Consider the following 72,089-nt stretch of genomic DNA (forward strand, 5'->3'; position numbering starts at 1 on the left):
ATTCCTGATGTCTGTTTTAGTATTATGTTATTGATGGGTAAAAAAGAAAATTAGGTAATTTTGAAGGAGCAAATGCACGTGAGTCTTCACATATTTGTAATCTTACCTTCTCGAGATCTTGGATTTTACTTTGAACCACCCTATTTATTTGTTGACAGACATTTAAAAAAATCGGATGTACAATAAAATATTGTACATCTGCTATAAAGCTACCTTAAAATGATCAAAAGTTGCTAGTAATGAATGAAAGTTACCCAATATATATAAGTTACCCTGATGTAAATAAAAGTTATTTATGCTTTATTGATAAAAGTTACCCTAAATTCAATAAAAGTTACCTCGATATATAGTAATATACAAAAGTTTTTGTTATTTGTTTGAAACTCTAAATCAATCACCCTTGACTATAAGAAATTTTATAATTTGCACATTAGGTCATATAATTTACCATACTTAGTATTAGAATGCATATTGTAGATGCCAATAATTTTAGTTGGCTAAAACTTTAGAAGGTGTTATCTATGTCATGCGATCAATTATTCTTGTCTACGTCTTTTAACTACAATGACTCTTTCTATTCCAAAATATTGTAGTGCCTCTTCTTCATTAAAAAAATAAAAAATAAAAAAAAATTGAAGGCAAGTTTCAGCTTTTATTCACATATTTATAACGATATCATTGGGCCAATTTTATTAACTATTACTAAAACAAAACATTATTTACATCTTCTCTCCTCAAAACTGTATACGTGTTACTTTCTTATGAAATTTTTTCCCGCCTAAAACCATTGATGATGTCATTTTTTTGTGATAGTTTACTTTATTTTATTTTATTATATTTTATTTTGAAAGGATTTTTTTTTTCTTTTGTGTGATACTTCGTAAACAAGCTAATTAAGTTCTTTCAACAACTTTAACCTAGAAAACCGAAGTATAGTAAATTGAATAGCAACTGTATTCCTTTCTTTTGATTTAAAGATCTATTATTCCCTCTCCTCAATTCCTTAACACTAATATTCAAACGTCCATAAATTTCCTGAAATATTCAAACTGTATTTCTTTTAAGAAACCTCATTCTAATGAATTTATGACAAAATTGAAAAGATTCATTGTATATACGAGTTCTATACTATAATTTTTTTTATTAAAACCGTGCATCGTAATCTAATTGAGACATACACTTCTAAATTATGTGATGAAGATTTAATGTTTGATATTACTATTTAACACAAACTCTTGAATAAGGCAGATTTTCATTAGATTATTGTAAGACGGGTTAATCTTATAAGCAGTTAAAGTTACCGTACATATACTATAAAAATTTATTTTTTTTAAACGTAAATTTTACCTTAAAAACACTCACAATGTATTAGATAAATAATATTGGCCTTTAAAACATGTATTTATGAAAATACACATTAAAATACATTCAAACTTATTACAAATTAATAGTTACCATAAAATTTGTTAAAGTTATTTTCAAATTGATCGTCTTTCAATAATTTTTAAAAAAATCCGCCTCATGCAAATCCTATTAAGTATTTAATACTACGTATATAAAAAGCTAAAAAGATACTCTCTCTGTACCATAATAACTGACACAATCAAACTTTGCACACAAGTCAATGCACAAGTTTGATCTTATTTTTATATAATTAAATATTAATGAAAATTATAAAAAAATAATAATGGTTATATTATGAAACTTTGTATTAATACTTATCTTACAACATATTTTATGATAAAATTTATTTTATTATGTTAGTAAAAAAAAAAACTATAGTTAAAGTTAATATATGAATAGTGAAAAAAAGTCCAACGTGTAATTTTTTTTTTTGAAAGAAAAAAAGTCCAACGTGTCATTTAATCTAGGACAGAGGGAGTAATATTGATGTACCATTTGTAATATTGATCTAAAACTAGGAGTTAATTAAAGAATTTACCTTAAATTCCCATTTAATTAATCTATATTATGATGCATTGTATGCATGTCAATGTGATAGATATGTGAAAGTATTTCTAATTTTGAAGTCTAAATGTCTAATTTTATACTTTGTATGTTAGAATTGTTAGGTGTGTTGTTTCATTCCTCACTAGGGTTTAGGTTTTACACATGGTTGATTACAAAGAAGTATTGTACATAAAAACTGGCAAGATTAATGAGATGGTGTGGCTAATAATGTTGTGACTTTGTAATAATTTATACAGAAGTTTAATTGAAATTTAACAAAAATAGATTTAAAACTGAATACGTAAAAAATAATCATTATTTTTTCTTTTGTCACTATTATCAAACTTAATAAATCGCCCATATGATTAGATTACGCGAAAGTGATAGTATCTTTCCCAACTAAAAACTTTAACAATTACATTCTTTAAATTTCAAACATTACCTAAAATAAATATCATCATGAGTAAACCAATCAAGAATGTACATGACTTCATCCTTAATGATAGATTGATAACCTACCTAGGTTTTATAGTCAATTATTATTTTTAAGGGGTGGAGGTGGCAAATGCTTTCAATTTTTTTTTTGTAGTTGGTAAAGTGAGAGTAGGACACATAATGACATGAAAGAAAAAGACAATTTTCATTTAATTTAATTTAATTTAATTCTATTCTATTAACTTATAAACCAAAGTTTTTTTTAATTAATTATTTTTTCCACTTCCTAAAAGGGTAAAATAGTCAATGCAAAAAGGCTTCCCTATTTTTATTTAAACAAAATATAAAACCCTTCTATTTCTGACATTGCTAAGTCAGAACAGAATCAAACTTCTCTTTTATTTCTTTCTTTTCTCTCAGCTTTGATCAAACAGAAAAAAAAAAACCGAAGTCAAAAAAAAAAAAAAAAAAAAAAAAATTAGAAAAACAACAGAGAAGATTCATTTGTTTGCAGCAGCCCGTTGTTCTTCAAACCTCTGCAAGTGTACTTTCTCTCTCCTCATTTCTCTGATTTTTTAATTTTCTGGGTTTTCCCAAATCAAATCAAAACCCTAAATTTAGAAAAAAGAAACGATTTTTTTTTTTGTAAAGATTTGATTTTTTTACATATCCCCACCTCCCCAAATCATGGGATCAATGTTTCAAATAAAATTTGAATTTTATTTTCTGATTTTAATTCTAGGCACCCCTTGATTTTTTTATCTCATGCAATTTTTTTTTCAATTTTCTATGTAATTAATGGTATTTTTTTGATCGGTTGAATTTGTGTTCTTGTTTCTTATTTCAGGTGGTGGTGTACTAGTAGAAGGAAATTACTGGGAATTTAATTTTTTTCGTTTATTAAGGTAATTTGATTCTTTTTGATTTCTCTGTTTTAATTTTGCATGGGTATAGATTTGCATGTAATTTTATTGGATTGTAATTTTATGAGTGATTATAATTTTGAATTTTAGACCCTATAATTTTGGTGTAATTGGTTCATGGCGAACGTTATTTGTTGCAATTTTCGGCTATTCGAAATCAAAAAAGATGTTTAATTATATGGTTTTAATCAATTTCAACGCTTTATACGAGTAGCCACTCAAATTCCCAGAATGTAAATTGATGTTTGCTGGTCATATAGTTCAATTTTCATTCATTTTATTTCTATTTTCGACTATTTCGATCTCTCCCCTTGTGTTTTCTTGTCAAATTAAGGTTAAATCAGCTTTTATTGAATACCCTCCTTTTTCCTTGTATGTTTAATGCTTAATAAACGTGTTTAAGTATGTGTGAGCTGGGGGGTTTCTTTGGACCACCTTCATGAGATGTCTAATAATTCCAAACCAATATTTGCCTTTGTCTTTGTCTTTCTATACAACTAGTTACTACAAAACTGTTCCTATGTATGTTTGTTTTTCGCATTTTTGGCGTCGTCTAGGGTATAAACGGAGTACTTTTTTTTTTTTTTTTTATGTCTGTAGTAATTATTTTTGTGACCTAATTTGGTATGCCCCAATAATATCTTGCGTCTAACGGTCCAATTTAACTTACATTGTCTTTAAAATCCTTAACGTTCACTTGTTTGGTTTGTTTGTAGTATGGAAATCTGTTGAGAATATTAGAGTTTTAAATCAGTTAAGATATTTATTAGCTTGATTTCCTGCCTTTTTTCAATCACTTTCGAAGTAAAAAACTATGGAAAACAAAATTGGCAAAGTACGGAGAATAAGAAGGTCTACGGTACTCGAACTTGCTCAGTTTTACTTATCCATAATTTTTCTTCTCAACACCCAAATTTTGTCAAACTAAAGAATTCTCGGATTTTTTCACTTTCACATTGATTTCCTTATTAATGCTTGGATTCCAAACACACTGTTGAATGTTAGCCCACTCAAACTATATATTCTTCTTTTTTAACTTATTCCGAATTTGGAACTTAAAAAGAAAAATCTGAGAATTGGATATATTTACTAAATTAACCTTGATGTTTGTAAGGGAAAAAAAGGTACACATTGGTTGACTGTATTGGGGAGTGCTAAGTGCTGACTACATTTATATATAGTTGGGGAAATCACAAAGTACACCGTAGTTGTATTAAGAAAAGTGAGGCATCTTTGAGCACGAGTAATCGAAATGCATTTTCGGATGTTGAGAGACTGAAGTCACTGAACTGAAGTGGGTTCATAGCAGTATATTGAAGAAAAACTTAGCTATAAGTTGGATGAGTGTCTAATTAGTTTTGTTGTAACTATCAAGTTTAGTACAGCTTCAAGCAAGGTTGTTGAAGCAGTAATTTTTCCCTTGGGTGAAAAAGAGAAAAGAGTGTATTGCACAACATTGTTGTGAATAATTTGATCACTTGGACATTTGAGGTTGGAAAAATCTGTTTTGGATAAGTACCTTTGGGCAATATTAGATCTTGAACTCTACAAAGTTATTTATTAATCTAAGTTTTCCATGTAGGTTATTTTGTTTGTTTTCTTTCGAGCCAAGTGCCCACTTGGTTTAGATGTATGTGTACTTCATCCTTGCCTTTGGATGCATTTGGATTGTCTTTCATGGATTTTTGCTCATAGTCATTTAACCAGGATTCCAGTATTTTTAGCCATTTTAAGATCGCATATGAGAATGTAAATCAGTAGATTGAGGGTTACTTGAAGAGTTGAAGGGTGAAGCATGCAATTGGATTTGTTTGCTGAAGAAGCTTCTTTTGATCATTATTGAAATATTCCAGTTGAAGTGCCTCTTGGAGCCTTGACTGTTATGTATTGATTTTACACAGTTAATCTCAGATTTGCCTAGTGTCTTAATGACAACTCTTTCGGAAAGGATAATGATGCAGTCAATCAAACAAATAGAAATGTGAAATAATCAAGATTTGTGGACAGAAGGAAAATATGATATAAAATAGTGCTCTTGATGTTATTGGCTTACTGGATCTTCAAGGTTGTATTTCTACTTTTCTAGATATTAAAGAACTAAAAGGGACAATTGGAGTAATATGATGAAGATAAATCTACCTTGGTGTTTCTCCATAATATCCTGGGACTGTTGGTAGCAATTTTGGTTGCTCCATTTGATTTTGTAAGGTTCAAAGTTTACAAATTTGACCATATGTAGGGGGTGGGGGTAGGGGAGCCATACATGGTACACGTTCTTTGCCACATGGCACTATTGTTTTCTGTGGGATGTAGCTGTGGTGAAGATAACTTGTTAATGAGTTATTTGTATTTATTCCTATTCTCATGATACTAGATCTTGTTGATTTTGGAGTAACTTAATTACTTGATAAACATATGAACTTTGAATTTTACATATTTTCAAGTTCTTTACATCTATATATTAGGATGTGCTCTTCCCCTTTCTAGGATTATGAACCATAATGCGAATTGATTAAACGGCATGTAGTGAAAATCATGTTTACTTAGGAGTATTTGAATAAATTGGCGCTTTCATGAAGATTTTCCTTTTGGAAAACTTACAAAGCAGTATTCCTAGAAAGAGTGACAGATGTCTGATTCACAAAAGCCTGAATAAAATCTAATGCCGCTCTGAATGTGTTGCTCTTTATTGCAATATTGCTATAGTAAATTTCTCCTTTCCTTTAACAATACGACAACCACCAGACAGCGAACTTTCTCAACAGTGTGTCTTAATTGTCTCTTAAAAGATGTGAGACATTTGAGTGGGTGGTAAGAGTGTTAGACTACTATATTTGATAGCTAGGAGGGACTTTAAGTATATGTCTTGTAGGAAGTGTAACAGCCCATGAATGTAATTAGAACTAGAAACCTGGTAAGTGGACTTGGATATGCTGTTGGGATTGTCATATGGCTTATGCTTTAGTGAACCTTCTCATTTGGTTTAATTACTTACTGCATTACTGCCAGTTTTCCGGATTTGTTGCATTATTTTATGGGATGTTACTTGATTATAGTTGCCTCTAGTTGAAGGCAATGAAAGAGGTTTGATGGGCTCTAAACTTACTATAGCTTCAACCTGGAAACACCAAGAACTAGTTATATAGCATTGGTAAAGGGAATGCTGTTGTTCAATCCAAATCATAAATTTATCTTTCCTGTTGTTCATCACCCCTGGCTTGCTTGTTAGGCGACCTATCTGCGGCTCAAGCTTTAGATTATACTTTCACAGATACACTATTTATAGTACATTATCTTCATTCTTTATTAAGTTATTGTTTGACGGAAATTCAATTATATTAGTCTTAATTATACTTCCCTGGTCTATGACTTGTTTTATTAAGGTTCACCGTATGGGCCGAGGTAGGCTTGTTTTCTGGGCCGTGAGAGTAGAATCATAGAATTTGGACCAAACCCATTTTCCCACCAACTAGCTGGCATTTTGATCGATCATTCACTGTCTTTCGTAGGGTTTGTGTTATTTTATGTATTTTGCAGCTGCATTTTTGTACAGAGATTTAGCTTTCATGAGTTCTGCTCAAAAGTTTGCTTTCATATTGCCTAGGTGTGTTGTCTCGTTTCTTGTTTATCTGCTTAATTGTGTTATCATACTTTGTTTTGTTTGAATTGAATTTGCAATGTTATCTTTGGGTGATTCACCATGATGCAATCACATGTCCAGTTTGTTCAGCCATTTGACTTTTAATCTCTTCATCTTGAATGCGTTGATTACATTTCTATAATTCTGTATGAAGATCCTTTGTTCCTTGATTTGCTATGCTGACACTAGTCGGGATAAAATTTGATGGATTACACAAGGGCATGGAAATTAATTTTTATTGGCATTTCTCATTTATGATGCTATCATTGGAATTTTGTGATTCAGCTTTGAATTATAGAGATATACATGTATATGCCATGTTTACAAGTACCTAAATACATGGAGTAATTTTGAATTAAAATCATTCCGAATCTTATGGATAGTGTCTGCTAAACAATCGGGTGATTCATCATCAAACTATGTGAAGCCGACTTGTTGATTACAAATGTAAAAAATGCCATATTATTGCTGCGAAATTTTGATCAGTTGACAGTTAATATTCTGGTTTCCGTTATTGTTTTTCTTTCTTGGAACTCTATGAAACACTCTGATCTTTAGTGTACAAATACCTAATAAGATTTCGAGTAAAGTTTAAATTAAATGATGTTTGTTTCTTTGTGATTATTCCAGAATGGACCAGCAAGGGCATGGTCAAGCTCCGGCAGTTGGAACAGTGAGTGGTGCCGGTCAAGTTCCATATGGTAGTGCATACCAACCAAATCAAGTTACTGGGGCACCTGTCCATGGTTCTGCACAACCCTCTGGGGCACAGATGGCTCAGCACCAGCTTGCTTACCAGCAGATTCATCACCAGCAGCAGCAGCAGCTACACCAGCAACTCCAGTCCTTCTGGCAGAATCAGTACCAGGATATTGAGAAGGTCACAGATTTTAAGAACCACAGCCTTCCCCTGGCGAGGATCAAGAAGATCATGAAGGCTGATGAGGATGTCCGGATGATCTCAGCTGAGGCTCCTGTTGTGTTTGCACGGGCGTGTGAGATGTTTATACTTGAGCTGTCACTGCGATCATGGAACCACACTGAGGAGAACAAGAGGAGGACCTTACAGAAGAATGACATTGCAGCAGCGATCACAAGAACCGACATCTTTGACTTCTTGGTGGACATTGTGCCAAGGGAGGATTTGAAGGATGATGTGCTTGCCACTCTCCCAAGAGGAACAGGCATGCCTGTTGCTGGCCCTGCAGATGCACTTCCCTACTACTATATGCCGCCGGCACAAAATCCAGCTCAGGCTGGACCTCCAGGTGTGATGATGGGAAATCCTAATGCATATGCTGCACAGTCTCAGCCATACATGGGTCAGCCAATGTGGCCTCAGCAACCACCACAGCGACAGCAATCTTCTTCTGATGCTTAGCATCCTTCAATGTAAAGGTTGGCACCTTATTGTTTTTCCTAATTCAATAGCAAATTGTCCAACTGTTGACTTGCACATAGCTGGATGCTTGACGAATGAAAGATGGAAGAAGTTTAGAAGGTCATTCTGTGTTCACAATGTTCACCATCAAGTTGGGAATTTTATTTATTTATATATATATTTTTGATCTCAGGATCTTTGATCGAAAACCTTCAACTGTAGAAATTTACGAAATGTCGTTTATGAGTTTATCTGCATGCAAATGACTAAGAATGGTGTTCGAAAATTGACACTTAAAATTGGTCATTTAACTGTTAATGGCACTTTAGATTGGTGGTCAAAGGGCTGTGCTGTGAAAACTGTTTAAGAGTGGCCTTTTGACTGGAAGGTTGCACTTTAAAGTAATCCTTCATAATTGGGGTGTGGATTTGGTTTGGAGATCCTATTTGAAGGTGCCTTTTTTTTCTACAGCTGTCCAACTCACTAACTAGGCAACTTCATTTGTAATTTTGATAAAATTAATATTTACATTAGATGGTTATTTCCTTTATTTATAACCAGAAGTCACCCTCCATTCAAAAAAAATAAATAAAAAAATAAAAAAAAATAACCAGAAGTCACCCCATGTCTTGTAACAAGTCATTGGTGTCTTATTGCATACTCTTAAAGTTATTGAAATTTGTTTGCAATAAGAGCCAAATTTTCTGTAGCCCACGCCTAGATTAGCTGAAGTTATACAATCTCCCCGCCCTCTTTTTCCTTCCCCCTCTCACATTCCTTTCCCTGGCCAATTCAAGTGTCTTTCACTATGTTATAACTTGTTCAATTTATCTAACTGATTGATTTTTCTTTCAAATATGTGAACTTCTAACTAGACAATTCTTCTTACTGGCTCTTAGCAGATGGGAATGAGAACGCGGATGCTGAATGAGGACGCGTAAGCTGAATGCAAGCTGGGGATAGAGCGACATTTTGGTTTTCTATAATCAGAGTAGCTTTATCTTTGGTAGAACCTGTGTTTTGTTACCTTGTGTAGTTTGTTTCACCTCAGTTGTTACTGCGAGGTACTTGATTTAATGGCTGTCATCAATAGCTCTGCTACTAGATATTAGTTGGTCTTCTTTACCGAATTAGAATGCATAAGTAGGACAGTTCTGTTTTGAGTTATCTAAACTCTGCCATTGAAGCCTTTTAGAAGGTTGAATGCATGACTTATCTTACAGTTTAGTTATTGGTGTTCATGTGGATTTATCTTCTATTTGTATAAAAATCCAGGGACTGTTCGGTGATTTGGTTGCTCTCTCTGGTGCCTCAAGCTGACTTGGCCTCGGATGTTCGTGGGGAGTATGTAGGAAATGGGTTAATCTTCAAGTAAAATATGTGAGCTGGTATTTTAGTGTTAACTAGCTACGTAGCTACCCTCTGTTTCTGATATCAATCTCCCTCGCTCTTGCTGTACTTCGTATCAGTTGAGGTGTCATTGGTTCAGGTATTATTTGAGCAGGACTGCGGGAGTCGTTCAATTTAGTTTTAGTATAGTTTGGGTGAATTGGGTCTAACAAGTTAATTCTTGTGATTTCGGTTTTGTTTCAAGGGTGGGTTGGGTGATCTGAGGCAGGGTTAGTTTTGCCGGGTCTAGTTTTGTGGAACTGCTGATAGAAGATTACCAGCACAATTTAAATTTCACTAGTTTTTAATATCACCGATTCACCGGACATAGGTAAAGTCAAACTAATTATTAGTTAAGGTTGACAGTCTTGTTACATTCTGGTCATACGGAAATTAGCTAGTAGCTACGAATATTTACACAAGGTGGGATGTCTGTCAGCTAGGAATTTACAATGGCTTACTAGTCATACATTGCTTACTGGGAATATCTAGCAATGCAACATTTTTGCTCAACAGATTTTACTGCTCACCGCCAAATTTGATTAATCTTGTTGAAGGCATCTGCTTCATCACAATACCCTCGAGGATAGCATCAGAACCAAAACTACCCTTGAATCTTTGGGGATCAACTGGACCTGGCAGCTGAAATGAGACAGAAAAGGGTCCTGTTGGACACAAGTTTTGTGTTTGCATGATGAATGTCTGTGAAAAGCGGTAAACTCTCTTCTCGCCTGTGATTGTTTCTCCCTTTATCACCACCCTGCCATCGCTGTCTACCTCACATTGGAATGCTCCTGCATATACATGATCAAGGAGCAATGTTAAGCACACAAATAATTTGAAGCAGTATTTAGTTTTTTGGTGGAAACAAATTTAGTCCAACACTCCAACTTGTGCAATCTAAAATTTGCTAACTGATCTGTTTTCAAACAAAAGTTCTGGGGTCAAGATCGTAGACAACCTGACTAAGTCAATACCGACCAAACCAACTAACCACCTGTATGAATAATCAGCTGCAATGAAAATTTGAGACGTTGTGTAGAGGCACACAATTTGTAAATTAAAGATCATGTGTTAGTCGGTACTTACTGTTTTCTCTTTTAACTCCCGGAAGGGCAACGCGGAATAGGTATGAATCCTCAGATTCACTAATGTCCATCAGTCCGATAACAGATCCCACCTGACCCTTTGCTGCACTTCCAGTCACTGCATATGCGTTTCTTGCTATCTCCACAATGCGACGCATTTCCTCTCTGCTTGGCTGGGAAGGGAGAATAACAATACCAGGCCCATCTCTCACTCCAGATGGTGGAAAAGCCAATTGAAGTGACTGGTGACTTCAGATTCTCAGTTTCCAAAATTTCCTCTAATCGACGTTTCCTTTTAGGACTTTTACACTCACGAAAGTAACTTAAGATGGGCTCCTCTTCAGAGTCATCATCATCGCCCTTCTCCAGATATATACCATTCGGCAGCCTTACAACAGTGTTTTCTATGAAGAGCTCTTCTAGTCTTGTCAGCTTCTTGAACCTCTCAATATCCTCCTGTTTGATATAAAAGATAGCTGGATTTCGAATAAATGCAACACTTGCTACAATTCTGCTATGGTTAAGTGACTCTGTTTGAGGATGCAAATGGGAAGGAAAGAGTGTAAGGAAGTCTTCACCCTGGGAAGGATGATTTCCTTGAATGAACTGTAACAACACAGGTAGTTTGACGATGAGTGACCTATCCGCTTTCCTTACAAGATAATAGTAAATTTGCTCGATTTCAGAGGTTCTGATGTGGGAATCTGCCAACTGATCCAGTGTATAGGGAGGAAGATCTTCCGCAATTCTCTGTAACGCCGACTTTTGGGTCTTCTCCCCTTTGAGATCAGGGCCGAAATATGTGCCCATGATGAAGTAAAGGAGAAAGCAACAATCCTCATTTGCATTCATCTTGATTATCACGTTGCTGATACCTGGATTATCAACACTAATTTCATGTCTAATCAATAACAAATTATGTTCGAACTAAGCACATCATACAGTATTGCTATACGTAGATAGATGATTTACAACAGAAACAACAAACTAACACAGAATCCGATCAGTAAGGACCGGGGCGAAGCATATAATTCATTCATTCCAACTTACTGATAGCACAAATATCAGATATCTATTTGTCAATTATGGACTATACTATACATTAACACTATATTGCAATGTTATGAACAAATCCACTTCTAGCAATTTGTCAAGTTTTTATAAACAATTCCACGAACTTAACTACACGTACATAAAACCTCTATTGTGCACCCGGGTGTACCATGAGCTAGGTGCACCCAACAACTACCCGAGGGTGTTTTTTGCTACTACATTTGCTATTTACCTCTATATATTATTCAACCAGATGCTAAAAATCAAGAGATTTAAGTTGAAAGGAGTAGATTCTGAATCTTACAAATCTTTTCACTTCATACAACTTTCTAGATAGTACTCCGCATTAATTTAAGCAAGTATCTGGTATTAAGAAATAATAGCACATTTTACTAAGTTACATTATCAAAAGAAAAAAAAATATTACTCGTATAAAGAAAAATTGGAAAGTAATCAGACAAATTCCAGAGAATCAGCAAGATATATACATTTTTTTTTTTTTTTTTTAATAATTTCAACAAAATAGCTGTTTTCTGGGTTCTATTCCCAGATGTAAAGGGCACTTTTGCAGTTTAATTACACGATAATATCAACATAAATCACAATCATAATGGGGTTACTCAAATTGCTACAAAATCCAACATTTTCAGCTCAATTAGTTGAAATCTAAGTGGGAAATTTACTGTAAAAAGAAATTAATTCAATCATTAAAACAAAAATACTAAAATGCAGCTAGATAATTAGCGAAAATGAGAGAGGAGGAGAGAAAGAATGACCTGAAATTTAGAAATGGAGGATGAAAACCAGCAGAGTTGAGAGTAAAGAGTGTGAATTTTGTGAGGAAGAAAATAAAAATAGAAAGGAAAAATAAGAAAAAGGAGGAATTATTTATTTATAGAGTAAGCATGCAAGAAGGCTCATGTAAAACATGACACATGTGATTAGTCAAGGATAAGCAATGGCAATTGTCATGCTAATTATGATGTGGGTGTTAATAATATTTTACTAATTTGGGGAATGTGTGTGTTTTGTTTGAGGGAGAGGAAAGATGATGGGTAGTGTAATTTGATACTTGCATAATTTAGTAATTTGCATGATGTTTTGTTGTTATTTTATTGTGTAATTGTGATTTTTGATGAGGGAAATTGGGTAAATTTGCGATTACAAGTGTTTGGGCTTATGTCATGGTTAGTCGGTCCAATCCTTGAATGGATGTCCATTGAATTATTGAGATGTACTCTTACAATTCTAAGGTGTTGTTTGGCAATTGGCCGATGATTGTTTTAGTTGTGGGATTTGTTTGCATCGCGGTTGGTTGTTTAACTATTAATTGTTTATACTAATTATTATTATTATTATTATTTTCTTTTCTTTTTTTTTTTTTTTGTGGTAAATGGGTTACACAATGCTAGGAGCTATTTTTTTTTTTTAAACACAATGCTAGGAGCCTAGTAATATGCACCTAAAATAGGTGACAAGTGATTACAAGGCCATGATTAGGGAGGAACTAATTAAGGAAGAATAATATAAAAATTATGTACCATGATAAACATGGAAAGAATCAAAGAGTAAATTATTAGGATATGATATCATGGTCAATCCTTATCTTATCTTATTCAAATTATAATTTAATTTAATCTGGAAAAAAAATCAATACCTTTATATATAATAGAAAATTAGTATATTTTAATCGGTAAAACTTAAGTTCAATAAAAAAAATTAAATTAGGAGAGAGAAAGGGGGGAGGGGAGAGAGATGCAACAACCGACAAATGTATAAATTATAACAAGTCGGGTGGTTGTACGTGAGAAGAGAGAATATAAAAAATATAAAATATCATTATAAAAAAGGATCAAAATAGAAGTGTAAAGTACAAAAAGGAACCGACTTATAAAAAAAAAAGGCTAAAGAACAAAGAGAAATGGAGTTACCCATAAGTAATTCTTAATTGCGAAATATTAATTATTGATGCTTATTAATTAACAATTAATTATGAAATTATAAACAATTCTTTACAACTCTTATATCTATCAATCATCAACTACTAATTACGAAGTATTAAACATATAAGGAAAAAGGTACAAACGTCAATTAATAGTACAAAAGCCAAAAATCAATAGATTGCGGGACTAGTTTTATCTCTGAACATCATAGTTGATCTGAAGGCGAAATTTTTTGCTTCATCAATTCTATCAATTCAAGCGAAAATAAAATAATATCCTGTCGAGAATTTTAATTATTCTTGTTGATGTGAAGAAGGGTCTTTTTGAATATAATTCAATTTTAATGATTAAGCAGCGGGTTTCATGGCTAATTACGATCTGTACCATAATCACCATATAATGTAGTATTGATTAACTCATGTGCACATTGTTTGGATAAGAGGAAATAAAGAGAAAGGGAGGGGGGACAAATAAGGGACTGAAGGAAGGAAGGGGAGGGAGAGGGAGGGGTTCATTTTTCGGAGGGGTTCATTTTTCCTAGTATCCCTCTCAAAATTGGAGACATTTGGAGGAAAAATGAAGTTCCATGCACTTTCTCCTCCCCTTCCTTCCTCCCTTTTAAATTGTTATTATCCAAACATAGTGGTAACAATTTGTTCTACCATTCGAAAAGATGATGTAATTAGTTTCTCTCATTAAGTTTTATATACTTATAGTATTAAAAATATGATCTCTATTAGTGTACATAAATAAAATTATAAAGTTTGGATTATATTTCTGAATCTAAAGACAATTTAGGTTTATTCGTTCATACATATTGAACATGTGAGTTTTCCTACGCTACAATATTTAATGGTAATTCTTGCAATATATTATCTATATCTTTTTTTTTTTTTTTTCTTTTTTCTTTTTTCTTTTCTCCTCCTCCTCCTTTAGGCTAAGCTAGGGTTCATGAGGGGAAGACAATGAGGCTTGGATTGATCCACATAAGTCATTGTGGAGACTGGAGATTGATAATTAGTTTTTGCATTGAATAAGAGAGTGAATTAGAAAAAAAATAGTAGTAGTATTTAAGATTTTTTTAAAAAATGTAAGATAAAAAAAACATTGAAATGTCCTCCTTATGAGGGGTACAAAATGTAATGCTGTATTTTAGGATGTGTGATTAAGAAAAGTTCAATATTCACATAAGTTTCAATCTTATGTTAGGAAGGATACACGTGTTTCAACTTTTCAAGTAGTTTACTTAATACTTTCCTCAAGTTTTAGAATATGAATACATTCAAGCATTTATGAGTTTTTAAGAACATCAAATAAAAGTATTAGTATAAAAATTCTTGACGCAATTATAAGTAAGGGCGTTCATGCATAGATTAAAGTGTTGTGTACTTAATTTATAGGAATATATTAGATATTTCATTGACATAACAAAATAAAGAACTTTCATTGTTTTAACTTCACGCAACTACAAATTTCTTACCATCATTCATTTACAATATAGGTAAGAACGTGCATGAATATATTATTACGTTCTTTTCTTATAACATGAGTACAACATTTACACCCTGCCAAAACAAAAAATATATACTTCATATATAACATTTAAGTACTTAACTACACGAAAAGAATTAACGTATATTAAGAATTTCAAGCACCACACCTTCAATAAGCTCCTTAAAATTTACGTAAACCTTCAATTTCCTTTTTTTTTTTTTTTTTCATATATTTAACATTTAAGTACTTAACTTATAATAACATATTAAGAATTTTATTAACGTAACAAAAGATACCTATTCAACAATTTTCTCCTAAAATTCAACTCAAGAGTTGACTCCTGTAAACCTCAAACTATGTTTCCCTAAATAAAACACTTGGTTATCGACATATTATGACGGACTATATCCAATCTATTTAATTTTAGTTGTTAATTCTCCAAAAATATTGTGTCGTGTTTCTTCATTTAGCCAATTTCAGGTGTATAAATAATGTTCTCCAAATAAAGGGCACATATATTACCGTTTTCCTCTCTATTAAACTTTCCCCATTTCAATTTCCTCTCGCTTTCTCTCTCCTCATTTACTTTCTCTCTCTCCTCACTCTAGAGCTTCAACTTCAACTTTCATGGCGTCCAATTCCAACAGGTACTCCAAACAACGCTCTCATTTCACTATTTTTTTTACAAAATTTTGCTCTTTCTTCTTTTCTTATCTGCTAAACTGTCGATTTTTTCGCTATTTTTATGTTCTGATCTCAGCGTAATTTCTCGAATTCTTGATTATTGGAAGCTCTGTTTAATTTTACTTTAATCGCTTGTTTGAAGTTTATAGTTTCACATGTTTGTTGTTTGATTTTGGATTTCAGAGTGTTTTTTTGATTTTTTTTGGTCATGTTTTGATTTTTGGAGGTTGCATTGAATGAAAGCTTTAGGAGATAATGAATGAATTATGAATAGAAACTGTTTAATTAGGGCTGATTATTTATGTGTATAGATTTAGGTTTTTTAATGCTGTTTTTATGTTCTTCGTTTAAATGAAATTGATTGCTTCAATATCTGATATATTTCCGTTGCTTGTTTGTGAGAATCAAATGCTAATTTTGCGGTTAGGTGTGAAATTTAGTCTCTTGACTAGGTTCTCGTGGTGTTGCGGCAAAGATTATGCTATAAAAATCATATGAAGTATTATCGTTTGTTTATGTGTGTAGATACTCACTTTTTGATTTTGTTTTCATGTTATCTTTTTAATGAAATTGATTGCTTGGCGAAATTGATTGCTTGGCTATATTCGTTGCTTGTTTTTGAGAAACAAGTTTAATACTTTGTATATTCGCGGTATTTAGTGATATATAGGGAATTAGATTCTGGCTGTGTAGAATAGGCCCTTAATGTGTCATGCCAACACTTACGGTTTAGATATTATGCGGGTTGACCTTTTGGAGGAAGACCAAGTTCGCTTAATTTTGAGATAATGAAGATCTTCAAGTTATTGTAAAAAATGATTTCCTATCTGTTTTTGTGTGAAATGAATCATTCATTACCATTAATGTGAAATATGAATCATTTTTTTTTTTTTTTCATAAATGTGTTTAAAGAATCAATAGCTACCATAAATGTTAATATTTGAGATTATATAATCAATGAATTACATCTAGCTGATAACGATTCACTGCTGAGCCAAATTGTGACAAGTGATTTATGCATGCTGTAATTCTTCCTGTGTTCTTGTCGATAATCTTTAAGCTCTTAACACATTAATTTAACACTTAAAATATTGTTTGTTTAACTAGAGTAGATAAAGAAAACCTCTTTTTTTTTGAAGAAAATGCTCCAATATAAAGTTTTGGAAGCCTGTTCTAGAGTTTAAATACTGCCTACCGTGTGGTTCTTATACATTGATATGATGCAGTCATTCTTATGCCATGCTTTCATGCAACTTGGCTCTTCTAATCTTGAATTGTTATTTCATAATATGGAAATGTTTTTGTTCTATTTTTTTTTTTCCTTGAAACCAGGGTTTTTGTTCTATTATAAACCAATTAAATTCAACAACTTAAAGGCATTGATCCGATTTGGGATTCTCTTGCTCACACCAAAATTCTGGTTGCCATGATCCCTAGAGTCTTAGGCATACCATCTAAGGCATGTCTTGACTACTCCTATGGCTTTATAATCCTCCAACAGTTATAAAACATTATTGAATATAGAATTTATCTATGATTGTAAAGGTTATTGCATTTTCGGTTAGAAAGCTGATAATTGGCTGATAAAGTTGCTTTAGTTGATAGTCATTCATTACTTGAAATTTTTTTTTCAGTTGAATTGCAAGAGATATGTTTCAAGTTTTGACTCAAGTCTTGTTGTCTTTGTAATAGAAGAACATATGTGTTTTTTTTATTTATTTATTTATTTTTTTTGAGTTATTTGGTTGTCTGGGTGTCACAAGTCTTTTGGCTCTGGGTCACGGACTAATAGTGTACTGCTAGCAGCTCTATTGGTTCTCTTGTTCCTCTGAGCTCAAACATTCATAGAATGGTTTAAGATGGTAGACCTTATTCAAAACGCAATTAAGAGCTTGGTGGTAAATTAACAAATTTGGCACTATTAACTCTTTAAATTTCATTAATTTGTTTCTTGTTTGACCTAACTTTAAAATGCAAAGTATAAGATGCATTCATCACAAAGTGCAATTGTGTGGTTCACTTCTCTCTCAGATGAGCTGAGATAGAGCCACTGAGCACATTCATTTAAATTTAGGGTATTGGATTTTCAATTTATGGAAGGTTGTAATTTAGTCTGGGATCAAAAGAAAAACTTGTTTAGTATGCAGCTGGATTTTGAGTGGCAAATCTAAAACTTAGTGCTTTCTTTTTTAAAAAAAAAATTAGTGCTAATTTTAGTCAAAAATATTGTTTCATGAAGGAAATTTTGAGTTTTGCTACCACCAAAATACCCTGTTTTGACTTTTGCTACCTATCTAAAATTTTATTTTATTTTGCTACCTTTAAAAGTTATAAAATATAGATTTTGCTACTACTTAACAAAATTTGTTAGGGTTCCGTTAAGTGGGACCTATTATTTAATTAAATAATGATTTAATTTATTAGAAAAAAAGAAAAAACTTAAAAAAATCCCAGCCACTGTCTCACAGTCAGCCACCCCTCCCCGTGCTGGCGTCCAAACGACCCCTCAACGCGTGGATGCCGGATGCCGGCGACCGCACTCCCTCCCTTTCCCCTACCCACGTTGCCAACCCCCTCCCCTTTCCCACTCTCGACTGCCCTTAAAACCACCACAACCGCCTACGCTGCACCCACAACCACCACTTCACCACAAACACTCCTCTTCACCGCCCAGGCCACCACCATACCCTTTTTTAATAAAAAAAAACCATTTCACCAATCACCACGGTGTAGACCATTAGTGAATTTTGTGGGGTTTACAATTATCTTTAGTTATAATTTTATTGATCATCAAACCAATCATTGCCAACTAATTGAAAACATAAGTATTCAACAATTTGGTCAAGTTAAAATATCTTAATCTCATATTTTAATCTATACTTTTTTTTTGCCGGAGGGGCGATACATACCATCTCAAAAACTCAGCACAAGATTAGAATTCATGCATACCTTGCATAGACTTCACATCTTTAAACTACCATCAAGCTACCAAGTTAACTTCATAAAAATCCCATTAATATTGTGTTGGAGTACATGAAAATTCCATTATATAATGCATCAGATACACAGTTGTTAGAGTAACTTAAAAAAGAGAGAAAGAATCTGATAATTATCACACAATTTACTTAGGCGTATAATGCACAAGAAAGGTAATTGATAACCCACAAGCCAAATGTTTCGTCTTCAAACTTCACTTCCTGGCTTAATTTATATTTTTTTTCTATGTTTTATGTTGTACTTTTTCTTAAGTTATAAAGTTCACTTGGTAGCTTTGGTAGTGAGAAGTTGATAGATTCTAGGCTCGAAGCCTTTTATTTTTTATTTTTTTTAATTTTTTTTTTCCAAATGCAAATCACATACAAGTTTCATGTATGTCATTGATGTGGGTCCACGTCATCCATTGATATGGGATGGCATGTCTTGGCCTTAAATTATATGAACAGTACAGATTTAATTGTGTTATAGGAATATATATTATGAATTGTAAATGTTATTAAGTGACTAGAACTTAGTGGTCTTTTAGAATGATGGCTCAAAGCTAATATGTGTTGCCTTAAAACATAGGGGAAGATATTTAGTACTTATTTCTAATAGGTGGTACGAATTTATTTTGCATGTGATATTAAATTTTAAGCGACACAACTTGATATTATATATGATGCTAAAGTTGTAAGAAGTAATAAAAATTTAAAATAGGAAATTTTGTAAATAACCACCCTCAAAACACACTATTTAGAACTAACCACCCTTTTCTACGAATTTTTAAAATTTAAATAAAAAAGAGTTAGCAATGACCACCCCTTCTCATATTCTGGCCAATTTTCTGATCTTGGGGTCCACGTAACGGCTAGTTTCTTTTGTTTTTTTTAAACCCTTGGACTCGGTTTTTTTCCTCTTGATTTTGAAATTTAACCTGCTATGCTCCTCAACAAAACTCCAAATTCACCCATAATTCTCCAAATTCTCCTAGAATTCTCTAAATCCTGTCAATAATTCATCTTAAAGGTGTAATTCGGAAAAGGTTGAAGCGAAAAATTAAGGTAATTGAAGAATAATTTACTTCGTTTGATGCTATATAATGAAAGACACTTCGATTAATTGGTTAATTGTTGTTAATTATGTGTTGAATTGCTAATATAATGCATTAATTGCTCAATGAAACATTCAATTTGACCTGTTGTTGGAAATTAGGGTTATTGAAAATTAATTTGGGGATTTCTTGAACTTGACCCACAAAGCCCGATTAAAACCCAAAATGAGCAAACTACCTTGACTGGGTACTGATATATTGGTGTTGGAGCTTAAGTTGAGGGTGCAGCAGTGCAGCGGCGCTGAAGATGTGGTGCGGTGTTCTGGTTTGTTGTTGTGTCAGTTTGGTGGAATTGGGCTAGTTGGATGACGGTGTTGCAGGTTGGAATTGCTGGCGTGAGGGAAGGTGGGAACTGCAAGGGTTGCTATGGTTGGTGGTGGTGGATGAATGATGGAGCTTCGAATAAGGTGGCGGTTTGATGGTGGGTTTCGAAGATGGATCTGAATGCAACAAGAGAAGGAAAAAAAAATAAGGAAGGAATATGATGGGACGGTGATGATGACCGATGATAATGTTCGGTAATGAGATGGTGTTAATATGAAAGTGAACGGTTGACAAAAAAAATCGTGAAAAAGAAGAGAAAAAAAGGTAAAATACAAAATTGAGCCCGCAAGTTGGAAAATTGGCCGGAATATGAGAAGGGGTGATGATTGCTAACCTTTTTTTTTTTTTTTTTTTTTAATGTAAGGGGTGTTATTTCATAATTTCGTAAAAAAGGGGTGGTTAGTTGTACATAGTGTGTTTTGAGGGGTGGTTAGTTACAAAATTTCCTTCAAAATTTCTTATGTTGAATTTCATGGTTGATGTGAAAAGGCCATAACAAATAATGGTGGTCACTTTTATATGACTAATTGCATACAATACTCTCTGATGTTAGAATTAGGCATCATGTATTTGCTTTTTTAGAGGTATTTGAATGTTGGGAACACTTTCATGGCTGTGGGGGTTATATATCTGTTTAAACTCACCCATGTCACTTTATTTTTTATTCTTTCTATGTGGTAATATACTGTATAACTGGCTTTTTTTTTGTTCGTTATAGGGCTCCTCTGCAGCCAGCTCTGAATGTAACTCCTCTTAATAGCATGCCCTACATTGATCCCATTCCACCACAAGGTAGTGATATCCCATTAGGTCCTGTAGATAAGGCCAAACCAGCTTTGGTATATTTGCCTTCTGAACCTACTGAGGAGGAATGGGGTCCTATCTTATCTGCTACGAAGGGCGGAATTGGTTTGGGTGGCAGTGCAGCCCTTGGAGCAATTGGGCCAGTTCTTGGGAAGTTGGATATTAGTGAAAGTGAGGATTCTTACCTCTTTCGAGTGTCCCTTCCAGGTGTTGCAAGAGGTAAAATTATGGTGCCTTTCTCAAGTTTGCAAAATTTACTTCACTTTCTATTTTGTTAATCTTATTTGTCTTTTTGGAGATTCTCTCAAATTTAGACATAGTTTAACGATTCATCATTATGAATATCTTATTTTCTGGCTCCTTGCATATACTGGAACAATGTGTTTGGTTTTGATCATCTTTTGAGATCTCTGAACAACTTTTTTTTTTTTTTTTTTGGTGTCTTCTGAACTTTCTAAAACAGAATTTGGCAAATTTAGACATGATTTTTAGATTCATCATTATCTTTTTTTCTGGCTCCTTGCACATGCTGAATAATGTTTTAGATTTGATGTTGGCTATGCATTGATAAAATTTGGCTATTTATTGCTCCTTGCACATACAGAAATTATGGTTATTGTTAGATTATTTATCTCCCCTTGCTAGTATAATGAGGTACTTTGGAAATTTTCTGTTTTTATATCTAGGTTCATTACTCTATACGTACAAAGTTAACCCTGTCAGTTTTCTGACATTGACAGCATTAAGGCAGGTATATTTGCACCCGATTTCCCAAAAAAAAAAAAAAAACAAAACAGAACTGGTAACAAACTGAATACTTTCTGGATTGGGACTTTGGCTGATTAAAAAAGTGAAAATCGAGATCTGAGCTCTCACGAAATATGCCATTTTGGTCAAACTGCATCATCTTACATATCCCATATGAGTATTATTTTTGCTTAAGTCTGTACCCCACTGTATCATCTCTCTTGAAAATTGATTAACTTGATATTAGCCTTCAGTTCCTTTCTCAATATGAATGATACCAAATCCATCAGGATCTTTTGAGCAGTAGTTGTCGTTGTAGCAGTTTTTGGTTGATGTGGGAAAAGCCAGAAGATGTACATGGGAAGTTATATGTAACTATGTAAGAAAATGCACTTATGGAATTTCTCAGTTCCCACAAGATGGGGATAGTGGCTGACCTACCTCCCTTAATAGGCGATTGATTTCCTTTTTTAATTAACCAAACAATTTTAAGCACTTCTCACGAAATGCAATTGTTTGGAAATTAAAATTTTCTGGAAATGTAATTATTTGCTTCCAACCAAATGGCAACTTATTCTATACGGAGTATTATACATATTGAAGTGCCTAGGAAATAGATTTATGTATAAATTTACGAAATTTCATGATTTTGCTTCTTAACTCCAGCTTAATTTCCATGTTTTGTCTTGTGAAGAATAATCTATACACCCATTTGATGTATTATTTTGGCTGGGAGTAGAATGCTTTTGCTTTTGTGTACATATCTCTTACATATTGATTCTTTGACTTGGACTAACTATATAAACCAGCTTGGCTAGAAGGCCTAGAACATGATCATCACACTGCTTGGACTCATGAAATTGTTATTTAAACAATATTCTTTTGCTTGAAAAGAAAAATCACCGACATTTAATTGCCAAAATTTCTCATTTATGACTGTTGATTTTCAGCACATCAGTGACCTTCATGTAAATGCATTTGAGAGACTAAGATGTCGAAATTTGTCCTCCACAATTCACTCTACCTCAGTTCTGAGTTATATTGGACTTGGTCAGTGTGTTAAAAACAGAAATCCTATTCATGGTGACCTTGATGCCCTTAACCTGCTTATTTATCACCCTTGCTATTTTTAGAAAATGCCAGATTCTGATTAGTTGTCTTGATTACAGATGATTTCACATGTGATGTGGTGCCTTCTGGACATGTAACTATCAAGGGTGTTACTACAACTGGAGAGAAGACTGTCTACAAGAATTCCTTGAAATTTGAGATGCAATCTCAGAACCTGTGCCCACCGGGTCACTTTACCATCTCATTTCATCTGCCAGGACCTGTTGATTCGCTACATCTATCCGGCCATTATGGAAATGATGGTGTTTTTGAGGGCATAGTGAAAAAGAAGAAACCATCAGCTTGATGTGTTTGTAGAATTCTATGTACATTCTTTAGTTGTCAAACCATATCATAGAACAAATAGATAGGCATGACTGCCTATTGATTTATTTAAATTATACCAGAAGTTTGCATTGGAGTCTTCTTAGAGCAACAGTTGGGTCCATCCCGATACACAGCTTAACAAAGGGAGGTTTGATTGATCCATTCTATCGAAATTTGCAATGTACAAGCAACATTGTTCTGGGTTTTTGCTACTGGTACTACTGGCAAGCAGGAGATGCAGTCCATTATGCAGCTTGCTTGCAGTTCTCAAGTAGACCTTCATTTTGTTGTGGCTTTTGTACTTGAATGTTGTAACAGTTCAAGTGAAAACTTAGAATTATCAAAGAATTGGGCTTGGTTTTATAATTTTCGGAGTTTTTCCAAATCATTACTCTGTTTCATTGGTTTGCATTATAGACAATGTCATTCTATCTGCTTCGGATCCAAAACTCTATATTGCAGGTGGTAGATTACTATGGTGATTATCAATTTCTGCAGGCAGAATAAGAAATATTTCTCTCGGGACTGCTTCTTTTCGCACTCAAGGTATCGTCTTTTCAGTTTTACGTCAAGAGTCTACCATTCTCGCACTCACTATACATCTTTATTTTCCAGCCAGCATATTTCCTGTGCTAGTGCTATATACTTATGATAGTTGTGAATGTTGGTAACATTGAACTGCTTGCAAACTTTAACAGAAAGAACAATATAACAGGCAATCAAAGACTTTGCTATAAAATAATTTCTTCCCATTAACAGATCTCGATTACAACTATTCGGGTTTGCGCTAAAGCAAAAATCGCAACCCTAAGCCTTCAACAATAAGTAGCACAAAAAACAGGGTAAACTGTAAACAACAGAATATTACAGTACATTTTCTCTTCTATTCTTCATAGTTCATACCCATCTTCTACCTTTTCTTCTCTTCTTTTTAATGATAGAAAAATTTAAAGAATTAACCCTAAATTCATCAACCAATCTCACAAAATTTTCATTATTTCTTAATCCGAAACCCATTAATGCAGCTCCACAAGAAAATCCCAACACCCAATTTTTAATCTCTCTCCTCCATCCTTTCACCAAGCAATAAACAGCAAATGCAGAAACTAAAACCATGAAAACCCAGAACACCAATTCATTATCATATTCTCTCTCCAAAACAACCCATAATGCCAAACTTGATGAAATTAATAATAGCAACCAAAACCCTAATTTATCTCTCTTTCGATTTCTTCCTCCTCCGCCACCGCCGCAGCCGGTCTTGAACCCGATTTTCCCGCCATTTCCACCACCCAAAAGACAGAATTCTCTGACTATTGAATCCAACGGTTCAGGTAGAATCTTGAAGGTGGAAGCAACGTAAGCGATTGAATTGATAATGAGTTTGTGAGATCTTTGAGACCCAGATCGTTTTTTGCCCCATTTTGCAGAAATTATGGGCTTTTGGAAATGGGTTTTGTATTTGGATTTGTGGGTTAGTGAAATTAATGGAGAAAATGAGGGTTTAATGAGGATTAAGGAGATGGGTTGAGCTATTTGTTGCATCTCTGTGTTTGGTTTTTACGGGGACATCAATGTTTTTCTTTCTCGAGAAAATTGAGAGAATTTTAATTTGAAGGAGATTAAAAGGGAAAAGTAACCGTTTCAAATGAGAAAGAGGAACTGAGGATAAAAGGCTCGGTCTGAATTCAAAATAGACACTTTAGGGCATGTTTGACATATTTTTTTGTTTTTTGTTTTTTAAATTATCAGGATTTTATTAAGTTTGACTAATTTTTTATTCATTATATGATATATATAATATGATTTTGAAAATAAAAAAACTAAAAAACACAAAACCACAACAATGCCAAACATCATCCTCACATTCTGTCTCCCCTCTCCCCTCTTTTATTTCTTGTCAAAAAATTTTCACTCACATTTTCTTTATTTCCTCCTCTCAAAAGCATCACTTTTCTTAAACCTCTACCCTTCTCAACCTATCTCTAATTTCTCATCCCCACTAGGCTCTAGCCTTTCTTCTTTACTCCTCTCCCCCACCACTTCTGAATTATGCCCCATCCCCTCCTCTCCTCCACCATTTTGAGGCCTAACACTTTCTAAAATAACCCCTTCTTCTAAAACAAGTGTACTCCCCTGTTAATTATGCACCCCTTCCCCACACTCTCCACCTTTGCTAATCCCTCCTCCCCCTTCAGTTTTCCCCTTCTCTCCCATTACATCACCTCCCTTCCCCTTAGCCCTTTCAACCATTCAGAGCACAAGCTTCGCACCACTACTATCAACGACGTTTAAATCAGCCTCTTTGCTCCGTGGAGAACCCTTATCCGGAATACTTTCATGTGTAGCAGGTGAGGAGAAAACTAATTTTCTTGCAGCTCCTACCGGCCCCACCTCGATAACATCTGGATCATTATAAGAAGGAGCTTTTTATTTGCGGTCGAGAGTCTTAGCTTGTCAAGCCACGCTTTCTCGAAATCTCTTTCAGCCATATCAACTCTAATTCTTTTTCTTGGAGATGCACGAAGCCATGGTCCATATTGATAGGCCATCTTTGTATCACCCTCCTTTGCTTGTTCTTTGTATTGGCATTCCTTTTCGGTATGATCGAGCCTCCCACAAAAGAAACAAAAGTCTGCCAATCGTTCATATTTTAGGTCAATCCAGCGAGATTGATTTTGTCCAGAAGCAAGGAACAAGCCACTACGGAAAGGCTTGTTTATATCTACCAAAACCTTAATGCGCATACATTCTCCCCAGCCTAGGGGATCTGAGTCGTCCAGTTTGATGAAACCACCTAGAAATTCACCTACATCATACATGACAGCCACTGAGCGTTTATTTAGAGGAACGTCTTATTTCTGACGGCTGTTCGTCCCCTTCAACTTCCTGTAAAAGAAGTAATTTTTCATCAAAAAACCAGGGCCTTCCTTCAAGAACTCGATCTTTGTCTTCCTCGCAAAAGAATTGGAAAACAAATAAGTTCGTCTCAACAACCCTAATTGCAAATTTTTCCTTTAGTTTCCACACATTCATTAGGGTTCGTTTCATCGCTTCCATATTGTACGGTTTAACAGTCCACAATTTCCCTACCAAGTTAAGGTGCAATTGAACAAAATTTCCAACCTAAATATTATTTTGTCCCCATTAAAAAACATAAAAAAAATAAAATAAAAATTGAAAAAGTAAAGTTTCCCTAGTAATATAAAAAAAAAGAGTAAATGTATTAAAATAACATATTATTCCAAAATTGTCGTCATTAAGGGTAAGAAAATTGTTAACTCTCATGAATAATGCAAAGTATAACTCTTTTTTTGAGGGAAGGTATGTCAATGTTTATTCAATTTGCAAAGTGATCACAAAATAATCATAGATAGATAAGTGGTACAAAAGGGATAAAAAAAAAAAACAATAGAACTATTTCCGTGTTCTAGAATCATAGACAAATCGCAAATGTTGTTTTTGTTATCACTTTTCTTTGGACATACTGTCAAGATGTTCTTTAATTGTTTATTATGACGCTTTTGTCTATTATTACTTTGCAATTATACCCCATAAACAAAAACAGGGTTAAATGTTCGACACATAAATTCAATTATGATGCATCTCATAATTGAGTTCCTGAAAGGAAGCTATATCTTTTATATTTTAAGCATCTTACTTAGAGCTAGGATAACTCTCTCAAGATTCATAAGTTATGAACGCAATTCCACTTGAATGTTTTCAGCTGCAAGTCCTGCAGGTATGTCAAAGTGTCAAATCACATACTAGTTTAATCTCACTTTCGTCCTGGTTCGTATACTGCAGATTGTGTTAATATACATTCATGACTATCTCATATACCCAACTGGGCTAGTTCCTCCTAAAGCAATGTAATAACTCAGTTGGGAGTCTTGGGACTGATTGCTCTTGTTAACAAGAGATGCAGATATTGACAGTACTTGTGGTTCGTATTTCTTACAGGAGGATCTTGGGTGCAAAGATTTTAAACTTGACTAGTCGTTCTTCGCTTATATCAATTTAGTAGTTGTGCCATTATAGCTGCTGGTTATCTGTTCCTATCATCAACCTTGCCATAGACGATTTGATCCCAGAACTGTACATGGTGTCATCTATTCTTAATACACCGTCCATTCATTTATGCTTTGTCAATTATTTTGTCTAATTCGTTTTCCATTTCTTTCAGTGTATTCATTACGCCGAACCACAACCACAAGCATATGGTATAAGATCATACTCATATAAATCTAGCCACATATCTTGCATTTGGATCAGTTCTACTAAAAAGTCATGCAGATGTTAACATCAGATTTTGGGGGATGTTTAATGCGAAAACACTAGCACAAATGACACTCTCTTGGTTCCCAACTGCAGTAAATAAATCATTTATTACACATATCTGGGTGTGCTCTGCTCTGTGCAGAATTCTTGGCCATTGATTCACATATATATCAAATGTACATGTTATTTATCCTCAAATCACTACATAGAAAGATTTTTGGAGTTTGGGGCATAGCTTACGAGTTACAAATTTGCAAGGAAGAATAAATCTCTTCTAGTCGGGCAAGAGAAAGCCTCTATGCTAGGGAGGCGAAGTTCTGTATCTGCAGATAAGCATAACCGCTGTATGATTGTTCCATCTACAGTTAATATGGTTGCAGAAGCTATAGAAAGAAAAGACACTTACTGGTATAATTTTGCCTTCTAACTCTTCCCTTTCAGTTCTCCATATCTGCTTCTTGTTAATTTTTGGGTTATCTCGTTGTGCTGAGAACCTTCTGCTGGCTGCAGGTTTGTTCGGACAAAAGTACCAAGCAATCTGGTTGTACAAATTGGAAAGAAGCGAAAATTCCACCTGCATATTGTATACAAGTTTCCCTCTCTCCTCTATTTTCTAAATCCTGCCTTTAAATGAAAATTCTTTCTTAATTTATTCTCATAGTGTCACATTTCATTTATTCTATTCCTTACTGACTGTATGTGTTATAACTGTCAGATATATAAATTTCACACATCGTATATATTAAGTACAGATTTTTAATGTGAAACAATGAGAAGTTTTTTAAGGATTTTGGGGATTTTCATTGTTAATTTCAAGGACGTAGTTATAAAAATGTTCTGTAGAATGTTTTTATAATAAAATAAAAATGTTGTCTAGTCCTTGATGATTTAAGATTTTATGAAAATGCTAAGGTCCGTCTTATAAACTTGGGTACGAGTACATCTTAAGTTCAAATTGGGGGACATCTATTTTGCGTATCATGATCATGAGGGTGTTATTAAGTTATTTGGGAACTTATGAAGGATGCATTTGGGGAAGCCTAGAGAATATTTTAGGTCTTCTGGGTTGTGATACGGATGTGTTTATGTGTGGAGTTTTATAGTTCAATTCTTTTACAGTTCAATTTAGTTATCTAAGCTACTTTCTCATCCTGCTAAATTCTTGAGAAGTATGGCTTTATCCCATGCTTCTTGCTCTTTGCCGTCCTAAGCTAACATGATACTTCTTTATTCTTGTTCATTTTTAGCTTCCTATGATCTCAAGAAGTGCCTATCTGAATAGAATTGTGTTTGAGAAGAAAAATGCTGGCATGAGCATTAACAACTTACATGTCGAACTGAATAACCTTCCGGGTGGAGCTGAGGTATTCGAGCTGATAGTGAAGTTCTGTTATGGTTGGAAAGTAGAGCTAACAGCTAATAATGCTGCACCATTATACTGTGCTGCAAAGTTCTTGGAAATGGTTGATGATCTAGAGACTGGTAACCTCATTTCCAGGACCGAAACTTTCTTAAGCTTCATAATATTTTCTTCCTGGAAAGACACATTCCAAGTTCTGAAAACCTGTGAAACAATTTCTTCATATGCCAGAGATTTGCAGATCCAGAGAAGGTGCTCTGAGGCGATTGCTTGGAAAGTTTGTACAAATCCAACTGCAATCTCTCTTGGCGATGATGAATCACAATGCTTCAATTTTTGGGTGGAAAATCACACTGATTTTTCATATGAGAAAAAAATAGCAGAGAATTGGTGGTTTGAAGATGTTTCATTGCTTAGAATTGATCATTTCATTGAAGTAATGACTTTCATTAGAAAGAAAGGAGTTAAACCCGAGGTTTTGGGGTCCTGCATAGCCTACTGGACTGCTAAATGGCTGTCGAGAATCTCATTTGGGGTTCGGATACCAACCCACAAAAGCATAAACCATCAAGTAAGAAGGGTGATTGTTGAGAGCTTAATTCGGATAATACCTGTTGAGGAAAACTCAGTACCTAGCAATTTCTTGCTTCATCTTTTGAAGCTTGGTTTGATGATGAAAATCGATGCCAGTTTATTGTCTAATCTGGAGAAAAGAATCGCCTCAACCTTGGAGAACTGTCAACCAGTAGACCTCTTGGTTAAAAATTATGGAGAAAGTGAGACTTTGTATGATGTTAACATTGTAGCAAGGATAGTGGATGCTTATGTTTCACTTGCTTCTAGAAATTCTGCGTCGAAGATCTTTGTAGTTGCAAGGCTAGTGGATGGCTTTCTGGCACTTATAGCAAGGGACAAGACTCTTCCAGTTGATGATTTTCGAATGCTTGCAGAATTATTCCCAAAGAATGTTAGATACTCTGATGACAATCTCTACAGAGCTATAGATAGATACCTCAAGGTATGCTCTCAATAAGATCTTTTTACTCAGTTTGATTTAAAGGTCATTTTTTTTTTTTTTTTTCACTTTGTGGTTAAGTTTTGCTAATTAAGATAATAATTCAAATATGGTGTACTGCATGTATTTGCAATGTGTATGTTGATTTGAGTCAATTATGTTTGAAATGCAGGCACACCCAAACTTGTCTGAGGAGGAGAGGGAAGGGGTATGCAGAGTCATGGAGTACCATAAGCTATCACAAGAAGCACGTGAGCACGCGATGAAGAATGATAGGCTGCCATTGAATATGAACGCACAATTTATGCTTCTTCAGCAAGTGAACATGGTGAAGTCAATGGTAAACGAAGGGTCAATGTACAGAAGAACAAGTGCACAGATGATTATCAGCAAGCAAAGCGAATGCTTCAAGGTTCAAAAACAGATGAAGATTATGAAACAAGAGGTTGAAAACTTGAAGAATGAGTTGAATAAGGTGCAGCTATGTAGAGTATATATAAAAAAACTCGCTAGGAAATTGTAAGTTGAAAATAAGGCTAAATTTCTGTTTGTGGTACTCTGATCTGTCTTTAAGCACCAACATAACGTGATAATTCAACTTTAAACGTTTTGTCTAATAAAGGTGTGTGTGCTAATGCATTGGTAAAAAGCATTATTTCTAAAATTAGTAAATTTGATCAGTACATAAGCGATAATATAAGAGAGGATCAACAAAAACAATGAGTTGACAGCACTATTATATTTCTAAATTGTTTTAAATTACCACCCAAAATGACTCCATTTTAAAAATACCCACCTGTTTAATTTTTTATTTTATTTTATTTTACTACCCCTTAAATTAAAAAGTTACTCAGATTCTCACCTTTTTCAAAATTCCGGTGTTTTTTTCCGTCTGTGGGCCCCACCTAACGGCTACTTACTACTATTTTAACCCTTTTGACTGATTCCCCCCACCCCCCCCCCCCTCATTTTTCTCTTTATAACAGCTCTCCCAACTTCAATTCGCATTTCCTTCACCAAATTCCGCTATAATTGGTGTAAATAGGTAGATTTGGGAATTAGGGTTCATGGGACAATTCAATTGGGTGTTTTCAACAATTGGGCGTCTTCAATGGCTCCCCGTTTTCCCTGCTTTTTCTTTCAGCATCGCAGGAGTTGTTCTCGCCGTCGGCGGCGACGTCGGATTTGGAGCCATTTTTCCAGACGTTATCTCTGCTTTGCTTGAAGTGTTTTCGTTGAGTGCGGCTCCTTCCTCTGCCTCCCATGGTGGTTTCAGGTTAGAAGGAGGAGAGAGAAAATGAAGCAGGAAAATGGAGAAGAGAAGGAAAAACCACCGGAAAGAGGGAAATGGAGGTGGGGCCTCCCATGGTGGTTTCAGGTAAGAAGGAAAATGGAGAAAATGGAGAAAATGAAGCAGGAAAGAGGTTTTGCGGTTGATGCAGCGGAAAATGGAAATGGAGGTGGGCCCACAAATGGAAAATCAGTCAAAAACCACCGAAATTTTGAAAAAGGTGGGAATTAGAATAATTTTTTAATTTAAGGGTTGGTAAAATAAAAAAAAAAAAAAAAAATTAAACGGGTGGTTATTTTGAAATAAGTGTCATTTTTGGGTGGTAATTTAAAAATTTTCCATATATTTATTTTTTAAAAAAGAATTACAGCATGTCTTCAAAAACAAATGGGAAATTATCAATGATACCCCCCAGGTATTGGTTTTTATCAATGATACACATCATTAAACTTTCATTATCACCGGTACACCTAAACTTTTCCCTAAATACCTACCATGACCTTGACCGTTAACTAAACGTTAATGAAGCTGTGTTGGTCTAACTTGGCTTGACTAAAATGCCCCCCACGCATTAACCCTCCCTCCAAGCCCAACCAACAACATTAAATTCCAAAAATTTGATCGTTCATCTTCTTCACTCTCTCCCTGGCCCTGTTCTTCTTCTTCTGTAAGACCCTAATTGACGCTGGAGTGAAGCAAAATCCTTGGAGATTTAGCGATACTTTGTGGATTTTAAAAGGTTAGTGCTTATTTCTCTCTGGAATTTTGGATTTTTTGGTTTAAATTGTTAGGTTTAAGTTAATGTATGTATGCTTGTGTAATTTGTTGGTTATGATAACAATTTGGAATTGGTGTTGGATTTTGCTCTTAGACATTCTAGATTTCCATATGATCATGTTTGCGTGGTAAATTTTGGATTTTTTTAGATATATAATTCCATATGATCATGTTTGCGTGTTTTTGTGTGTGCATGTTGAGCCTAGGTTTAAATTAGTTTAATTTCATCTGAATTTGCAAAATGAGTGACAAGGTTGTGTTGAGATTTAAGTATAAGGTGCATAATGTTGACATTGAAGCTGATCCAGATATGTGCAATCTCATGGATTTGATGATAAAATTTGAAGATAGGTTACAGAAAAAGGGAGTAGTTATATTGAACCCTATATTTGCTTATGCATATAAAGGAAAGCATGTGCCTATTTGGGATGATGGTGGTATGATTAGTATGTTTAGGACCTTCCCTAATGCTGATATTTTTGAGATTTTGGTTGGGACTACTGAAAATTCAACTTTCATGAATGATTTAGTGTCTGAGCTTAGGGGGAAAAAAAATAGCTGCTGAACAAGCCAACCAAGCTTTGCATGAACCACCTCCTCTTAATCAACTACCACCTGAAAATGTACCACTTGTTAATCAACTACCACCTGAAGATGTACCACCTCTTAATGTCCAAGCTGTTAATCTTTTTGACCAAGCTTCAAACCCTGTTACTTCACTTGAACACCCTTCTAATTATGGAAGGAGCAAGCTACAACCTAGGAGGAGATTTAGACTGACATACCAATCAACTCCTCAAGCAACAATTCCTGAATCTCCTGTTAACCCCTCATTAGAAGAGCTTGATAGTAGGATTTTAAATTATGACCCAGATGCTACCTTCAGTGATTTACATGAGGAGTTTGAACTGAATAGTGCTAACCAGTCTGCAAAAGATTACACTAAGGGTAGGAAGGATTTTGAGAAGTACATGGAGAAGGTTAAGGGTAAGGGTGAAGGCAAGGGTAAGGGTAAGGAAGTTGCTGGTTCTTCTGGTGGTACAGCAAAGGGCAAGGGTAAGGGTAAAACCATATGTTCTGGTGGTGAGAAGTTACCCCCATCTCCTATGTCACCACACACTGTTTTTAAGACACTAGCTGTTAGAAGAAGCCCTAGGTTTTCACCAGCACAAACTACTACCAAGCAACCTACTGCCATTTTTTCATCTAGTCCAAACACTAGAGGTCCAAATCCAACCACTAACCTGTTGCTTTTTCTAGAAAAATTCCTAAGAGTACACAAATTAGGAAGGGCATTTAGATTGGTGCTAAAGTTAGAGTCAGTGCTAAGCCAAATGAGGTTAAGAAAAGCACTGAACCAAATGCTAGAAGGAGAGTCAATTTTGTTAGTGACTCTAGTGGTGATGGGGGTTGTGATGACATTGATGATGGGGATTATGATGACAGTGATGATGGGGATTATGATGATATTGGTGGTGTGTCTGATGAAGATTCAGATGGTGAAGTCATCCCTGATGGTGATGTACCAGAAGATGAGCTGTTTGAGATGGGAGAGGTTCCCCAAATAGAAGACAATTGGGACCAGGGTTTTTGGTCTGGTTTCATAGATGATGATGATGATGATGATGATGATGATGATGATGACTACTTTCAGCAGCTGTATAGGCATGGTGAAATGTATGAAGAGGTGAAATTTGGGAAGATTGTACTTAGACCCTGGATGATTTTCATAGACAAGGCTCATTTAAGGGAAACTTTGAAAGATTATGCAGTGCAGGAAGGTTTTGCTTTACAGGTTATTGCTGCAGACAATAAGAGATACACTGTGACATGTTATGCACAGTGTTGTGAGTGGAGATTACATGCTAGTAGGTTAGTTGATGGTAAGACATGGGCAATAAAGAAAATATGGCCAGATGTTCATAACTGTAGGGGTTTGGAAACCTACAACCCTATCTGTTCTGTGAAGTGGGCTGCTCCTAAGGTGATGGAAGATATTAGGGCTGATCCTGACATTCCAGGCAAAGCATTGAATGAACTGCTGTTTCAGAGGTTTGGAATATATATGAAACAAGCTTCATTGTACAAGCTGAAGAGGTATGTGATTGAAAAACTGTTTGGTGGTCATGATGAGTTTTACTCTCTTATGCCAAGGTATGCTGACATGATATGCTTCACTAATCCTGAGTCAAAGGCATTTGTAGCTTGGGAACTAAGTGAAAGCATTCCTAGGGTCAATCTGTTCTCAAGTATTTTCATAAGTTTTGCTGGACAATGGAAGGATTTTCTAGGAGGTTGCAGGCCTTTGATTGGGGTTGATGGGGCACATTTGAAGGGCAATTATGGTGGTGTTCTACTGTCTGCAGTATCATTAGATGGCAACAATGAGATTTATCCAATAGCATATGCCATAGTGAGAGCTGAAGACAAAGAAAGTTGGGGATATTTCTTCAGGCATCTTCACAACATAGTCATGCAGTCAAGTAGACAACATTGGACAATTATATCTGACAGACAAAAGGAATACATTTCTTACCTGTTGAATTTAGCTTTTCTATACATAACTTTTTAGTACTAAACCTAGAGTATTTTGTGGCTTGCACCAACAGGGAGTTGATCTTGCTCTGACACAAGTATGGCCTGATGCAAGTAGGAGGTATTGCTGCAGACATTTGAGCAGGAATTTCAAAAAAAGAATTCCCAGGTCCTTTGATGTATACTTTGTTCTGGAGGGCATGCAATGCAACAAATCAGTTCACCTTCAGAAAAGCAATGGAAAAGTTGCAAAAGGAAGGAGAAGATGATGTTATGACTTGGTTTGCTGATTTAGGAGATCAGTCAAAATGGAACAAACATAAGTTCGATCCAAATGTGTGCAATGACTCAAACACCTTTAATTTTGTTGAGAGTTTTAACTCGACACTAGGTGTTGACAGGTGCAGACCTGTCTTAACCCTGCTTGAAGGTAATACTTCTACATTTGGCTTATTATTACTTCTCATAAAAGATCAATTGATTTTGTGTTCTAATAATAGTAATTGGCATAATTGGCAGGTATTAGAAGAGTTTATATGGTCAGGATTGCTTCAAGGAGTGAAAGAGCACAAAGTTAGGAGGATAATGATTTATGCCCCAAAATTGCAAAGCTGGTCAGGGAAATCAGCAAAGCAACCTCCACCTGCAGAGCTTTTCAGTCAAGTCCAGGAGAGTATGAGACATGAGGGGAAGTCCCAGTTTCCTCTAAGTTTCAACACCAAAATTTGCTCATGTGGAGCTTAGCAACTCTCTGGTACCACCTGCAGACATGCAGTGAGGGCAATGCTTCATGCTAAGGTTGATCCTCACAATTATGTAAGCTCCTGGTATACTACAAGAACCTACAAGGAAGTTTATAGCTATGTTATAAACCCTGTTCCTGATTCAAGTCAGTGGCCACCTGTTGATGCTAACCACCCCCCTCACATTCATCCCCCTAAGATAAAGAGGGGTGTTGGTAGGCCAAGTAGAAACAGGAAGAGAGAAGAAGGTGAAGACCAACCAGGGAAGAGGTCTAGAACAATTAAATGCAGCAACTGTGGGAATCTAGGGCACATTGCTAGAACTTGCAAAGGGGGTTTGACTGGAAAGGAACTTAAGTCAGTTCAGGCCATGGTTGTTAAAAACCCAAGAGTGAGGGATCAATCAAATGCTGCAAGGCAAACTAGAGCGCAGTCCAAAGCTGCAGCATCTGCAACAGAGCTCTCATCATCACAATTGGCAAGCCAACCACAAGACTTGTCACAATCTCAACCTTGACATTTGATATCATAGATGCATGAGTAGTTCTGTAGGTTTTGATTTACTTTTAACAAATTTATGTAGGTTTTTGAACAGGTTTTATAAGCTTTAAATACTGTTGAACTTGTTTTATTTCATTGTTGAACTTAGTACTAAATTGGCAGCAGTACTTGCTATGATTTTTTGTATGGCAATGCAACATTACTTAATTGCTAGATTGATATATATGAGTTTTTGTATGAAATAAGTTTCAGTACTTAATTGCTATTATTTTTGCACTTAAAAAAGTACAATTAAATCAAAAACTTGCAAGATTATACCAAAATACACCACTTTCATTTATTTCAAAGTAAAACACCAATACAACTTAGTTCATCTATTTCAAACCAACAAATTAAAGGCAACTATTTCAAAACAACAAAAACTTGCAAGATTATACCAAAATACACCACTTTCATTTATTTCAAAGTAAAACACCAATACAACTTAGTTCATCTATTTCAAACCAACAAATTAAAGGCAACTATTTCAAAACAACAATCAACAACACCAAATACATCACCACAGCCAATTTCACAACCAAATACAAAAAATCAGCAAATTCATCCGTCTTGTGCATAAACTCTGCAAATTTTGCCCTTAATGCTTGTACAGACGATGCTTCAGCCATGGAACCTTGCCTCCCTCCTATGTCCCTTACAATCTGATCTTCAGTCACCCACATGAAGAATTCACATAACCTGCATTTATAATATGGCCTTCCAAGATTAGCTGTAGAGTTAGAAAACCTAATGTCTGCAGATCTTGGAGGTTAGCAGTTGCAATTCATGACTTTAAACCAATCACCTCTTCCATTTCTATTGCTTGAAGATGAAGCCCTGCCAGAGGAAGCCCAGCCAGATGAAGCCATTGATTTTCCTGAGGAAAAAAAAATGAAAGCAAAAAGAAAAAAGAAGAGCGTGAGTGGAAAGGGGGAGTGCAAACAGGAAGGGAAGGTGTATAAGTAGGGGAAATTTCACAAAAAAGGAGGGGAAAATGGAAGGGAAATTTGGAGGGAAATTAACCTTTAAAACTATTAGGTTTTCAAGTAATTCAATAACAAGAACTACTTTAACAATTGTGGGAACAAAACCTAACTGTGTATAATCAAAATCAAATTATACAATAATCCAAATACAAACCAATGTATTTCAACCAAACACCAAATTGCCAAAGTATTACAGAAAATACAATGAAAACACTAGTTGTGAAAGATAATATACTTGCCTCTACTCCAAGCTTTAACAACCAACATGAACATGAGAAAACCGGTGACCACTTGAGTCTCAATCCTTGACACACTGACTTAGGCGTATGAATACATTCCTAAAGAGTTTAATTTCCCCCACAATGGTGCTTGGATTTGATCCGGAAATACTCTTTGAGATACAAAAGTCAGCCCAATTGTTCTTTGCACTAAGAATCAAATTGATGATGAATAATTCACAAAGAAGGCAAAATTCAAGAAGATTTCTCACAAAAGTTTGCAAGATTTTTGAAAGAAATTATGGAGAATAACTTAGGGAGAATATCAGAGAATAATGTTCTGTGTTTTTCTTTCGGAAAAACTCATTCTTTATCAAATAGAATCAATCGTCGTATAAAACCGCAAAACGGCAAAAAGCGCGGGCGCGAGCGAAGAGGCGCGGGCGCGCCACCTGCCCGCGCGGGGGCGCCTCCTTCTTTGCCTAAAAACTTCGATTTTTCCAGAAAGATAGCGCGATTTATGCGCGGTTTGGGCGCGGGTCGCGCCATGTCATGACGCGGGCGCGCCTCCAAAATTTTCCAGATTTTCCAGAAACTCATCGTGGTTTATGCGCGGTTTTGTCGCAGGTCGCGCCTAGCTGGCGCGATCGCGATTCCATAGAGCGAACGCTCCACTCCGACACTCTAAATTATTAACAAAAACGCTGAACACAGCTTCATTAACGTTTAGTTAACGGTCAAGGTCACGGTAGGTATTTAGGGAAAAGTTTAGTTGTACCGGTGATAATGAAAGTTTAATGATGTGTATCATTGATAGAAGTCAAAACCTGGGGGGTATCATTGATAATTTCCCAAAACAAAAAGAATTACAGCAAAGACATCTAGCTTAAAATTTGGGCATAAACCATGTAGGAGCAAAAACCCTGGACAAGGTATCGTTGCCTTGGTAAAAGCGTTTGATCACTCTGGACGCCATGTCAAACTTACCCATGTCCTTTCCATGGGGTATAGTATTTAACACAAACCCCCGATTCTTACCATCAATAAAGTAAATAGCATTATGCTGACAATTAGGGAGCTTTGATTTATGAACACTCATGACAGAGTTACAATTGCCTTGCGTACTGTGAAATCAATGGTAGCCCATTCATCAAAATCAAGGGATGGTAGGCTTAGTTGAGCTTTAGTGATGGGATTAAATATCGAAACTTGCTTGTCGTCGTAGCCGCCTATCATCACAATCCATCCATACCTCGAACCCCAACACCGCCTCCTAGAGGCTTGTGGTATATTCAATTCTAAACAGTAAACACTTATTTTTGTCATGTTAAATAGATTTTCTTACGACCCAAACAAACCTCATCCTCGTGATCGTGCTCATGCTCGGCTACCCTATTTCGTTTAACCATGATGAAAACATCATTCCATGAACTACATACTGCGGAAAAATGTATTAAGTCCTCAATTAATCCAATTTCATTCCATTGTAATGAGTAGACCATTAGGTTCAGGGGCGGATCCAATGTGGGTTCACTGATTTTCTGAAAAAAATTAAAAACTTTTTTTTTTTAAAAAAAAAAGTGAAATAGTTTTAAATAGAATATTTGTGTATTATATGGCAACAAATATAGCTGTAGCTCAGTGGTTGTTTTTACTTCCCATCACACTAGAGTTGTGGGTTCAAAACCCATAACTCACACTTTTTTTGCTAAATCCATAACCCATAACCCATAACTCCTGACTTCCTGAGACCTGAGTTCTTACTGCCTTCCCTCTTCCTCATTCCCCCAAATTGCAAAACCCTAACCCATCTCTTCCCGATTTATTTCTCGTGTTCCACTGTTCCGGCTGTCCCCACTCCGCCGCAGCCGAGCAACGCTGCCAACGCACGCAGCCTCGCAGACTCGCAGTCGTCGCAGCCCCTCAGCCAGTCAGCCGTAGTGAGGTAAGGGATTAAGTGAATTTGGGGTTTTTTCATCTAATGTAATTATGTAATTTACTCTCAATTTGTGGATTTTTTGCTAAATCGTTAATTTCATAAGCTAATATAGTAATATACATTACGAATTTACTTCTCAAGTTCTCAATTTGGGGATTTTTTTGCTAAATCGTTAATTACTTAATTTCATATGCTAATAGCCTAATATAGTAATATACATTACGAATTTACTTCTCAAGTTCTTAATTTAGGGATTTGTTTTGCTAAATTGTAGAATTTCATATGCTATTTCACCGTATATTTGACTAATTTGAGTATTTGAGCCGTAATGCCGTATAATAGTATAATTTCTGTTTAATTCATGAAATTCTGTCACAAGCATTCTTTCTTACTGTTGTTGAAACTATGATCATTATTATCAGCACTAATATAATAATGTTGCTACTAAAACATGAGATTATTACTTTATATGTGTGACGAGCTGTTATAGTTTTGCCTGCTAGCAATATTGTCAGTTCATAAATGGGATCACAATGAGTCTAGTCTAGTATAAAAACAAATATTTTATTCAAACGCTCGATTTTTACCGAATTTTATAACGAATCTATAATAAAGATATACAAGTAACCAATATGGATGTATTAGAAATTGTAATAAAGCTGTAGCACAGACCGTATATTTGACTAATTTGAGTTTTTGAGCCGTAATGCCGTATAATAGTATAATTTCTGTTTAATTTATATTGATTTAATACTTGATAATTTGATATTGTCATATTGATTATTGAATTTATCATTCATTCATTGATTTCATTCTGCAATCTGCATTTATCATGTGTGAGTAGGACTGAGCAGTATATGCCATTATATTTTTATTCCTTTGTTAATTACAATTTCAAACTTCCGAAGTTTCGAACCCACACTTCGAAAATCCCGGAGATTAGGGTCATCAACTGCACTAACAACTTAATTATAATTAATAATTTATTAGGTAATAGATAGTTTAATGTATGTATAGGTACTAAGTGACTAAGAATTTTTTTAATTTTTTTATTCACTTTTATCTTATTCGTTAATTCGGTTTTTTGTTTTAAGAAAAAAAAAAAAATTTGAGGAACGTTAGTTTGGTTTATTGTGATGTCTATAATGACAAACTAGATGAAACCCGTGCGATACACGGTTTGTTTGAATTTTTTAACATAACTTTTTTTATGTGCTAAAATTTGTGATATATTTAGATAAATTTCCTAATATCAAAAGATAATTTGTTTATATTTAATTAATTTAAACTTAAAAATCTCATTCGCCAATTTTGCTTATGTGGTATTTGAATTATTTAATTCTAAAAGACATTAATAATCTCTTATTTAATTGGCTACAACTAAAATTTTTAATTCTCCATGGCGAGCTAAGAAAATTAAATCCTACGTGGCTCTCTAAAAACTCAGGAAAAAACTACCCTTTATATATATACTAGTTTTGTGCCCGGACGATGCCCAGATGGTTGATAAAAGTTTATGATACACTTTTTAAATTGAATGTTAAATACGGTCATAAATCCCTTTTGATAATGCAAGATATGTACACATACTGAACTAAAATTATATTTTATTGAATTGAAACTATTTTTTTTATCAAAACTAAAATTATTTCTCCTGATTAAAACTTATATTCTCTATTGTTTTTGTAAATAAATTAAAGATATTATAAATGAATCTTATTTTAAATAACTTTTCAAAACAAATTTTATGATGAAAATAGTACCGAGTTATAAGATATTTATTTAAGTTAGGATTAATTTTATATATATGAAATATTAGAAATATATCGATAATAAAACTATATACAACATTATTTTCTTTAATTTAAAAATCTATCCAAACTTTTTAAAATGAATTTGAAATAGAACAGAGTTATAGGATATTTATTAAAATTTATGGTTAATTTTGTATATATGAAATATTAGAATTCTATCGATTATAAAACTCTATACAACAATTTTATCTTAAAAAATTTATCCAACGACGTTTGGTGAAAAACTGAAATGTCAAGTGTCGCGGTCTTGTAGCCTGATTGTGAGACCGGCTTTATATATTAGTGGTATGATATGATATTATATGATATATTAGATTTCAAGGTTATGGCGGAGTTACTTTTATTTTTTTTTTTTTTTTTTTTTTTTTTTGAGGGGAAGAAAAAAGATTTCATAAATAAAATATAGCCTAATGGCACTTACAAAAAATTCCTAGAAAAACAAAAATTCCAATACAAATAATTAGACTTAAACAGTTTTTATCCTATTATACTAATGACATGCAAATTTAAGTACTTTAACCGAAAACAAACTAGTCTAATTAAAATAAAAAATATTCTCACACTTTTATAATAAAGATAGTATTTTATACAAGTAATATTATAAGATATAATTTTTTTTTATGCAAATATTAAAAGATAAAAAAAAATTTTGATGCAAATATTAAAAGATAAAAATTTGATAATTGAATAATTAATTAAACGTACTACTTTTGGTGTAATCCCAAGACTCTTATATATATATACTAAACAAAAAGGTTCAAGTATAATTCAAAAATATTCAACATAAGATTTTTCTTACAAAAAATATTTGAACCATGAAAGAAGAACAACACAATGATCAAAGTAGCGATGATCCCGCCAATGAAAGACAATTAGATTTCTTCAATAACTTTCCTCCCGGTTACAGATTTAATCCCTACGACGAAGAACTCATCCTTTACTATCTCAATCCCAAGATCAATGGCCAAGTTTTGCCCCCAAATCGCATGCATGAAGTCAATATTTACGCAAATCATCCTAGCGTTATCACAAGTATGTAAGATTAAAACTTTACATTAAAAACCTTTAGCTTCCATGATAGTTTTGAGACATAAAATTTATAAATTCTAGAGAGCGAATCATGCTAAATTTTTAATCAAATTATTGGCATGCCATACATGATGATTGATTGATGACTGATGCTATATATTACGAGTAATACTGGAGTATAATACAAATTAGTCTTTTGATTAAAATTTAATTTTGGTGACACACTTATAAAAGGCCGTACAATATACCAGTAATGGTACCCTTAATCATTTAATTGTAGGAAGACTATTACCTTGTCCATCCATCAAATTGCCTTTGATTTTTCTTTACTCCAATGTAAAAAACATAAAACGAATGAATTATCCGATCCCCCATTAAAACAAAACCAGAATAAAATAAAAAAAATAAAATAAAAAAAAAATAAAAGAGAAGAAGAAGATCGACAAGAATTCTCAGCTCTTTAAAAGTGTTGAGAAAATTTATCATAATTTTAATTTTATATCTTAAGTTTTTTTTTTTTTTTTTTATAAGGATTATTTATATTTAACTTAATGAACAATTTTTTTTTAATATGTCAAAAGTCAACTCAATGAATGGATAAGATAAATTTTATTAATTGGAGTGTTTAAGATACACTCAGTCAAGGCTACAATTTTAATGTAGCTATTGTAAAACTATCCTATAATTGTACTGTTTTTTTTTTTTTTTTTTTTTATAGTAATACAATTAACTGTTGCTAGTATTTATTAACTTCGTAGTGCTATTCACATACGAAGTACATCATTTTGTTCCTAAAGAAAAAGTACATTATTTTGTATCATATTTTTTTTTTCCGTCTATTCGATTTTATTATGCGGCCGCATAAAGTTTGATGTTCTGGAGTTTCTTTAATCTTCTGGTCTTCTAATTAGCACCTAAACATTGAAAATAAAATAAAATCAAACGGTGGATATATTGCTCTTTGTGTTTTGCATGCTGATTCTACACTATTAGGTTTTCAGCATCTTGTCTCTTTGAAGACATTTAATAAAAAAATTACTCTTATTGTTTTATATGGCTTAATCGTTAAAATAAAATCTTTTGTTAACTTCGAGTTATCTTAGTTTTTTTTGCATTAAAATTGACTTTGCTTTTAATATTACCGGGTTAATTTGTAATTGTAATGTTGATTTATTTACAGGATGCTATCCCGCACAAGATGGGAGGTGGTACTTCTTTACCCCAAGAGAAAAAATGTATCCTAATGGGGGTCGTCCGAAACGAAGCGCATCGAACGGTAAATGGAAAGCCATATCAAGACCATTCGATATTACCGATAAGCGTTATGGAATACTTATTGGACACAAAAGAATTTTAGCTTACGAGGAAATAGGCGATTCTAATGAAAAGACTTTGAATCACAAGAAAAAGTCTAAAAAGACTTTGAGTCATAAGAAAAAAGATGATGATTCTAAACCAATTACGACCATTTGGGGCATGTACGAATATTGGATCCATGAATCGTCCGAAATACTTCAATTGAAAAAAGATTATCCGAGTACAAGGGTATGTAATTATCTTACTCAATACTTAGCTATTTATATTGTTTGCTCATTAAAACTCTCTGGTCTAAAAAAAATAATGGGAAAAAAAAAAAAGAAAAAAATTAACCAATGGTAACTTAATAAACTTAAACTTAATTGTAACTTTTTTGACTAAAATTATACCGTCTCACATAATAAAGCTTGTTAATAATCCATTACTTCAATTGGAATATATGAATAGTGCATAATCTAAATGTTGTAAATAAAAATAACCGACATTTTATAATCGACTAAAATTTCCACTTAATTCTTTGTTATTTGTATGTATATTAAATGTTAACGTATTAATTAATTTTATTTTGACAAACTTGTATACAGTTGGATTACGTGCTATGTATCATATACAAAAAGGAAAACAAAGGAAAAGGCAGAAAGAAGTCGAAAAATTCACCACTAGTAGCGACTGATAAAAAGGAAGGACAACTTGTACTGAATGACAAACGTGCTGAGAACGCGGCCGTCGGTACTACAATCGAGCATCCCTGCACTAGTCTTCCAATCCCATCAGCCTTCGAGGTTGGAAGTACAAGCAGTAGTACCATAAACCTTGCTGAGAACGCAGCCGTCGGTACTATAATCGGGCATCCCTGCACTAGTCTTCTTATCCCATCAGCCTTCGAGGTTGGAAGTACAAGCAGTAGTACCATAAACCTTGCTGAGAACGCAGCCATCGGTACTATAATCGGGCATCCCTGCACTAGTCTTCTTATCCCATCAGCCTTCGAGGTTGGAAGTACAAGCAGTAGTGGTAGCATAAAACCTGCTGAGAACGTAGATGTCGGTACTACAATCGAGCATCCCTGCACCAGTTCTTCAATGCCATCAACCTTCGAGGTTGGAAGTACAAGCAATAGCACCATAAATGAATATCCCGGCCACACAAGTATGCCATCAACGTTCGAGGTTGGTAATACAAGTAGTAATACTAATAATGCTACTTATAATTTCGACGACATAATGATGGACCTTTCGTGGTTGAACGAGTATATTTAAAAGAGTTATTTGATTTATAGAATTCTGAAAATATAAGATTATGGAATTTCTTGCTAGAGGTAAAGGTAGTGGTCGGAATTTTGAGCTAGTAGATTTTATTTATTTTAGATTGTTAAGACAAACAAAGCCCCTCGCCATTTTTCTTTCTTCATTTCACAATCCTATTGTTTTATCCATTTTCCTCCCTCATAGCTTTTAAGTCTTTTTTACAATTGAACACAACTAAGAATGGTCTCTTAAAATGTTTCTCTCTCTCTCTCTCTTAACCTTGTCTCCCTAAATAAATATGAGGAGAACAGGGGAGAAGAAGAAATGAATTCGTAATTGAAAAGGGAGGGGGGGGGGTCTTTTAAAAAGGTCAAACATTTCCAACGGTCATTGCCAAGTAATCATCTTACCTCCACATTACCTTCAACAACCGGTTAAAAAAATATCCTATTCATGAAAGATGGGTGTCAAAGGTTATATTATTGCGAAATAAACCAAAGGTCATCTTATTTATGGAAGATGGATGAAAGGTCATAATATCCCGACAATTCCAAGTATTGGAAAATAAATTTCTGGGATATAGAGGAAATACTAACCACGTTCACCAATATTGGAAATGCTGCAAATTTTACAAATATAAGTTTTGCAAATTTGAGAATATCTAAGTTTAAAAGAAATCATCCTTGCAAAACACTTTGATGGTTATACAAATTTTAGTCAACACCCGCTTTTTAATGTCAAATCCTCTTCTTTATATGTAGAGCAGCTGTATAATATTAATGACTTTACAAAATTTAGAAAGTTTTCTTTATATATTCCACAATTACATTAAAGATGATTTCTTGTATATCTTCCTTCTATAAGGATGGTTTCCTCCATCTCTGTCTAGAATCTCCTCTTTTAATATTCCTCTAGCCTCTGTATGTAAATATTGTTGATCTTACAGCAACCACGGTTTAATTAGCAATAGAAATTGTAATAACACTAATTCATTTAACAATATGCAAAACAATAATTATTGAAATGTTGGGCATGTATATTAATAATGCAAGAGTACATATATGGGCCAAGTATAGACGAATTGTTGGAAACTAAGAATATCATGATATATTGATATATGTACATACAATGATACAAGTAATCTAATGAACAAAATTGAGTGAAAAAAAAAATAATAAAATAATGAAAAGTACCTAGGAGATGAAAACCCAAAGAAATCAAAAGGACAAAAAAATTACCAGTAAACCAATGAAACAAAGAGTTATAAGTTTGTGAGCAGAAAGTTATGAAAACTTGAACTCGTACATGTAATCTAGAGCTGAGGAGCATGGTTGTGACCTTTGAATGGGGCTGATCTTTGGCTCTTTGTTGACTGTTGCCTCTCAACTCCAATTGTGTTCAGTTAAATCTTTGATGTACCTCTGTCATCCTCTCTTTGATTATAAATGACACATCAAAACAATCTAGAGGAGTCAATCCTAAACCCAAACTAAGAATCTTCTTATCATTATCCTGTGACTCCTGTCACCACCCTCATCCCTCCATTTTCATTCACAGGTTCTGGATTATCCACACAACCAAAAAATTACCATTATAATGAAGCAGTCAAAGATCAAAATTGAATATAAAATTTGAAAGATGAATTCACAATTTGAGGTAAACTAAATAGTCCTTCACATGATCCAAATACAATAACAAAAACGGATAGTCAACAGAAAAACTTCCACAAAATGAGCAGATAATACACAACTGATTGTACTAAACTAAACATAGCAGGCATATCCATTTTCAAAATAATTGCTTCATTTTCAGACAGCTCTTCGTCTACTATATGCTTTTCTGTTCAAGGTATTGCTTTTTCTGTTGTCTAATTCATTAACCAATCTTGAGCAAGAAAGCAAACAATTGAGTAAACCAGGAAATATAAAAACAAAATTCAACAATTACACAATCATGTCAAAAATTCCAGCATAATCAAACAAATAAATATTGGCAATATGAAAAAAAAGGTCACGAATTTAACAAGTGTCTAATTAAACCAGTGGTCTGTGTGGTCGAGTAATTGTTTCTGCAGAAAAGCAAAGCACGGAAGGGGGGTTTAGGGTCTGATTGAACCAGTGGTTTTGCATAATCGACCATACTTTGATTTTACCTTTGTCGTTACCAAAAATTGTCCTCTAAAGTTGTCGTTCCTCAGGTGACGTTAGTGGCATCATCATCTTCTTTTATGCATACAGGTTGTTAACACTTTGATTATCAGATCATCATTTCTACTGCATTCGAACACTAATAAAAGCATAAATAATTTCAAAAGTCAAATGGAGTAAAATTAGACACTACCTTAAGTTATAGTAAACCAAGTAAGTCAATAGTTCTTTTTTCTTGTAAGTAAATCCATTACTTTTGAGTTGGAAAACCCATTCTGTCATCACAACTACCATCCATGTAACAACTATAATTTCCATCCTACACCCGAGTGAAGTTTTACACTTTTACACCCTTTCAAATTCCCCTCACCATTTACTCATGAAGCTGACCAAATTGGGAGGCAAATGTGTGTGAGTGCGAAATTACACCCGTTGTAGGATATACATAATATGTAACAACAGTTAACACGCTATAAGCCTATTATGATGAAATTTCAATGCAAAATAGGCTCTCAAACTCAACAAGAACACGTCGTAATTCGATGAAAATGCACAAAGTGACTGCACAAATTATAGAATGAAGGTTCATAAAATACTAAAATTTCTATGGGCATAAATTATAGAATGAAGGTTCATAAAATAATTTGTGCTAAAATAATTTTTTTTACCCATATTAATAATTTGAAACTTTTGAAATTAAATTCCGGAAAAATACAAATAAATATTATAAATAAAATAAAATTTGATTTATAAAATATTTAATAATACGGGGGATAACAAAAGGTTGAAGGAAAAATTTTACTCTGTAATTTTGTATTACATTTCAGCATATGAAGCACAAACTTAGTGACTAAGATCATATAGCACTGTCATTCTCTAATTTCTCCATGAAGCTATGCTGCAAGCTCAAGCTCAAACTACCATCCTACTTATGCTGATCTACAATAAACCTAAAATAGCTTATCCATACCAGAAACCACAACTGAAACTACAAATTATGAACATCCCATGCCAATGCCCCTTCATGACTATATCCTATGGCAGAGTTTAAAACAACAATGTTATCTTAAGTAAACTGTTCAAATAAATTAAAAAGTAGTAGTGAGCCAATGATGAAACCTATAAGAAGTATATATGATATTGAGAACGCAAAGGACCTGCTTGAACAAATCATATAGAGAAGTGGCCTAAATTAGCAACCATTGCTTCAGCTCTTGTAATCGCATAGCTCACTTATTGTTGAACAATTGGACATCAAACCAAATGATTAGTCCTTGTCTAATTCATACTCATAGGACTAATGCTCAATTGCTCAAGAAAGACAATGGGATTTCCTAATTTCACTGCTTCTTCTTATTAAACTATATAATCCTATCAGTTTCTTCATGTTCAACAAGCAATTTCTAAGGTTTAACCTAATCATACCTAAACATACCAATCCTGTCATTATAGCTGCACACATTATACTAATACAAAACAATATAAACTAAGTTAACTAACTACCATCATTCACCAAGAAACATCAACTCGACTAATAGACAAAACAGAGTCAGTAATTACAGATATGTTTAGAGCTAAACTCTTAGTTAAAAAGCTTTGACATCATAAACAGGCAACATTTTGTCAAAAGGTGAGGTAAAACGAACAAATTTTACCAGCAAATCCGCTTGTTAAATCTTTCATAACTTTAGTATATATATGAGCAATATTTCAATACTTTGCCAAAGAAGACCCCTAAATTGGATATGCTAAAATAAAAATTTATGATAATGTGAAATTGAACCCTAGATTGTGGAACAGATATTTGAATTAGCAACCACATTTGACTCAATTATTATAATTATCTGATTGGGCTCAAAAAATCATATTACCTCCATTAAATGTAATGTGCAACTTTCGAGTACTATTTGTGAGATATAAAATATTCTAAAGTTGCACATAACATTTAACAGAGGTAGTATTAATTTTTCTTGCTTGAAAAAATTCAACATAAATAGCAATGGAAAATTCAAGCAACAAATCCGCTTGTTAAATCCCTCACAACTTTAAAAAATATGACAAATATTTCAATAAAAATGCCATTCAGCAATTATGTATCAAAATAATGATTTTGAGCCAAAAAACCAAATAAAAGCAAGATTGAGATGTCTTATATTTTGGATATTGTTTCATGATTGTCGAATCCTCGTCTCCTATTTTTAGGAGTCCCCTCTGGTACAAATTTGTGTCATTGGCATGTGAGATCACACTTAGATATGTACCCAAACATAGCTGTTGCCTGTAGGTTGTATTGTATCTAGGTAGAATAGGCATGCAGAACATGATATTAGATATTGGGGTTTAGAGTCTCAAATTTCATAAAAAGGTTAAGGCAGCAATTAATAGAACAGTGAAGAGCCCCAAGGGTCAATAATGATGCATTTCTACTGATAGGGATAGGACAAATAGGCAAAAACATCAAATATGTAACATGCATAATCTGCAAAGCAAAGGCAAGCTCATATTAGACATCACTACTAACTTAATAACAATAGAATACTAAGATAATGTGAACAAAGAACGAGTCACCGTCTTAAAATCCAAAGAGCAGGCAAAAGTTACAGAAAATGGAGATAAAAGTGGTAAGCTTACCTTCAAACCAACATCGGGTGAGTAGATTGTAGCAGTTCTGAATGCTCACGATCTTTGGAATTCCTCCAACTTTTGTTCCATGGACAAACTCCATAATACCCTAAGAACTTTCATTTGAGACACCAATGTATCTTGCCTACATGTGTACATGACAGTGTGTTAATGCAGCAAAACAACAACAATAAAGGCAGGAAGTAGCAACAAAAAAATAATAAAAATAACTTACATGACAAAAATGCATGCCAACAAGGAAATTTCATAACACAATTTTTGTACACAAGTAGATACAAAACTACAACAAAAATTGAGACAATGGGTGATCCTAGAAGTTATAAAAAAGAGGGAAAAGGAAGCAAGCGAGCGAAAAATAAGACAGGAGAAGAAACAGCTGAGAAGATGGGTGAGTTGTGAACATATTACTATGTGCTTCAATTGATATGGTTTCTAATATAGGCATTAGAACATGGGCCTTGTCGTGGTTTCTCCACATACTAAAAACAATTACATTTTTCTTGAAATGAGGGGAGTATTATTCCCTTAAATATAATTTTCTACTTAAATTCTGCCTTCCTCGTAACAATAAACAAGTAAAAGGAAAACCTTCTTTATCAAAATTAGTTTAAAAAAATTGAAAAGTAAAATCCCCCCTCATGAGATGTATTACTACTTTTAAAAATTAAATTAAACCTTAAGAAATGGTGGCTTGCGTAGTTGGATAACTTGTGACCATTAGCCAGTTCTGCAAACATGATCCTAAGTTTTTTACAAGCTCAAAATCTTGTCACTCCAATAAACAGTCATCGAACACTCTAACTAAAGAATCCATGTAATTGATTAAATTAAGTTGGTTGTTAATTGATTTATAAGAGAGAAGCATAATATATGCATTGTACTTGACAACATACATATGTGCATTTCATTTATAACAATTCCTGTAATATACCCTATTTCTTTTTAAAAATTCTAGGCCCGGTTATGGAAGGACCTTAATAAAATGAAAATATGTGCAAGATGCAATGACCCTCACATGCTTCCTATAAGCTGTCTATACCCTTCTTTCATCAATAACTTCTTGCAAGGCCTCAAGTTGCTCCTCAAATGGCATACTTTCCCTCCAGTTATTGTCATCGTTAAAAAAATTCAAGGTATGGCATGAAGCTGCACAATAAAAAACAAACATAGGGAAATGGTTTAGTCACAAAATCTAAAAGATTGGGATTTTCAGATGATCAATAAAAGTAGAGTTAAGATGATTTCAATACATTCTATTATCTGTGCATAATTAAACATTCTATAATCAGAATACAGGAAAAGTAATAAGGTACGAAGGGAAATGTTTCCTTATAAACCTCAACAAAAGAAAAAGAAGAATAAAGTGTCCCCTCCTATGAATAAAAAAAAAAAAACTCAGTCTGATTCATTAGATTAATTCAACAGATTTACATTATATAATAGACCTCTTCACATGACCAAGATTAGATTTCACTCAACTGAATCTTTAAAAATACCAGAAAAATATGAAACACATACAAGAGCTGAAACAGTGATTCTGTGTGGTCAAGCATACTTTGATTTTACCTTTTTTGTAGCAAAAAATCGGCATCTTAAGTAGTCTTTCTTCAAGTGACGCTAGTGGCACCATCATCATCTTCCTTCATACATGACCATTGATAAGCAAAAAAATTGCGATTAGAGGATTTGAAGATGACAAAAATATTCAAATAACATAATTCATAGCTCAAAATGAGGCTAGAAACCAATAACTCACAAAATGGTTTTAGAATTGACTGATTTTAGCTAATCCTATGCTTTCTATAGCTATTGATATAGAAGCTGCAATAATAATTCCTATAGTGGTCTAGTGGATTGGCTTCATCCTTAAGTACTTTACCCTGTCTACAGTGAGCTCAAGCAGATCAACAACTTTCATTGAATATTATCGCAGAATTGAGAATGAAACTATATATCATTCATTTATGAGTTTATTATATGTAAGTTGATGAAGAACAATGGGATAAGAAATGGATGAAAAGTAAAACTTACAATAGCATGAACAAAGCAATAGAAGCTTAGGAGTTCATCTTAAGCAAGTACTTTGGATCTAGCAACTCCATTACCACTATTATCGCTACTATTTGCAGTACTAACTTTCACAATTCTATTAAATCTAATTTGGATAGTTCATCTTAAGCAAGTACTTTGAATCTAGCAACTCCATTACCACTATTATCGCTACTATTTGCAGTACTAACTTTTACAATTTTATTAAATCTAATTTGGATATTCATTTTAAAGGAGGAATTTAGTTTAGTAATTGCTAACTAATCACATATGTATACACAAAAACCAATTTATAGTAATTAATCAAATAAATCAATCCCTAGAGAAACAGGGTTGTGTAAATTCAAATTTTGCTTTATATAACATGAAAACTTTTGGTCCTATGGTCCTAAAGAAAATAGGCAGAGAACACAAAAAAAGAGCTAAAAAGCAATGAAATAAGGACTATAGAGAAGAAACTAACGCTAACCTTGTTAAATGAAGAGAGAGATTAGAGATAGCATCAAACCCCATTATTTATTAGATTAGAAACTATAGAAAGTGCATCAAAATGCAATTAACTCTTCTTGTGGATTGAAGAGTTAAGATTGAGGAAATGAAAAAGAACCATGAATAACTAAATTATTTTTAAAAAAAAAAAAAACCAGAAATCCAACCAACTAAATATCCAAAACAATCCAAAATTCAACTTTCATCAACCAAAATAAACCCAGTAAAACCGAATTAAAACCAGAAGGAATAATTTGTAAATAATAAAAACCCAAGGAAATCCAAATAAACTAAACAAAATATCACTCACCAAATAACTCATATATTAAAATTTGGGGAAAATATCTCAAACGCTTGGAAACCCTTATCAATTGAAGGTTCATAAAATACTAAAATTTATGCCCATAGAACACTTATCAATTTACAAAAAACACTTGAAATTTCACAAAAAAAAATCACCAAACTTTAACTGATCTTGTTTCTCAATCAATCAAATTTAAATTCCATCAATTCCCAAAAAATATCAACAACACACAAATCACAACACAGAACAGAAATTAATCAGACAAATATCCTAACATCAGATATTGCACAGAAAAATTTTCTAGAAATTAAATAAAATAAAAAAAATAAAAATAAAATAACAGATCGAACATCCAATGATACCTGAGTTTTTTGCCTCAAACTCGAATCCACCAAACCTTGCTCCGGCTTCCGCCTATTTTAGAGAAAAAACAGAGAAAGAGGATAAGAAAAAAAATAACGGCAAAAAAAAGGAAAAAAGAGGAGAAAAAAACAAAACAGTCAACATTCATATAACAGGTTAAATCTAATAGAAGAGATGAAAATTGAACCAATTAGAACAAGAAAGAGAAAGGAGACAGATATCGTATCCACAACACATCAATAATTCTATTAACCAGCAGGAATGTTCTCAAATATCCAAAATAAATCCAAATATTCCTATTAAAACTGCAGAAAGCAAAGGAGTAATATAAGAAACAACAAAAAAAAATAAAAAATAAAACAGATTAGCGATTATAAAAATAAAAAGAAACAACAAAAAAAATTATCAAAAACAATGAACAAAAAACCCCATTGAAGAACTCGAAACCCTAAATAAGCGAAAACCCCAAATTGACTATACTAACAATTACATCAGCGATTAGAATCAATGGTAGTTTTCACGGAAAGCTTGGAACCGTTGGAGCATTGAATGTTGACAGAAACTTCGCCGACGGTAGCGGTAACGGCGTTGCTGAAATCTACTTCATCTCCCATGGCTATGAAAAAAAGGGGAAAAATTGTTCAATCGGAAGAAGAAAACCCTAACCCACAAAGTATGAAGTTGCGAAATCAAAATTTAACCACAAAGTATCAAATTAAGATCAATCAAAGTAGAAATGAAAGGGAATGAAGGGGAAAAACAAGAAATCAAGAACAGAAAGAAAGCTCAGAGTACGCTGCTCATGGAGAGAGAAAGGAAACGTAGAAAAGGGGAAAAAGAGAGGTGACATGATAATATTTCTTAAGTCATGATCTTTGAAGGAATCCGGCTCCTCCAACATTTTCTTTAGAGCAGCTGCATCTATTTCAAGTTCCAGAAGTCTAAAATCCCTTCCCCAAGCAATAAGCAGCCCTTGTTTGATGGCTAGGAGCTCAGCAGCAGCTGGTGTTATGGCGTTGAATTTCATGGCATAACCCACCTGCCAAAAACCTTTCTCGCATCTCAGAACACCTCCCCCACCAGCATTGTCAAGACTCATCCAAGAACCATCAGTGTTCAGCTTGAAATATCCTTTATGAGGAGGAGCCCACATCCGGGGAATAGAAGCTGAGGTAGACAGTAAACCAGCCTGTTCCTGCTTTAGGTTAAGACAGTAATGGTAATCTACATAAAATTTATTAAAAGTAGTGTTTATAAATAGCATTTTTTTGTCAAAGATTGCCATGTTCCTAGTAATCCATAAATGCCAAATCCCCATCACATAAATGATTTTCCAAGAATGATCCTTAGTCAAATTAAAAGTCAGCCAATCCGTAAGAGAAGAGTTATAGAAATGATTGTAATCGAAGTTGGTTGGGGATAGGTTCTGGAAAACCAAAGACCAGAAAGCAGAGGAGTTAGGGCAATCCCTAAAAATATGAATAGCATTCTCAATAGGGGCTTCACATCTAACACAAATAGGATCAAAGAACGGGATTTTTTTTTGAAGAGAACTACCCACCGGAAGGATATCCCTAACAAGGTTCCAAACAAGCATTTTGTACTTAAAAGGAACTTTAATTTTCCACATATTCTTCCAGGAGAAGTTACATAAAAAAGAAGAAGAGAGGTTGAAAGAAGGATTATTAGAGTTGTAAGCAGATTTTATAGTGAAAGAACCTTTTTTATCCTTGGTCCATTTTAAGCTATCCGACACTTCAACAATAGTAGTAAGAGGGATAGCTGAAATTATAGAGCAAAGATAAGAGGGAATAATATGAGCTACATCATCCAAGTACCAAGTCTTATTCCTTATGATGTTGGAGACACGCCAATGACCTTTTGAATCGGGGATTTTGATATTAGGAATAAGGTAAAGGGGCGATTCACCTACCCAATGGTGGTACCATAGAGAGGTATCCTCACCATTCCCAATATTAATGATTATACCTTGCTTTAGAAATTTCCTTCCCGAAAGGATATCTTTCCAAATAACCGGTAGTCAATAAAATTCGAATACTTTAAATATTTAGAGGTAAGGATTTGAACCCATAGCTTATGAGGTTGAGTAAGGATTTTCCAACCTAGTTTAGCCATAAAGGAGGTATTCCACCTCTGAAGATCTCTTATACCCAAACCTCCCTTAGCTATAGGGTCACAAACCACCTTCCAATTCGTTCTAGGAATATATCTAGAGCGATTGACACGGTTCCAAAGGAATTGTTTGCATTTTTTTTGAAGATCATGAAGGACACTGCAAGGAAGAACATTAGTTTGCATGGCATAAACCGGTAAGAGTTTAGAACAGATTTAATAAGAGTACATCTTCCTGCCATATTAAGAAGTTTGGCTTGCCAGTTTCTAATTTTAGAGCAAGTCTTATCAAGTAAAGGAAAATAATTAGAAAGATTAAGGCGTTTGTGAAAAATGGTAATACCAAGGTACTTGCCAAAGGAAGTAGTATTGGTAATATTACAGATCTCACAAATAGACTTCCTAACGTTATGATTCATTTTCTTAGGAAAAATGGCAGAAGATTTCAAAATATTAATGGAAAGACCTGAAATATTCTTGAAGGTCTCAAGGACATTCATCATTACACGAATATTGGTCTGAGAAGCCTTCCCAAAAAGAAAAACATCATCAGCATAAAAAAGATGCGAAATACTAATATTCTTGGCAATTTTCATAGGTTTCCAATCTCCTTGATTAACACTCTGTTGAATCATAGAAGATAGGCGGTCAAGACATAAAACAAAAATGTAAGGAGATAAAGGATCACCTTGTCGTATACCCCTAGAAGGCTTAAAAGAATTAGTAATTTCCCCATTCCAGAGAAGGGAAATAGAAGGAGTACATATACAATTTAGAATAAGATTGACAATATTAGGAGGGAGATTTATACTACAAAGAGTATCCCTAATAAAATTCCATTCCAGGCTATCAAAGGCCTTTGCTAGATCAATTTTTAAAGCTAAAAGATTGGCATGCTTAGAAACTTTATTAAAGTAGTGAGAAACCTCTTTAATAGTCATGACATTTTCCTCGATAGATCTATTCGGAATAAAACTAGACTGGAACGGGCTGATGAGATCGTTCATAAAAGGCTTTAGGCGATTAGAAATGCATTTTGTAAGAATTTTGTAGATTGAATTACAAAGACCAATCGGCCTAAAATCTTTCATGGAAGAAGGGTGATAACATTTCGGGATAAGAGAAATATAAGAATCATTAATAGAATTAGGAAGAGAGCCTTTGGTAAAACAATCCGAAATAAACTTGAAAATAGAATTACCTAAAGTTGCCCAATTTTTTTTGATAAAAAATGGGTTGTAAGCCATCTGGACCCGGAGATTTAATAGGGTCCATTTGGAAAAGAGCAAGCTTTATTTCCTGTGAAGAAGGAGGAAGATCCAAATTGATCATAAGGGATTGGTCCAGATTTTTTTCGAAGGAATGGAACTGTAAGAGGTTGACATCAATTGGAACACTTTTGAAAACAGAAATATAATAATCTCTGGCCATGGTTTTGAGAGTATTTAAATCATTAACCCAAACATCATCATCACCTTTTAAAGCTAAAATTCTTCCCCAGGATTTCTTAATGTTGGCTAACAGGTGAAAGTACTTAGTGTTACAATCAGCATTTCTCCTCCAATCTAAACCAGCTTTTTGAGCCCAAATAATTCTCTCAATTTTATAAATCTGCTTTAGCTCAAAAAGAAGATCTCTTTCTAAGTGAGTGAGGAAAGTAGAATAGCTTTTAGACAAGGCAATCTGTATTCCATCAATTCGAGCAATAAGTCTTTTCTTTTTGTTAGTTATATTACCAAAAATATTGTGATTCCAATATTTAATGTTATCAAGAAACTCCTCCCTACCTTTAAGGAAATCAAAATCATTTTTAATCCAATTATTGATAAAGAAATCCTTAAAATTAGGATGTTCTAGCCAAGCGGTTTTACACCTAAAAGGATAATTTCCTCTAATACGATTATCAAGCAAAGATAAAAGAATAGGATTATGATCCGAATAAGTACGAGGAAGATGCAATACCTGAGTATTTGGATAGGTGTTAAGCCAACTCGGATTTCCAAGAGCTCTGTCCAAACGTTCCCTAATTAGATCCTCCCCCTCTCTGGCAGTGTGCCAAAGGTCTCAAGGACATTCATCATTACACGAATATTGGTCTGAGAAGCCTTCCCAAAAAGAAAACATCATCAGCATAAAAAAAGATGCGAAATACTAATATTCTTGGCAATTTTCATAGGTTTCCAATCTCCTTGATTAACACTCTAGCTTAGGTTCTCATATTTAAGTAAGGGGAAGATTCTAGTTGAATGTGGCATCAAGAAACTATCCATCTTCATAGTCGGAAAGTTAATAATATTTACTAAGAGGTTGGAGGATACCGTGAAATATATTGCTCGAAAAAATCCGATCTTGTTTAACATCTTCTACACATATGAGGGCCGTTATGTTAGAGTATGAGCGCTAACGGAGACATACTTGTTAATCATACAATCTTGTAGTAGAATAAATTAGGCCTTGAGAGTATCACAAGAGGTAATGTAATGTGGAATAGAACGTGCACGAACCAAGCCTCTTGGTTCATGATTATGTACATACACATCATATCAGGTCATAGTTCAATTAACGTGATTCCTAAGAGCGTAACTTAATTGATTTTACTTTAATGATCTAACCAATCTTTTTTTCATTAATAAATCACTTTAAAATTTTAATCTAATGATTAAGTTCATGCGGATGTGTACTCTACTACAAGTACTTGATAATAACAAAAATGAGTTCCTAAGCTAATACTTTAGCTCTTATTTGATGTAGTATTGACTTAGAAAGTGTGCTCAATTTACTTAAGAAAATTGGAAGGTAGGTTAATTAGCATTGTATATATACATATTACAGCACGAACTTTGTATAGCAATTAAAATGTGTGCTTGGTACAAGTAAAAAATGTATACAATTATATCATATGCTTAAGTAATAAGTCGGGATAATGTGACAAATAATTTCAAACATTTAAATAATCAAGCTGAAAGATCTAATTCTGATCTTATTTGAAGAGATAATGCAAGTTTGTGAAATTGCATAAGTAGAACTAGAAGAAGTATCTTTGTGATTTGTCCTTCAAGATTTAGAGCGCTGACATTCTTCAAATGTAGACAAAAACTTGTAGATTAAAAACCTCTCTAAGTTGAAACATTATAATGAGGGACATTCATAGAGTGTATATGATGATCGGAGCATTGGAGGATTATGTAGGTGGATCCCAAATGATGTTCAACGCACATTTATTTATAGATGATATATGGAGGTGGAAGATATGTGTGGAAATTTATATACACCTTCTGAAAATATCTACTTAAATAAGAAAGCATCTTGAGAATTCTCCAATTCTATAGACTTTTCCACAATTTTCCATTAATTTCTCAACGTATTAATTTTCTAGAAGCCTAAGAAATAATTAGTCGGGCTTCTAAAATTTGGGTCACACTAAACTAACAAAGCTTTTTACAAGTAAAAAATCCAAGCATTTTTATTTAGGCAAAATTAGCCGCAACACTCTGAAGCAAGTATGGCTTAGGTGCATTGAGCACCCTCAAACTTTGTGTAGTAGCCAAAACACCATAACTATGGTGTTAGGTGTGACGCGTGCCTAAAATGAAAATTTTCAGCCGCTTATTTCATCGGAGGAGGTATAAACATTGGAACATTTTTAATGCAATTAGAATAATTTTCAGTAATCATCGATAAATTAGAGATAAATTTGTTGGTTTCTTTCTTTTCTTTCATAAATTTGTTACTACTAATTTTGTTTTTAGTCTAATTACTGATTTTCGAAATAAATGCAGTAAACGAAACGATAGTGTGGACTAAACAACTTCGCAACTAAAAACTGTCAAAAACTCCATCGAAAGAAAGGGCGAACTCCCTCGCGAGAAAGGACATTACCACCACCGTTCGACGTGGTTCTGCCCCCGGCTATTATGGCCGATGATTTGATCGAAAAGTGTGCTAATCTTAATCTAGAGGAAGAGGATGGCGAAATCGTGGACTTATATAGGTTTGGTTAATTCATCTGACAATGATGCTAGGGTTTCCCTCATGATTGTGCGGAAATTATTGACTGATAGAGGTGTGAACGTTGAAGCGTTCAAACGAACAATAATTACCCAATCTTGGGGGATGAAAGGGAAGGTTGTGATTAGGGCAATTGGATCGAATCTTTTTGTGTTCCAATTCTTTCATTGGAGGGACAAGGAGAAGGTGTTATTGGGAAGGCCATGGTGTTTTGAACAGAATTTGTTGATCCTCAACGATATTAATGGGGATGAACAACCTAATGATGTAATTCTGACTCATCACTCTCCGTTCTGGATTTGTCTCGAAAATCTTCCATTTAATTGTAGATCCGAAGGATATGTTAAGGCAATAGCGAGCAAATTGGGGGAAATCCTTGAGGTTGAAGATGATATCCTGGGAATTGAGAAAAATCGGAGAATGAAGGTCATACTGGATAATTCTAAGCCGCTGCGTTGCTTTATGATTGTGAAGAATAGGGAAGGAGCGATTGTCAAAATTAATCTTAAATATGAACGTTTTCCTTTCTTTTGCTTCATGTGTGGTGTAATGGGACATACACTACTAGAAATGGGCCGAATACTGACGGACTTCTTCCGACGGATACGTATTTCCGTCTAAAAAATTAGAAATTCTGACAGATTTTTATTCCATAGGAAATCCGTCGGAAATTTCCGACGGAAATAAAATCCATAGGAAAACATAGGTTGTTCCGACGGAATATTCCGTAGGAACAGTAAATTACCAACGAAAATAAAATTCGTTGGAAATTTTCGATGGATTTATCCGTCGGAACATTTATTTTCCCACGGAAATAAAATCCGTCAGAATTTTCCGACGGATCTTTTCCGTCGGAATTCTACATTTCCAACAGATTTTTCGTCGGAATTTATTTAAAAAAAAAAAAAACAAGAAACCCTAATTTCTTTCCCTATTCCTTTTCTCTTTCTCCGACTCTTTCTTTCCCTTTTCTCCTTCTCTTTCTCTCTCCTCTCCTATTCTCTTCTCCTTCCTCGCCCTCCTTCTTCCTGTTCTCCCTTCCCGTTCTCCTCTCTTCTCTTTCCTCTTCTCCCTCCTTCTCCTCTCTTCTCTTCTCCCTCCTCGCCCTCCTTCTTCCTCCTCATCCCTGCTCTCTCCTTCTCCCTCCTCGTCCTCTCCTTCTCACCCAAACCACCATAACCGCCACCAACAACAACAACTCCTCCCTCCTCATCCTCTCGTTCTCCTTCTCACCCAAAACCACCAACAACAACTCCTCCCTCCTCGTCCTCCTTCTCACCAAAAATAACTAATACCAACACTAACAACAACAAATTTGCTAAAAACAAAGGTTTTCAAGTCAAATTCGACCATGAAAACTCTAGATCTAGAGTTTTCATGGACGAATTTGACCTCGTAAACCCAATTTCGCGGTTTGTGAGGTCGAATTAAGGTATGTTTCTTATTTTTTTCGGATTTTATTTTGTTATTTAATCAGTTTTTTTATATATATATATATACGGTTGTGGTGGGTGGTGTAGCTGCTGGAGTTCGGTGTTGGTGGTTTTGGGTTTTGTTTGGGTAGGTTTAGGTGATTGATGGTGGGTCGTGGGTGATTTAAGGTGGGTGGGGTGGGTTAAGGGTTACGGTTCTGGTGGATGGGGGTTAAGGTTCTGGTGGGTGGGGGTTAAGGTGGTGGGGTGGGTTAGGGGTTACGGTTCTGGTGGGTGGGGGTTAAGGGTTAGGAGGTGGCGGTGGTTTAAGGGGGGGGGGGGGGGGGGGGGGGGGGGGGGGGGGGGGGGGGGGGGGGGGGGTGGGTTAGGGGTTACGATCCTGGTGGGTGGGGGTTAAGGTGGTGGGTGGGTTAGGGGTTACGGTTCTGGTGGGTGGGGGTTAAGGGTTAGGGGGTGGCGGTGGCAGTGGTGAGCAGGGGTTGGATCTGGGTTGGACGTGGTGGGTGGTGTGGGGATCTGGGTTGTGGGGCAGGGGGTGGGCTGGTGGGTGGGGATCTGGGTTGTGGGGGCAAGGGGTGGGCTGGTGGTGGGGGTGGTGGGTGGGGTTTTTTTTTTTTTTTTTTTCTATTAAATTTTCCAACGGAATTTCCGTCGGAAATTTCCGGTACCAGAAACCTCTTCCGGCGAAAAAATTCCGTCGGAAAACACTGTTCCGACGGAAATGGCCGTTTTTCCTACAAAGGGTGTTCCAACAACACGTTCCGACGGAATTTCCGTCGGAACAGTGTTTTCCGACGGAATTCAGGGTGTTTCCGACGGAATTTTTCCGTTGGAAATGGCCTGTTTTCTAGTAGTGATAATGAGAAAGATTGTGTCAATGTGCCGGAGGAGATGCAAAGCCAAGGTCTTGGTTGGGGCTCATGGCTCAAAGCTTCCCCCAAACGAGGAAAGAGGTCTGAAGGTGCGGAGATTCAAGAATTAAGCGTTGCAAAGAAACTTTCTTTTATCACTAACGACCCATCAACTGATACTACAGTAGCTTTAAAGCCTGCAGGGGAGGTTGTGTCGAAACAGGAGATTGGTGAGGGAGAGAAGGTTTTGGGGAGACTGGTGTGTAGGGGGGATGAATGGTAACGGTGTACGTGAGGGCACTGTGGGGGAGAAGAATGCTAGTGGTCAGGAGCTCGTAGTTGGGAATGTTATGCTACGGGATGAAGGGAGTGATGATATGGAGTTGGAAGGCTCAGATATTAATAATGGTTGGGGGGTCGTACCTTTTTACAATATTGGTGTGTCTACCAATATGAATCCTATTAGCAGAAATATGAAAAAGAAAGTCAAGGCGCAAAAGAAGGTTGAGGCAAAGAGTATAAAGGTGAATAAGTTGGATGCTAAGGCTGGAGGCAAAAGAAAAGTGAGGGGGGAGGAAGAGTTGGGGAAAGGAGTGGAGGGGGAGGAGGTAGGGAAACATGCTAAAAATGTTGATGTGCATATGGACTTGTTGACAGTGAGTCAAGTAGCAAAGGTTGGTGACATCCAACCCTGCGAAGGGCAATGAAAATTCTGGCTTGGAACTGTGATGGGCTTGGCAACCCATTAACAGTTAAGGCTCTCCAGGATTGGTGTTGGAGAGATAGGCCAAATGTAATTTTTGTTACAGAAACCAAGATTGATAATAGACGCTTGGAGTTGGTTCCTAATAAGTGTGGTTCTGTGAATGGTATCTATCTAAACAGTACGGGGAGATCAAGAGGTCTGGGTTTGTGGTGGAAAGATATCAATGTTACTATTCGTTCTTTTTCAGCTCATCATATTTATACAGAGGTGTGTGATAGTGGGAATGTGCTGATTTGGAGATTTGCGGGAATTTATGGATGGCCGAAGGCTTCGAACAAACATCTTACATGGGATTTGATAAGGACACTAAAAGCGGAGTCGAATATTCCAATTTTAATGTTCGGGGACTTTAATAAGATTCTTGGGATGCATTGAAAGGAGGGTGGTGCGGTGAGAAGGGAATGTCAAATTGATGTTTTTCAAGGGGCTTTGGATGATTGTGACTGCAGGGATCTTGGTTTTAAAGGGAATATTTACACTTGGCAAAGAGGCACCTTGGAAGATACGATAGTCCGGGAAAGGCTTGATAGATATATTGCTTGTGATAATTGGTGTGCTTTGTTCCCGCAATCGGAAGTGCTTAACCTTCCATTGTGTCACTCAGATCATGCTCCTATTTTATTGAAGTTCGGGGAGAAGGAGGCGAATAAAAAGAATGATAAAGTGTTTAGATTCGAAGCATTGTGGCTATCTAAGGATGAGTGTGGTAGTGTGGTTTCGAATGTGTGGACCGGTGGATTGAATGAATCAGTTCCTACTAGGATTGCTCGGGTGGCAGTGTTTTTGTCTTCGTGGGCTGAAAAAACGTTTGGTGCATTGAAAAAGAAAATAAGTAAAGCCGAGAGTCGACTGAAGGAAGCTCAAGGTGGGCGGCTTGATGGGCAAGATTGAAGAAGTGCAATGACATCGCAAATGAACTTGACGAGCTTTGTCGGTTGGAGGAATCTTATTGGTACTCGCGGGCTAGATCAAATGAATTGTGAGATGGCGATAAAAATACGAAGTACTTCCATCATAAAGCAAGCCAGAGACGGAAAAAGAACACTATTGTGGGTCTTCTTGATTATTCGGGAGAGTGGCAGAGTTCGAAGGAGGGAATTAATTCAGTCATCTCTCGGTATTTTGGGTCTTTATTTGCATCTAATCACCCTTGCAATTTCGATGAGGCGCTTGAGGGGATTGAGACTATGATAAAAGATGATATGAGGAGGTGTCATGATACCGAACCTTCGGGTGAGGTAATACGGGTGGCATTGTTTCAGATGCATCCAAACAAGGCCCCGGGTCTGGATGGAATGCATGCTCTTTTCTTCCAAAAATTTTGGGGGATTCTTGGAAACGACATTATTTCTTTCGTGAAATCTAGGTGGCGTGGAGAGGTGGACGACCTAACTGAGGTAAATCGTACTTGTATTGTTTTAGTTCCGAAATGCAATGAACCAAAAAGAATGACTGTGTTTAGGCCTATTAGTTTATGCAATGTACTCTATAAGATCATTTCTAAAATCCTTGCAAATAAACTAAAGCCTATGCTTAGTAGTATTATTTCGGAAAATATGAGTGCTTTTGTCCCGAAAAGATTGATTACTGGCAATGCTCTCATTGCTTTTGAGATCTTTTATGCTATGAAGGCTAGGGGTGAAGGCAGGGACGATACGGTGGCTCTGAAGTTAGACATGAGCAAGGCTTATGATAGAGTGGAATGGTCATTTCTTAAATATGTCATGTTGAAAATGGGTTTCCGGACTACCTGGATTAGTCGGATTATGAATTGTTTATCTAGTGTCTCCTTTTCATACAAGTACAATGGTTCCATTTGCGGCTCTCTTATTCCCTCTAGAGGTCTCCGGCAGGGTGATCCTATTTCTCCATATTTATTTCTGATATGTGCTGAGGCTTTTCCGAGATTGATTTCTAAGGCGGCATCGGAGGGGCTTATTCACAGGACTTGTGTTTGTAGAGGTGCTCCGAGAGTTTCTCACTTATTCTTTGTTGACGATAGTATTTTATTTGCTAAGGCTAATTTGCAGGAATGCTCTAAAATTTCTTACATTATCAGTACTTATGAGAGAGCTTCCGGACAGAAAGTTAATCTATGCAAACCGGAAGTGGCTTTTAGTAGATGCGTTGATCCGAAGAGAGGAAAGGAGATTATAGAGACTTTGGGAGTCCGCGAGGTTGATAAACATGAGAAGTATTTGGGTTTGCCGACAATCATTGGAAGATCGAAGAAAGTCGTGCTCACTTGCCTCAAGGAGTATATATGGAAGAAATTGCAGGGTTGGAAGGAAAAATTGTTGCTCGTCCGGGAAAAGAAGTGTTAATAAAGGCAGTGGCTCAAGCAATTCCGACTTATATGATGAGCATTTTTAGAATTCCTGATCGTTTAATTGATAAAAAATCTATCGTGGCAAAGTTTAGTGGGGGTCTTCCGGTACGGAGAGAAAGATGCATTGGCACCGATGGGAATCTTTATGCCTGCCAAAATCAATGGGTGGATTCGGTTTTAGAGATATGAAATGCTTTAATCAAGCTCTTCTAGCGAAACAGGGATGGCGCTTGTGTAATGACAATTCCTCGTTGCTACACCGGATTTTGAAAGCAAGGTATTACAAGCACTCTAATTTTATCGGGGCCACCAGAGGTCACAACCCAAGCTATAGTTGGAGAAGTATATGGGGGGCAAAGTCTTTGCTACTCGAAGGTTTTAAATGGTGTGTGGGGAATGGTGCATCGATCAATGCCTAGGAAGATACCAAGGAGGGGAAATCTCATTGTTCCTACACCGAGGCATGATAGTAATCTGAACTTCAGAGTGGAGGAGTTGATTCACTTTGCAAATGGCTGTTGGAATAGGGAGCTATTAGGCGCAAGTTTTGCGGAGGCTGATTGTAAAGCTATTTTTAAAATCCCTTTATCAACTAATTGGGCTTGTGATCGAAGGATTTGGTGGCCAACTTCTGATGGTGTTTTTACGGTTCGATCGGCGTATTGGCTTGGTAGACTTGGGCATATGAGGACTTGGGAGCTGTATTATGGGGCGAATGAAAGTGAGTTCTGGAAGACTGTTTGGGGTTTCAAATTGAGTCACTTTATATGGCGGGCTTGCAAGGGTTCTTTGGGTGTCATGGATGTTTTATATAATAGGCATGTCAGAGATTCGAAGAGATGTGGGGTACGTGGAGCGGATGAGGAGACTATTTTACACTCGATTTTCAAGGGTAAGCATAGTACCCAAATATGGGCACACAGTAATTATGGTGATTTGCTAGCTGATGCTCCAACTACTGATTTTCGTGATATGTTTACATGGGTAGCAAGCAAACTTGAGAAGACTCAATTAAGGGTATTCGCAAGCATGGGCAGCTTGGCATTGTAGAAATAAGGAGGTTTTTGGTGAGGGTGCAGGTGTGAGCAGTGTGTCGGTTGCTGCGGGCTTTGTGTCTTTTTATGAAGAGTATGGTGTGTATAACACAAAGGTGGGGGGATGTAACGTTGCTGCTGTTGTGCCCTCTGCTAGCTGCTGGATGCCTCCTTCTGGTTCATATGTCAAAGTGAATGTGTATGCTACTATTTTCGGTGATGCAGGTGTGGGGTTAGGAGTTGTCATAAGGGATAGAAATGGTGTTCTACTTGCTACCGCCAGGACTGCTACTGGGAACCTGCCATGGCTGAAGCTGCAGCTGCTCTTTTTGGGTTGGTCGTGGCTAGAAGCTTGGGGTATATGGATGTGGTGCTTGAGTGTGATGCTATTAATGTGGTGCGTGTGATTAGACAACAAAAAGAAGGAGCTGCTCCTATCTTCTTATGTTTTGAGGATATCTTTAGAATTTGTAAGTCTCTAAATAGTTTCAAATGTTCTCACGTTAAAAGTTCGGGTAATACGGTTGCCCATTTAGTTGCAAGGTGGGAAACCGATATTAACTCGGCTCGTATTTGTACTGACAATTTCCCCCAAAGCTTTCAAACTTTGGTGGACCTCGGATTAATTAATGGGCCATTGTTTCTGGCACTAGGCGAAAAACCCCAATCCCCACCGGTTCAAACCACACATTCCCCACCGGTTTTGAACCGTTCTTGATTTGGGGGGTGCTAAATCCCCAAAGATTTCCCACCGGTTCAAAACCGGTGGCAAAAACCACTTTACCCACCAGTTTTGGAGTGAACCGGTGGCAAAAACATGTGATTTATCTTATAGCTAGAGGACTTTTCCCACCGGTTTTCAAGTGAACCGGTGGCAAAACTATAACATTTCCCACCGGTTTTCACACTGACCCGGTGGCAAAAGTGCCCCAAAAAATTAAAAAATAAAAAATTTTTTTTTTTTTGCATTTTTTTCACTTAAATTGTACCAAATACTTATATATAATCATAATATACATAAAACACATATATTTGCCTCAATAACTTGTAATATTACACTTTAAAAAACTAAAAAAAAAAAAAAAAAGTTTCCAATAGCTATATGCTACCTGTTTTGCAATTCTGGCTGGTGCATTTTGCTCCTTGTTGTTGGTGCTGCCTACTGTTGAGTGTTACAGCCTATTAGTCTGCATGATGCATATGAAAGATATTAAATAATGCACGCCATTACAAAAACAAGTATATCCAGTGAAAAGTCGAGAGTCTATGGATTGGGACTCGAGAAGTCGAGAGTCTATAACTCTAAAAGCTTCTCACATAATAATAATCAATGGAAAAAATATAACACTGCACTAGCACAAGTTATTCAGAGTCCAACTGAGAATTAATTATAACAATACTTTTCCTCATCATTTAGGTGTAACTGCTTGTATTACTTTGCATTTTTTTGACCTAAGAGTTCATAACAATTGACAGATTAAAATGGAAATAAGTCACACACCAATGACAGATGCATATGGAGCAATTCTTTCATGGAAAATTGGAGAGTAATGCTGTGAGTAGTCAGCCTGAAGAGAAAAAAAAAATGCACAGACAAGCGAAAGAAATTTCCACTTCAAACACAGATTATATACCTAGTGAAAAGCTTATATTTTTCATCGCAAGCTAAAAATTGAAACAACGAACAGCTAAGAGAAGATGAGGGACCAGGACACTCTGCCTACCTAAACACTCTCCACATAGCATGCAGACGTGCCATTATTGTTAATTAACATAGTATGTGCAGACAGCCAGTTTATTCTCAGTATTATGTTATTATAATCATTTCAGGTCCAGTTGCGGTAAAGATTTTAGGCAGACATCCCAAACTGCTTACTGTCATTCTTTGACTTTTTTATTTCATAATAAGGTGTAATGTTTGACACATGAGCAGCCAACAACAGAGTACACAAATAAAAGGGCAAGGTGTCCTCAAAACACACATATCACACAAGTTAGCCCAATTCATCATGTGCTTTTCATACAGGACAAAGCAGCCTCGAGCTAAACTTGTACCTTTCTGTTCTGGGTTTTCTACATGGACTAGAAACTATAATTCGTTTTTTGGTTACGAGTAATTGAATAAATCCAACATAAGATGAACAAGGGTTTCCTCTTTATATTTCTACACATTACCTACTTAAAACTCTGCCCTCAAGAAATGAAAAGAATGTATCCAATTCTTCCAGTAGTCTGAGCTAGAATTCCTTATTTCAAAGAAGTAAATTGTATGAACTCTTAACAAAGACAGGGTATCTGTGAAAGTTTTAATTCCTGGGAGCAAATTTATGTTGAAACCTAACTTTTGAGTTTTGAGGACTAAAAGATTGTAGTTCCAATCAGTCTAATTGATAAAGAAACCAGGTGAAAAGAACAAAGCCATAGAGTCTCTCTTTTAGACACCTATGGTTTCAAGAAGTTTTCTCAAAACATAAAAACTTAAAGAATTCATAAGTGCTGACTACAAATCGATAACAGAAAAATATATTTTTTCACCAAAATGGTTTCTCAATGTATAAATCAAGAGGGGCCTATGCCATTACATATTCATAGTTCTTTGCATTGTCCTAAGCAATTCTGAATTTGGTTTTACCAATACTGGGTTCACTTTTTTTAGAATTTGAAGAAAGTTTCCCAAACTAACTAAGCAAAATTAGGAACATTGAACAAAAACATGAACTTTCAAAAATATAAAGAAATGACAGTGGCTTTACGAATTTTATGCATATTAAGAGTCCGTATGTTGGAGCTATTCAAATTCCTTAAACAAAATCAATGGTGAACAACATAGTAATATGCACATAAGAGTGATACAAGTATGCTAATTAGTTCAGAAAAATGTACAAAAATAAGAAAAACAATAGATGAAGTAGATATAATTGATTAATTGCCATATGAAACAAATTAGACAAAAATCCTAGGCTTACCATGCCCAATAGTAATGCAGCTGTTAACCCTGCACCCGGGCCCTTCACTCCCTGAAAGATCATATTATTCAATGTTAACCAGTTAAATAAATAATAAGGTCCTCTCACTTAATTATATTAGGGTAGAAGGAGGAGGCACAACAGTATATATATTAGTTAAGGATAATGAAAAAGAAGAACTGACCTTTGTGAGAAAATAGGTTGGCCATGATGCGAAAGCAGAAAATACTGGTGCAGTATACACACAGACAAAGGGATGTTCACAGAATGCAGCAACCTATCAACACAAAACAATGTTAATTCCTTTTCTCTCAGGTCAAGAACTAAAAAAAATTACTAGAAATAGAAATTGTAGAATATAAACAGAGATTACATGAATCAGTGAAGCACACAATAAGATACAGACCAGAGTTGGGACAAATCAGTTTAATTAAAAAATGGAAAATTTGCTTTCATTGACAGTGTAAGACATTCTTTGTGAGAAACTGAAAATTTGCCGTTCATTGACAGTGTAAGACATCAGCTTTCAGCCATTCACAATATCACATACTATAAAAGTTTGTAAAAGATATCATTAATAGAAAAAGAGGACAAAAAGGACACTATATAGATTAACACCGTAACAAACAAGGTGTAGACTACAGTGATATTGCACTACCTTAGACAAACAAGGTTAAGTTGATAGAACTGAAATGCATTATGCATTATCAGAAAATGTATTATCCTTTGACAATTGGATTCACAATCTCCCATTCTGCTTTCATTCAATAGAATATATGGCTAGCTTTCTCAGCAAAAATTCAGTGATCGTTATCAGTTTAAACATCGTCCCATCTCCTCATGTTTTTCATTAACATATGATTAGTCATTTCTCATAACCCACAAACAACACAAAGGTTTTAATAACTAAAAATAAATGGGTAAAAAAAGTCACTAAGATATATAAGCCAAGTACCCCCAAAGTCAAATCTAACAAATTTGAATTAAATAAACAGTAGAAACAACAACAACAAAACAAAATTCATATATCGCACTATTTGTCATTGTTATAGAGTCCTTCCAAAGTGAAAGCTTGTAGGTTGCAGAAACTTGGAACAATGAAGTATATCATGTCATACGTGTTTCTAACTTTAGTTAATGTGTCTTTCATCACACACACTGGAGCATTGCAGTTAAGATTGAATCCTTTAGTTCACTGCTTCGGTTAACAAAGGAGCTTGGCAAATATCATGACCAGAGAAACAAAGATTGTTTATTAACTAAAACTTAGAGTTGAATCATGATAAATCATAAATTAGCTTATAGCTCGTCCAGTGACTATTTCAAGGCACAGATCTTTAGATATCTTATCAACAGAATCAATAATTTGACAGCTAAGACTCTAATTTGTTCTAGCTTACTTTGTAAGAAATTAAATTAATAGAACTTATCTAAATATATACAAGCTTATCTTTAACTTTTCAGAAAATCCTGAACTTATCGTCAGCTTACCTGAACTTATAATATCTTGGCAGAACTCATATTATTTCCCTGTAGTAGCACTAACTTATTTTGTTTAAACTAAACTTGTTTGAACTTAGTTTGTCTAATATAAGTCATAATAAGCTATAATAAGTTAAACCAAATGGACCCTTAAGATAGTAATATGAACAAGACCTAAAAGTTAATCTATTGTGGATATTATGATTTTCCTGAAAGAGCACTAAAGCTTGGCACCCAAATTTGTATTTCAAAATAACCTACACTATTCAAGAAAAAAAAAAGTAGATAAACAACGTCCGCACTAAAAGCAGCCACAGCAACAAAATTTGCTACAGAGCAAGATGATCAAGATTTACATTGATAACATTATTTTTCAAAATACCATTATATGAAGAACTGGGTCTCCCTCAATAAAATTAGCTTGGCATAAATTCTGTGAAACTATTAAAAGCGAAAGTTCGAAGAAATTACAGTTAACTGATAAAATTGTCCCTACTCATCAGTAGTATCACTAGTGTGAAAATGAAATAGCAACTTTACAAACATGGAAAAATCGAAGAAATTACAACTTACTAACAAAATTGTTCCCACTCATCAATAATTTCAAATCATACCAACAATCACATTTTCAGCTTTGAATATAAGACTCTAGAAACGCTAAAAAAGGGTCTCGACAAACTTATACTTATGATGCACAATTACAGAAAAAATTAAACACAGACTAACATAACTAAAAGGGTGACTCCTGTCAAACCAACAATGACATATGAAACATAAGTTGTAAGCTCAAACATAGTGTAAACTGCCAATACAAGACTGATCATCATACTTCTAGTAGCTTTTATAGGAAAAGAAAGCACAGTAAGGATATGCAAGCAAACCATAGGAATTTCTGTGTCTTTAGTACCGGCTAAGGATCGTTGGTTAATGTTAGCAGATCCCATTAAAACATACTCATCATAAATCTGCGGTACTTGTATGAATCTGAAATCTGATAGAATCATGTTGTCAGGGAACACATATTCAGCTTCATTTTATTTAAAAAACTATCAGTATATCATCTATCTAATGATCAACTTAAAAATTGAAACAAAAACACACGGAAGTCCTAACAATTTCAAGCATAACAAAGAGCAAAAAAGCAGATTGATTACTAAATTAAGCATCACCAAATTAAAGTTTACTAAACCGAACACAAAAATCTAGCAGTGTAATAATCTCACCCATAAACTGCAATACAAACCCAAAAATCTCAACAAAACACGAAAAGCTATAAATCCGACAATTCAATAACACAACATCGCTAGCAGATAAAATTTCATTACTGTTCAACCAAAAACAGAGAAATCTTCAAAACTTAAAACTTAAAACTCGAAAAAGCACATATTTTTAGGGTTATTTGATTCAATTATCAAATTATGCTCGAAAAATAACATATTTTAAGGGAGTTTGATTCAATTATCAAATTAGGGTCAAAAAATCAGAGGGAAATTGGATTCAAACATCAAAAATAGTTGAGATTTCGAACCCTAAACTTACCGCATTAACAATTAAAATGAATCAATGTGGTAAGTTGAGGAAGTCAATGTTTGTAATTTATGAAACAATGGAAAAGGTCAGGAAATACCCACTTCAATCATGAATCCTGAAAGAGGAAGTATAACTAACAGTAATAGAGGGTTTGACCTCAACCCAACCCAACTGTTACAACATAATCCACCCAAAATCTCAAAGCAAACCACAAAGAACAGAAAACCCTAAATCAACGACTAACCCTAGATTGCGAAGCTATTCAATAGACTAGGAAGACCACGAAATATTTCTTACCTCGAAGCTGCCACAATGGAGTTGGAAAGCTCGGAATGCGCTTCAATGGAGGTCACAAAGCTCGACAGTATGCACTTCAATGGAGGAGATAGCTATATATGGAGAGAAAGAGAGGAGTTGCGCGGCAATGGAGGTGAGAAAGCCCAGGGAATGCGCTTCAATGGAGGACAACCTATGCGTGAAGGAGATGGTGAGGGCAGGCGAGAACGAGAGAAGAAGATTAATTGAAGGGGAAGCAGGGGAATGAAATTGTTCGTGCTGAAGGAATTGAAGAAGAAGAGTATTTCACGGTTTTTTTTTTTTTAATTTGCGTACTTTCCCCACCGGTTTGGGTTGAACCGGTGGCACATCCATTTACCCTTTTTTTTTTTTTTAAACAACACATTTAGCACCGGTTCGAAAACATACATTTGCCACCAGTTTCAAAGGAACCGGTGCGAAAAGTAAATATCCGAATCCCGCCCAGATCTTTTCCCACCGGTTTTTAAGAACCGGTGGAAAAAGGGGGTGCCTTTTTCAATTTTTCTACTAGTGTGGTAATTAATCTTTTTCACTCTAGTTTGCGTAGTTTAAATTGTGTAACGGGTCCTCACAAAAAAGAATAAAAAAAAATTGTAACGGGGTGTGCTGGGGGGAGCCGAAAAAATGGGATTTGGTTCATATTTTGAAAAATACCTCTTAACACTTTCAATTCCTAGATTCTACGTAGCACATAAGACTGATAAGAGTAATTAATCTTTTTCTCCTTTCAAAATAAAAAAAAAGTAATTAATCTTTTTCACAGTGATTTG

The 72,089-nt window shown here is 34.9% G+C and overlaps 4 protein-coding genes and 1 pseudogene across 7 annotated transcripts; 4 read left to right on the top strand and 1 right to left on the bottom strand.

Annotated features, from left to right (window-relative positions):
• Positions 1–2,755: 2,755 nt before the first annotated feature.
• Positions 2,756–9,580, top strand: LOC110736970 (nuclear transcription factor Y subunit C-3-like). Of its 3 annotated transcripts, none has more exons than XM_021917311.1 (4): positions 2,756–2,929; positions 3,233–3,290; positions 7,579–8,346; positions 9,229–9,580. In XM_021917311.1, the coding sequence occupies exon 3, from the start codon at positions 7,580–7,582 to the stop codon at positions 8,327–8,329; it is 750 nt and encodes a 249-aa protein (XP_021773003.1). In that variant the 5' UTR covers positions 2,756–2,929; positions 3,233–3,290; position 7,579; the 3' UTR covers positions 8,330–8,346; positions 9,229–9,580. The 3 variants fall into 3 exon arrangements, with proteins under 3 accessions (XP_021773003.1, XP_021773004.1, XP_021773002.1); XM_021917312.1 differs by having other exon boundaries at positions 2,759–2,923; positions 9,232–9,580; XM_021917310.1 differs by having other exon boundaries at positions 2,760–2,929; positions 9,232–9,580.
• A 466-nt stretch (positions 9,581–10,046) lies between these two features.
• On the bottom strand, positions 10,047–13,794 carry LOC110735937 (annotated as a pseudogene).
• A 1,982-nt stretch (positions 13,795–15,776) lies between these two features.
• Positions 15,777–23,748, top strand: LOC110736971 (alpha-crystallin domain-containing protein 22.3-like). 2 transcript variants are annotated; one of them, XM_021917313.1, is made up of 3 exons: positions 15,777–15,943; positions 21,113–21,417; positions 23,115–23,748. In XM_021917313.1, the coding sequence occupies exons 1-3, from the start codon at positions 15,924–15,926 to the stop codon at positions 23,360–23,362; spliced, it is 573 nt and encodes a 190-aa protein (XP_021773005.1). In that variant the 5' UTR covers positions 15,777–15,923; the 3' UTR covers positions 23,363–23,748. The 2 variants fall into 2 exon arrangements, with proteins under 2 accessions (XP_021773005.1, XP_021773007.1); XM_021917315.1 differs by lacking the exon at positions 15,777–15,943 and adding an exon at positions 19,610–20,020.
• A 3,561-nt stretch (positions 23,749–27,309) lies between these two features.
• On the top strand, positions 27,310–30,687 carry LOC110736972 (root phototropism protein 3-like). The gene is made up of 4 exons (XM_021917316.1): positions 27,310–28,071; positions 28,174–28,246; positions 28,911–30,041; positions 30,211–30,687. The coding sequence occupies exons 1-4, from the start codon at positions 27,962–27,964 to the stop codon at positions 30,559–30,561; spliced, it is 1,665 nt and encodes a 554-aa protein (XP_021773008.1). The 5' UTR covers positions 27,310–27,961; the 3' UTR covers positions 30,562–30,687.
• Positions 30,688–38,823: 8,136 nt separating this feature from the next.
• Positions 38,824–44,645, top strand: LOC110736974. Its single transcript, XM_021917318.1, has 3 exons — positions 38,824–39,073; positions 43,091–43,455; positions 43,812–44,645. Exons 2-3 carry the CDS (start codon positions 43,144–43,146, stop codon positions 44,484–44,486), a joined length of 987 nt encoding a protein of 328 aa, XP_021773010.1. The 5' UTR covers positions 38,824–39,073; positions 43,091–43,143; the 3' UTR covers positions 44,487–44,645.
• The last annotated feature ends 27,444 nt before the right edge of the window (positions 44,646–72,089 follow it).

This window comes from Chenopodium quinoa, unplaced genomic scaffold (assembly GCF_001683475.1).
Source record: "Chenopodium quinoa cultivar QQ74 unplaced genomic scaffold, ASM168347v1, whole genome shotgun sequence".
Classification (NCBI taxonomy): domain Eukaryota; kingdom Viridiplantae; phylum Streptophyta; class Magnoliopsida; order Caryophyllales; family Amaranthaceae; genus Chenopodium; species Chenopodium quinoa.

What these genes read in the sequence shown, in the direction of transcription:
- LOC110736972 (XM_021917316.1), top strand. Translation starts at nt 27,962, where the DNA reads ATGCTAGGGAGGCGAAGTTCTGTATCTGCAGATAAGCATAACCGCTGT. An exon ending in GAAAATTCCACCTGCATATT is followed by an intron (nt 28,247 to 28,910) that starts GTATACAAGTTT and finishes GTTCATTTTTAG; the next exon opens with CTTCCTATGATCTCAAGAAG. An exon ending in CTATAGATAGATACCTCAAG is followed by an intron (nt 30,042 to 30,210) that starts GTATGCTCTCAA and finishes TTTGAAATGCAG; the next exon opens with GCACACCCAAACTTGTCTGA.
- LOC110736974 (XM_021917318.1), top strand. Translation starts at nt 43,144, where the DNA reads ATGTATCCTAATGGGGGTCGTCCGAAACGAAGCGCATCGAACGGTAAA. An exon ending in AAGATTATCCGAGTACAAGG is followed by an intron (nt 43,456 to 43,811) that starts GTATGTAATTAT and finishes ACTTGTATACAG; the next exon opens with TTGGATTACGTGCTATGTAT.
- LOC110736970 (XM_021917311.1), top strand. Translation starts at nt 7,580, where the DNA reads ATGGACCAGCAAGGGCATGGTCAAGCTCCGGCAGTTGGAACAGTGAGT.
- LOC110736971 (XM_021917313.1), top strand. Translation starts at nt 15,924, where the DNA reads ATGGCGTCCAATTCCAACAG. An exon ending in ATGGCGTCCAATTCCAACAG is followed by an intron (nt 15,944 to 21,112) that starts GTACTCCAAACA and finishes TGTTCGTTATAG; the next exon opens with GGCTCCTCTGCAGCCAGCTC. An exon ending in CCTTCCAGGTGTTGCAAGAG is followed by an intron (nt 21,418 to 23,114) that starts GTAAAATTATGG and finishes TCTTGATTACAG; the next exon opens with ATGATTTCACATGTGATGTG.